The sequence below is a fragment of the Canis aureus genome, chromosome 5 (genome assembly GCF_053574225.1).
Source record: "Canis aureus isolate CA01 chromosome 5, VMU_Caureus_v.1.0, whole genome shotgun sequence".
NCBI lineage: Eukaryota > Metazoa > Chordata > Mammalia > Carnivora > Canidae > Canis > Canis aureus.
Genome location: NC_135615.1, coordinates 32,129,361 through 32,193,519, shown reverse-complemented (window position 1 = coordinate 32,193,519; position 64,159 = coordinate 32,129,361). Strand labels below are relative to the sequence as shown.

General features: G+C 45.0%; 3 long non-coding RNA genes across 4 annotated transcripts; 2 read left to right on the top strand and 1 right to left on the bottom strand.

The window, feature by feature from the left end:
* Positions 1–24,956: 24,956 nt before the first annotated feature.
* LOC144313913 (uncharacterized) lies at positions 24,957–27,207 on the bottom strand. The gene is made up of 2 exons (XR_013379563.1): positions 26,823–27,207; positions 24,957–25,301 (listed from the first exon to the last, which is right to left on the bottom strand). It is a non-coding gene; the product is annotated as an uncharacterized LOC144313913 (long non-coding RNA).
* Positions 27,200–31,772, top strand: LOC144313914 (uncharacterized). Of its 2 annotated transcripts, none has more exons than XR_013379565.1 (3): positions 27,200–27,466; positions 28,037–28,438; positions 31,519–31,772. It is a non-coding gene; the product is annotated as an uncharacterized LOC144313914 (long non-coding RNA). The 2 variants fall into 2 exon arrangements; XR_013379564.1 differs by lacking the exon at positions 31,519–31,772 and adding an exon at positions 28,518–31,489.
* Positions 31,773–37,265: 5,493 nt separating this feature from the next.
* Positions 37,266–52,183, top strand: LOC144313912 (uncharacterized). Its single transcript, XR_013379562.1, has 3 exons — positions 37,266–43,017; positions 43,764–43,962; positions 49,067–52,183. It is a non-coding gene; the product is annotated as an uncharacterized LOC144313912 (long non-coding RNA).
* The last annotated feature ends 11,976 nt before the right edge of the window (positions 52,184–64,159 follow it).

Here is a 64,159-nt window from a genome sequence, read left to right as displayed (position 1 = left end):
TCCTTGTTTACGTGTGTCACCTCGCACCCGTTGTCCTGTAACGTATATGCCATCTCTCCATTCTGAGTCTTGGCATGAGCCCGGGCACGACAGGAGCGCCGCCCTATGTGATGCATGGCTGGCAGGGCCGCAGGGAAGCTGTGAGGTCAAGGACACTGCAGGCTATCATCTGGGGCCCCCCGGGGAGTGTCTGTCAATAGCCCGTGTCCCCAGAGGCCCCACACTCCCTGGACACATCAAAAGCCACTCTTACTTGCCACCAAGGGAGAAGGGCAATCAAGAATATGGCATCAGACAGATGCACACTGTCCCCGGACTTCCCACAGCCAAGAAGCTCTGCTCCCTCCCACTGCAGGAAGGAGCCATCGTCACCAATACCGGCACCTGCTCTCCAACCCGTGGAAAAAGGACTCAGCCCTTGGGAAATTCCTCTCGTCACAAACCCTGCCTCCAAGAATGGTCTTGCTGAGGTAAACACCACCACTGATTTGACATTCAAAGAGCAGGTCCTGTGTGGGTCCGTGTTCCCATATGGGCAGGGGAGAAAAGGAGCTCTCGGACAGCAGGGGTGTTTGCTGGGGCCCCCGTGGCGCCCTCAGTGCCCTCAGCACCCAGACAGTGACGGCCCATTGCAGCAGCTCAGTAAATCTCTCTCTCTCTCTTTTAAAGATTTTATTTATTTATTCATGAGAGACAGAGAGAGAGAGAGGCCGAGACACAGGCAGAGGGAGAAGCAGGCTCCACGCAGGAGCCTGATGTGGGACTTGATACCGGGTGTCCGGGATCACGCCCTGGGCTGAAGGCGGCGCTAAACCGCTGAGACCCGGGCTTCCCCAGTAAATATCTCTTTAATGGAAGATGGGCCTCCATCGTGGACGACTTCCTCACAGGTATTGAGGTTTCCACTCACTTTGGGATCCTTCTCTCCAGCATTCTCGTCTGGGTTCACCTGGTTGATCTTGAACACAAAGTGATGGGGACTAGAGCGCCCCTTCCAAAGATGATGGGTCGCTTCAGCCGCTGACCAATTTTATGATCAAAAAGTGCTTCCTTCTATTGACACTAAAACCTCACTCCAGCTACGCCCGGCCTTCCCTTGTCCCTCTGCCGTCGAGATCATAGCCTTGCTGCCTTCTCTCCGTGACACCAACTAGAGCCATCGGAGGAGCCTCCCCGCCCGCCCGCCTGCCCACCCACCTGCACCCTGGCCAGGATTGGTCCCTGTTACCTCAAGTGGCGGTGGCCCCCGCAACCCGCTCCATGTGGCTGTGTTTCCAAATCCTTGCTGCTCTCGTGCCCGCCTCCCCATGCTCTCTCTCTCAAAGCCTCCGTAACGTGGTTCAGCCTGAGCTGAGTGTTTCGGGGCTGCTGTGTTTCTTCTGTGTTCTGGATGCTGAGCTGGTTCTGGTGACATCAGGGTGGGCAGCCTCATCCCACTGTTCAGCTCTCTGTCAGCAGATAGCACCGTGAGCTTTGTGTCTTTCTTTTCTTTTCTTTCTTTCTTGCTTGCTTGCTTGCTTTGCGTTCTTGCTTTCTTGCTTTCTTGCTTGCTTTTTTGCATGCTCCTGTCGGTGTGAGGCTCACTGTCTTCAAGGAGCAGTGAATGTGGACTCTCCTCCGTTACATCTCACTGGATTCATCTCTGCACGTTCACGAGTTTTGCATCCTCGCCTTATTATCTGACGGCAGCGTGTCTGCCGTCCCCCATGTGTGTCTGGCACCCTGACCTCTCTGAGCACCCTCCTCTGGGTGGAGTGGGAGGTGGTCTTCTCTGTCTATGTCCCTCTCAACATAGGCTGCCAGTGACTGTTTATTTATCTGTTTGCACACTCATTCAGCATGTATCACGTGCTTATTTTGGGCCAGCCACTCTTCCACTTTATTGCTGGCAATTAAAATCAAACCTCCAGTGACCTCGTTGTTACATGTACAGTGATCCACAAGTCCATCCTCTTTGGGAGTCTGGAGTAGGGGCACTTAGCCGGTGCTGTGAGCACCAGGTGCGGCCTGTGAGCCCCTTGCAACCAGTCTGTCACAGGCTCAGCACACAGACAGACAGGTAGCTTTCAGGAAAGTTTTATAGTAATTTGAGGGAGCGATTTTAGGTCGGTGAATGTCATAGTGAAAAGCTTGACTTGCATTTTGCATGCTGGTTTTGTTTGGTTTGTTGTTTTTCTTTTGCTAATTTGACTTTTCTCTAGTGATTCATTTTTTACTGTACTTTATAAAATTAGCAGGTCACACATTTTTAAAACCAGTAAGCAATCAAACACAATCTGAGCTGGTTCCTTGCCGTGGAGTCTGGAAACAACCGGCGCAGGACATCCCCCTGACCGAGAAGTCAAGTGATTTCAACTGCCTTGGGTGATCTGAGTTAGCCATGCTATGGGGCGTGGAGCTGGAAACCACGGGCGGCAGAGTTCCTGGGGGCCCTGTTAGTGCCGCAGACTGGCTGACCGAGGGCGAAATCTGGGCCTGCCCATGTTGCAGGGCTGCCCTCTCTCTGTTTGCCTCTCTCGGGCGCCCAGCACATGGCCTGACACACAGCAGGTATTCCTGAAATGTTCCAAATGGCAGAGCGACTGTAGAAAGTTCAAGGTAGGCTCAGAGTGTGCATGCAAGCATTGCTCCGTGATTTGCTGGCTTCCTTTGCGTAAAGATAGAGGACATTTCCATCGGATGCTTTGACGCGGGATGAAGGAACATTGGGGAGCATGGGACTGAGCGTGAGCATCATTTTATATCTGCGTGGTCCACTCCTGTTTGTGTCTCTTCTCTCTGGTTTCTCAACAAAAGCAGCTCATGCTGCTCAGGCTGGTCCATTCCTCAGTTTTTATGTCTGTGTGCGTGCAGCATGGCCAAGAGTATTTGCAGGTGGGGCTTGACCCGATGCGTACGTTAGATTAGGCACCGCGGGACGTATCCTGACTCATGCGCTCTGCAGAGGCTGCTTGGACACATCGACTCCCCGGGGTGGGATTCTTCAACCGCCACCTTCCCGTCTGGGCCGTGATGACACGCCCGACAGGTTGCACGTTCCTTTCATGTTTCCCGTTGAAACTGCAAGGGCGTGCATTTGCACATGTGACAGCGAATGAATCCACTGCAAAAATTAGCACTTGGGAAATGTTCATGACTTGCCTCACTTCATCGTTTCCGGCGATGTTATCATGGAACGTGTCATGTCTTCCGATCCTGGTGGCTGAAGTCCACGAGATGTTATTTTTACCAACGAAGCAGAGAAAAGCATCGTGGCAACATTTCGAATATTGCGTTCCACACCAAGTTCACCCGACATACCGAATGTGCTCAGTCACACAGTGGCAGGTTTCCCTTGCATTCTGGAGGCACCTGCTTTCCATTTCTACTCTGGTCCTTCTGACAATCTATCACCCGAGCCTGAACCACAGTGGACGATAACAATCAACACACTGCGTACTTGTGATCCAGTATTATTTCGTATTTGTCTGTGTTAAGGGAGATTTTCTACGTGTCTTTAAGCAACTGATGATTATCAGCAAGTAATAATGTGGGCGAATGTTTTAAAACCTGTTTGGATTTCCCTCCTGTCAATGACGATGTCGCAGCAGGAGACAGATTAGCCAGTGGCTTGGGGGTGGGCGCTGCCGTGGAGAGGAGGTCCTCTCCATGAGGAGAACTGGACCACTGATAGTCCGTGCAGTTGTCTGCTCACAGCAAAATAGACAGCGAACCGACTTTTCGCTGGTTTTCTCATTATTTTGAATTCTCCACAGACAATGCATCTCTTGCGCCCATTCCCAGGCCATCTTGCTCCCTCCTCTCCAAGAGTCCTCGGTCAACCATATGGGATCCAGACACTTGATCTTAAAATTGTAAGCACCAAACTAGCTAGCACCCTTTTGCGATGCTTGTTGGCAACTTGATAAGCTAGAAAAAAATCCTCTACGTGTCCTTGGTTTTGCATTTTGTGTCAGATCTTGGCTGGGGTTAAAAGGTTCGAGTGAATTTTATGTCTTCCCATAATTTCGTTATGAGATAATAATTTTTTCCCTTTTCTAATGATCAACTAAATGTGACATGTTTATGTGTGGAGGTTCTTGCCTCTGGACTTCTTTAATCTGACTTTTAATTCTGAAAATGGTTATATAGTCATCTGTCTAGGATTCCATGGTTTCCATGACTGTGAAGGAGAATATAAATGGTAAATTGGAGATTTAAAAAATAAAAAGACTTAGTCAATAAATATTAAATATTTAATTGCGGTGATGACTGAAAATGTTAATTTGCCAAAGTATGGCTGTTCTTGGTCGTAGCACTGTTCTCCTTGGGTCAGAACAAATGCACATCCTCAGTCTTTTCTGTTAGTAAAAGTAGTAAATTTAAATGCAAATAGTCCTTGTGATGTCTGGCACCTGCCATAGTCTAGGGACTGGGTTTAGGATGTCATTGTCCTACCTACACGGGTTCTCAGGCTGTGTGAAGAACTAATCACCCCCCTGCTACCTGCCTGGTCCTTTCCCTGGTGTGTCTGCTGTGAGCAGCCATGGGGACGAGCATCCTATCACCCCACGGCCCTGCGCTCAGAGCAGGTGATGGCAAATGTGTGCTGGTTGGGGGTAAAACTCTCCAGATCCTTGGTAGGATTTCATGCCAGGTCTCATCTCAGTAAATGACTGTTTTGATCTTGAGTGAACATTAATACAAGTTGCAGGTCAGGACTCACAACCTACCCCCCGACCCCAGCCCCGCCACTCAATATGAGTATCTGTCACCTGTAAATAAAGAGAAAGGTCAGTGAGTAAGCCTTGCTGAAAAAACCAACCTGGCTGTGCCAGGTGAATCTGAGACTCACACCCGTACACACCCCTGGAGGGGGGATGTTTTGGGGTAGATCTAGATTAGGCCATATTCTGGGCATCCCAGTCCACCCAGTTGTAGGAAAATTAGGGAACAGAAGCAATCTTTAAGGAGTCTAAGGCAACTGCCTCAAGGACATGAAAGCAGTGTGTATGCTGGGTGCCTTGTCATCCTAAGTCCGCGGATACTACTGAGTGCCACGGAATTCTGCAACGGAAAAGTCAACAATTTTTATCCTAATGTGACTTTTTTCTTCTTAGAAAGATTAGACATGGGTTTGATAGCTGTCACCACTCCCAAGTGTCATTTTGCATTGTCATAATCACAGACTGCTTTGGGGCCGAGGGCAGGGAGTTGGAATTGAGATAGAAACTCTGAGGTCTATCCATGGCCCAAGCGATAGACATCTCTTCCCAATAGGATCTTTTGGTAGAGACCTGTCTCTGATTGGCCATGGTGCTGAGATGTGGTCTGCTCAGAGCTTACATTATACCAGGAAAAATACCCAGAATGAATCAGAGATAAATGAGCCCACTTCCTCCAATGACACACAGCATGAACCGCCACTCGGCAGCTTGCTCCAGTAGGCGCTCCCGAGGCCCAGGAGCATGCAACCTCCCCAGTACCCTGTTTGCTGACATCCTGCAGTCTTCCCCTTTGGTGGCTGACTGCTTAGGGTGCAACGAAAGGGAAATTTCTAAAGGACCAGGAGAAGCATTTCCTCTTTCGCTAAAAGAGAAAAGCTCAGTCTGAAAGTTTCATTTACGTTTTTCTCCGTGAAAAAAAGCAACATGCGACAAATCAGAAGCAAAATCGAAACAAACGCACAAAGGAGCCCGTGGAGAGAACTGTCTCTGGTGTCCTGGGGAGAACCCGAAGGATCCCAGGCCCTTCTCCAGTAAACGAGGAGAAGAGAGGAAGAGACAGTGGAAACCAAACACTAGTGAAGCAATCTGCATGATCGCGCCGCTGCCCCCACATGAGGGCCGGGGTTCCAGATGTGTGTTTGATCTCTGCGGCTTTCTCAAAAACCAGGAAATCCTGTTCTGCTAAGAAAATTTCCAGTTGCTGAAGTTCTAAGAAATCAAATAGCATTGACTAAATCAATTCTTTATTATTTTAGTCAAGATCTGAGTTAAAATAGAAAAAAAAAAACCCCACGGTTTCGAACACATGATGAGAACTTTTAATCTCCTTGACCATTTAATTGTCAGGTTCTAATATGTGACCATTATTTACAAAAAAAAACAAAAAAACAAAAAAAAAAACTCCAAGGTTTTGTAAAACTTGCATCCAAACTTTTGATCCACACATATATATCTTTTTTTTTTCACACATATATATCTATTTGTAGTCGTATCAGTTAACTTTTACCCAAATATATTTCAGCCATTACAGAGGGCCAGTGAGCTAGCTAGAACGGTAGACCGTAATGTTAGGTGTCAAGAACATCCTAGAATTTGAGTAGTGGTGATTCAGTCAAACCCGGGCAATTTTCTTTGGAAGTGGCTGCCTTAGTGTCTACGGGAATCAGGACGTGATTCTTCCAATAGATGCTCAAATTAATTACATTTTACCTTTCTTACCTAGTTATAAAAATCACAAATGTCTGCAGCTCCAAGCAGCTTCACCGCACGCCCCTCCAGTTCCAGTTGACAGAGATGCTTATCAGGGCAGCTCGAGGTGCTCAGATAGCGCTGTCACCCGTATAATTACGTCGGCCTTGATTTAGGTTTTGCTAATGAGCACACTTTTCACTCATATAATCTAAGTTACTTTGGAAAGCCAGTCTGATTTGGGAAAACGACTCTCGGGCATCCTTTTCAACAATACCCTATTTCTGAACGTGAAACCTTCTCATTGAGTTGGTTTCCAGTGGTGACTTGCTAACTGACCTATCTATTTGAGGGACTCCTCACCTGTCCGGGTTTATTCAATCGGCCTTTTTGAGGGGAAGACATTATTTCTTTGCTTGAAATGGCATATTTTGCAGAGAAGTGTCTAAGGACCACCGGTTGTGGTTTCTGAGGAGACAGAAACCTGCCGGGCTCGGCAGGATGACACTGAGAGAAGGTGTCATCGTTTGGGGGGGGGGGAGCGCTCCAGAGCTTCCATTCACTGCGGAGAGACAACTAGATATTGTCCCCAGCATGGAATCCGGTCCATTGTTCTTCTCCAGCCCACCCGAAAGTAGAATTTTTAGGAGGAGCTTTAGTTCTTCCTCCAAACTTCACATCTTTTTTTAGAGGAAAGCCTTGCAAGTAGCTTCCTGATGTAGCAGCTCTCCAGGCACTTTTCATCCCATGCCTTTATGATCTTTCAAGAGGAGAACAGCTTATAATTTGTCAGAAAGAAGGCAGGTCAGGCCTCCTGAGGGGCTGTCACGCCGCTGGAAATCTCAGAAACTGCCCCCACCCCCACCCCTGGAATAGTCATAGAGCAAGAAGACGCCACATTTGGGTCACCCGGTGTGTGTAAGTGCTACAAGGCTACAGCCCGAAGGCATGTGATGATTCTTTTGCAATAACAAGTCACAATGGGGGACACTTTCATTTCATGCGTCCTGCAGCTTGACTTGAAGTTGCTCAAATAACCTCTGAGATGTACTCTTGCAGTTTGTCAGCCTGGTTCCTGAATTAGATCTCTGCTAAAAGCTTACAGTTACCCTCTGGGTCCTTTCACCCCTCTGTCTATCCCTCACCACTGGGCTTTCCCTCACGAACCTCTGCGCTCCTCCCAAGATGCCTTTCCCTCAGTGAGTCCACCCACTCTCATGGATTTGACAATCTCCTAGTCACTAGATCAAGCCTAATCTCTTCCTTGGGTTTTGCCTCCTTATCAGATATATCTGAATGATCATGGAAACCCATCACTTTAAACAATTCTTGCCTAATAGGAGACTAGACATCCTTGTCTCTCTAAGCCAGTACCTCCTCCTGAGGCATGGATAGATAATCAGATGGATGGATGGATGAGAGGAAGAAAGGAAGGAAGGAAGGAAGGAAGGAAGGAAGGAAGGAAGGAAGGAAGGAAGGATTGATAGAAGGACAGATGGATCAGAGACAGAGATAGCATTCCTTCCTCTTATCCATATATTAAACTTAACAGTTTACCTTCCAGGGGCTACTGTCCCTACATTTCCACAAGGAACTGCTCTCCTCAGGTCGACAATGTTCTCTGTGTTGCAAAATCCAATGTTCACTTCCCTGGAATTCTCTTATTTGAGCTCACAGCAGCGTTTGATGCAGTCGACCATACATTTCCTCTTGAGACCCTTTTATTATTTCCTGATTCTTCTTCCGCTTTATAGGTTACTTCTTCTGAGTCTGTTTTGCTGGGTCTGCCTCATTTTCTCAAATTCTGAATGTCAGAAAGATAGATTCTTGGCTTCTTTTTCTTCTCTAACTGCTTTCTCCCCCCAAGTAAACTCATTTACCTGCACGGCTCTGAAAAAAAAAAAATCTTTGTGCGTGTACATGATTGTTGTTTATATTTCTAGTTATGACTTCTCTTATAAGCTTCAGAGTCATTAATCTACTGCATGCATGCAATTTTGACTGAGCTAATATATTGCACAGGTTATTATGGACAAGAGAAAAACTCAATCAAAACAAAAGCGTAAATCTGAAAATAAACAGAAAAGCATATTGCTCTAGTCCCCACTTCCTAGTGAACAGTCCCACCTTCACTCTGGTTGTTCAAACTCCAAATTTTTACAAGCCTTTCCGAATTCTTTAGTTGCCATTATTCCCCATGTCTGATTGACTATCTTTCCTATAGATTCTACCATGTTTCTCCATCTCTACCACTGGCTTCGATCCAAGATATCACTCCCTTTCATCAGAGCTGATCCAATGGCTTTCTGTATCCCTAACGGGTTCTGGTTGCATCGACTATTTTACTCATTCTTTCCCTTGTATTTATGGAGCACCCATTCTGTGTGTGACTTATTCTGGGTGGTGGTTATAGAACCAAGTGTCAGATAATGGATTGTAGTGCAAGGGGACAGAGAGCAAGTAAATAGGCAAACGACCAACGAGTTAACTGCCAAGGCATTGGTAAGGACTATGAAGAAAAATAGACCAGAGAGGATGCTGGATAGTGATAAAAGAAAGGGCTCTATTTTGGACAGGTGTCTAGGAAGGCCTCTAAAGAAGTTTTGATGATGACATTAAGGAGGGAGGCCTGTAGATGGCTGGAGGGAGATGGTCTGGAGCAGAGGGCATTACAAACTCCTATGTTGAATGGACTCTGGTCTTTATTCCAAGAGCCGAAACATGGACTATTTTGAGGAGAGTTGCACTATCTGACATATTTTGAAAGGATTAGTAGGCCAATGAGTAAAGAAGCATCTCATTGTCTACAGTCCATTCAAGAAGCCGTTCTTGTCCACAATGATGTTGTCATGCTCTCTGACTTTGCTGTGTCCATTGGCCTTCTTTCTCTTCCTGGAATATGGCATACGTTCCGGTCACTAGCCTCTGCGTGGGCTCTTCCCTTTACCGAAATGCTGCTTTCCTTTATCTTCAAAGCTTGCTGCTCTTTCTGTCCAGTCTGGTCTCAGGTCAGCACTCACCTCCTATAGCCCTTTACTCATCCTTCCTTTGTGGTGTTGAGTCACTGTTGCGTTCACACTTCTCTCACTTCCTTAACTCCTGGTACTCCTAACTACTTGATAGTTTGTGCTGATGGTGTTTATTCCTTCGTTGGGTTTCACATTCCTTGTTTTCCCCTATAAAATGTAAAGTCCATGAGCGCAGGGCTCTTGCCTGCTTTGTGATGGCTCCATTTGAAGCACACTGTGGCACATGGCTTGAGTATTTGTTTAATAAATACGTGAGTGCACACCAACATTCATATATTCACTATTAAGCAAAAGGTAATGTGCTGGGTTCTTGGGTTGTAAACAAGGAGATGCAGTTTCTGTGCCTCTTCTCGAGAAGCATATTAATATCATGTTGGAGACAGTGGGCTCATGGGTGGGTGGATAACAGGTCATTTTATATAAAAATATAGGTAAATAAATGCATGGATGTGATGTATATCAATAAATCTATCAGTAATGTATTTTATCATCCTAGACCATGTTGCTAGCACTCAGAGCAGTGCCGCAAACTGAACGAGTGTTAAAAAACTATTTGTTGACCACATAAATATATTAGTGAATAAATAAATGAATGTGATGTTAGCTTGGGCGAGCCCCAGAGTTCACCAGGATGGTCACTTACCCAACATATAATCCAAAGAGACCAGTTGTTTATGAACAATATATCCGATTTGGGGAAAGGGTTTCTTCTAGGTCACAAAGCTGGTTGGAGAGTTAGGACTGGGACAGTGGAAGCTACCTGGCTTTATTCAGAGCCTGCTGGCACACTGTCATTGGTTTCATCAGTGAGCATCGCGTGATGATGAGGAGAAGCCGCAGAAAGCCTGAGACCCGGAGCAGATGTGATCAGAGGCGCAGAAGGTAGAGACTCCGAAAGAAGAGGGATGAGGGGAGAGGCGCACGTAGGGCAGGACTGATGTGCAACCGTGCAGGGGGGACCAGGCCGGCCGGGGACTTGTGGTCCTCGCAGCTCCCAGGTGAGGAAAAGAGGCTCCAAGCACATAAGACATCATCCGTGGCTCTGTGGAAGAGGCCCCGAAGATTTCCCCATGAGACTGCCCTCCCTCTGTCCCCGGGTACCCAGCAGCTGTTGGAAAGGGACCAGAATGGGTGCTCGGCAGTGCTTTCCTCGGTCTCGTCTGGCCACCTGGTGAGAAGAACTGGTGAGACTTGAGACCCTGAATGATTTGAACATTCTGAACCCGGTGGCTTTGAGATGTCCTTCAGCTTGGCACTTCTAGGGTGCTGCCTTTGGCAGTTGGGCTGGAGAGAAGGGTGGAGAAGGAGAGCCAGGCGGGTGGAGAGGAGGGTGCAACCCCCTGCACTGCCCTACACCTCCCAGTAAGCCTGAGGGCGGCTTCTTGCCACACAGGTGACTTCTTCTGTGGCAGGCTGTGCTTGTGGCTCAGGACTTGACTCTCCCCCCCTCCCACCCGGGGCCAGGGGCCTCCTGAGGCAAAGTGGGAGCCTGTACTTGCAGGTCCTGGGCCCCATGATCACACGCAGGACATGGTTGCTAAGCATCTCCATTTGGTGGACTCATTGTCCAGGGCGTTTCTTTTCCCCTGTCTTCCCTTTGACAAGGGCGGTGGGGAATCGAGGACAGATGTTTGGAGTGACTTGAGGGCCTAGGATCGCCGCCCCAGCTCCTTCCCAATCACAGCCCCGCCTTTCCCTGGCAGGTGTGGCCCTGAGCAGCCATATGATCTGGAATTAAGGTTTTCCTGGAGAAGCCTCTGAGTATCAGCCACTGGACCCTAAACTGTTTAATTTTCTGTTAATGGTCTTTGTTTTTATCTAGGTTTTCCATTAAGGCAACCTCAAATCTTTTTTTGTGACACAAAAAAAGTAGTAAGAAAATACCTGAGGCCGTGTAAGTACAATCATATTCCTTTAAAATCTTTTCTGAGGGGCTTCATTGTCATTTCCTCCCTAAACTGATGCTCTGTACAACATTTTCTCCTGCAAATTTAGCAGCACTTTAGCAGTGACCATTACAGCAGAAGATGTGCACTTTAAAAAAGAAATGGGACATTCGAAGAGGTCTCTTAGCAATTTTGCACAGATGTGTCTGCAGTGAGCAGAGGCTCACACTTCATCATGCATCTTTAAAGGAAGTGGTTTTGTTAGAATAATTTCAGAAAACAAAACGAAAAAAAACTCTCACCCTAAATAATTACCAGCATTTTTGTGGTAGACAATGGAAATTAGAAATATTCTTATCATTGCCTTTTAGTAATAATACCAGTTTCTTTGTATTATAAATTTATATCGAATATCTCCGATTGCACGTGTTATTATGGGAAACACATGAATTATTTATATTTAGCTTAAAATAGATAATTCTCTCCAGTGACCATAATCTCCACTTATGACACACATTTTTCTTCATACCTCGCTCATTTTAATAGGGGGAGTATAAAACTGTAAACACCAGTGGTTTCCTTTAATTACTATCCTATATTTTGAATGAGTTCCTATTAAGAAAACCCTTTTTTTTGCCTGCTAAAATATTTACAATGGTTGGTTAAACTTAAACCATTAAGTGGGGGAAATAATAATAGTTTTAATTTTAGTGTCAGGAGACAACAATGAATGATCACACTTTCTAAGGCCACTTACTGGCCAGTTGGGTTTTAGGGCTAGAATCCCATCTCTTTCCACTCTCTTCATCCCAGCTTTCATTTTTTTTTGTTTTGTTTTGTTTTTTTTCAGCCAGTGAGCCTTAGACAGCAAAGCGTGCTAGGATTTTTAGTTCAGACAGTGGGTTTTGAGGCCTTTTAATGTAGAGACCCTCTGTGTGTGTGTTGAGGACAATTAAGCCTCCCCTAATGTACTTAAGGGCCTGGGAGAGAGCGTGGGAGCAAGTGCTCTGGCCAGGGTCCCGGGCTGCACATCCCTGACACACAGAGCTCGTGGTCAGCCACAGGCAGAACGATAGTGAGCAAGATCAGGAACTGTTTTGGTCTGATTTATGTAAACGTGGAGATCTTTTTAGTGTTTCAAGGAAATTCTTGCCTAGAAAACCAGAAGTGGCTAAATAAATCCTTAAGAACCACCGCCAAGGTCAGAAACTGTTCTTGCTGGTTGCAGAGTGATTTTATTTCTCATTTAGCTTCCAAGGTGGAGAAGAGAGCACATGGTTGGCACAAACGTCCTGTCAACCGACACAGTAGGGACAGGCAACCGCGATACACAGGAAGGTTCCAGATGGAAGCAGTGGTGTCCTTATTTCTAGAAGCTTGGAGCTGTAAGAGGTGGATGGCCGAGGGCAGGAGGCCCACCTGCACAGGAGCTCAGGGCAGACCTTCTGCCCTGAAACCGGCTCCTCTGCCAATGCCTCGGGACGATCACCTTCACAAGACTTAGAATCTCTCCAGTACAAGTAAAAACGAACTCCATGCTCCTATCAAATTGCTCTGCAGTGGCAGAAATCAAATGTATTGCGGGAGAACTCGCAGCCAGCCTTTGGGTTTGGCCATGACACAAACCAAAAGAGCAACTGATTCATTATGCACAACACATTAAACTTGCTTTTCATTTTTCTTTCTTTTTTGACCAGGAGGAAGAAAAGCCATGCTCACCATACTCTAGTTATGCATCCTTTTCTTTTTTTCTGAATCAGAACTTCTTCATGTTTTAGTTAAAATTTAGGGGGATCCCTGGGTGGCTCAGTGGTTTAGCGCCTGCCTTCAACCCAGGACCTGATCCTGGAGTCCCTGCATGGAGCCTGCTTCTCCCTCTGCCTGTGTCTCTGCCTCTCTCTCTCTCTGTGTCTCTCATGAATAAATAAATAAAATCTTTTAAAAAAATTAGTGTTTCTGATAGAATTTCTTGAGATTTTGGGAAGGTAGGTTGGTCAGGACAGTTAAAGTTTACTGAAAGTATTACAAAAATGTATAGAATTTAGTTCATGGCAATCAATAAGAATGCCCTCATACATACATAGCCAGAGAACATAAACATATCATTCAAAAGTAAGGAAATATAATTAATGAACAAATATGCAGTAAGCTGATTGAGGCTGTTGTCTTAGGGCTTTCCAGTGAAATAGAACCAAAAGGATGTACATATGTATATATGTGTGAGTGTGTAGATAGGTAGATAAATAGATGAATGGATAGATGGGTGGATGGATAGATGGGTGGATGGATAGATGGATAGACTATAAGGAATCAGCTCATGTGATTTTATCAGCCAGCAATTCCCAAGATCTGCAGGATGAGTTTGCCATCTGGAGACCCAGGAGGGCTGAAGGTGTAGTTCTAGTTCAGTACCTATCTGGCTCAAAACCCAAAGAAGAGTTCACATTTCAGTTCACATCTCAAGGCAGGCAAAAACCGGCATCCCAGTTCAAAGGCTATCAGGCAAGAGGAATTCCTGCTTACTTATTGAAGAATCTGCTTTTTTTGTTGTTGTTGTTCTATTCAGGCCTTCAACTGATCAGATGAGACCCACTCACATGAGGAAAGGTAATCTACTTGACATAGTCTATCCATTGAAATATTAATCTCATCCAAAAACATCCTTCCCACCCCCGGAAATACCTGGAATCATGTTTACCAAGTACCTGGGTGCCCTGTGACCCAGTTGATTTGACACAGAGGACTAACAATCGCAGTTGCTCAAAAGACTCATGTTAAAAACAAATGGTATTTTTTTAACCTTTAAATTTTATAAGTAAGGAATGAATGCTCAGTTACATTGCTGATGTGACTATAAGTGATAACAAGCCTTGTTTACTTAAGAATATTCTTTACCTGAGGAACCAAATTGACAAGAATCTTAAAAGTTCATAGCCTTTGATTCAGTGTCTCTATTTTGGGGACTCTTTCTAAGATAATAATTTCAACATATATGGAATGATCTTTCTCATGGTGTACTCATAATAGTAATAAAAATAAAAGTTCTGAATTTTCTACAATATAAAAGTGAATAATTACAGTATGACACATCTAAGCAACAAAAGAATAAAAGTTCATTAAAATGTTTGTCAGGGGATATCTGGGGGGCTCAGCGGTTGAGCCTCTGCCTTCAGCTCAGGGAGTGATCCCAGGACCCTGGGATCGAGTCCCATGTCGGGGTCCCCACAGGGAGCCTGCTTCTCCCTCTGTGTCTCTGCCTCTCTCTGTGTGTCTCTCATGAAAAAATAAATGAAATCTTTAAAAAAAAAAAAAGTTTGTCCGGTTTCTACAATGCGAAATGTGCTCATATTAGGTGAATCATATTATAATTGCTGTATAAAATGTGTCTAAAAAAGACTAAAAGAGAAATACCTAAAAAAATCAGAAAAGTTATTTGGTTGTAGTAAATTCATAGAGGGCCCCTATTTTATCTTTTTTGTTGTTGTTGTTGTTTTTATTAAAAACAAAGAACTTAATCTGATAATTCAGCTCAGTTCAACTTCCTGTTTCTTCTTTTCCTATTTAAATAATATAAAGAGTATAAAACCTGTGCTGAGTTTAGAGAATTCTACATGGATAAGATAACAAAACTCCTTTACAGAATTTATTTTAACCGGAACACAATTATTATTCTAGAATTATTTCATCTGGCAAATATTTTGGGGCCATTTTCTGTAAATGAGGTACTGTACACCAAAGATGAAGTAACTCTGTATACCTTCGCTTTCTATTGTTAATCTTGTATTGAACCTTGGCACATACAAGTAGCTCAGAATAGAAAGTTTATTTTAGGAACACAGGGTAATAAACATTCATTACTCGAAATGTTTACTTGCCCACATGGAGCATATGGTAAAAAGATACTGCAAACTAAAACAAATTCAGTTGCAAATGCTAAATCAATTTTTTTTGGTGATTAGCCCAGCTTCAATATTCTCCTGGACATAATCTGGCTCTTCCGACAATGTTTCGTAATGCAACACTCTTCTAACTCTCATGGCCAGACCTCAGGAGGAGAAGGACAACGGATCTAAAAAGTGTTTTTGACAAATTGAAAAGTCCATCCACTTGAAAAAATTAATTTGAAAATTTCGTTCTCAAATCAGTTATTTGCCCTCAAATACATATGTATTGAATTTAGTTCTATGACTCCTTAGGCACAGTTCTTCCGACAATGGCTTTTGGTAAATGCAAGGTCAAGGCCGGGTGCCAATCTGGATGGCATCCAACGTTACTGACACAGACCCATTGTTTTGGTGTTCCCATCTTCTCCCCACTTAAAGCATCATCCACAAAAATATAAAATCCGTCCATGGAAACAAGTGAGGTGTGAGAAGATTAAAACATAATCAACCAGCAGTAATAATATCAGTAACTCCATGTAACTCACTTAGAGCCTAAGAGTAACACACAAATCACTAACCTGTACTAAGTTCTGTCAGATGCTATTATCTCAAATAACTCTGCCTACATCCCTTTCTGGCTTCTTTTAGACATAAATCTTTTTGCTTATTTTTTTTTTCTTAAGTAATGCAATTGTGGTCCACATTTCAAGCTTGGTAGCTCATATCACGTGGTAATTTCACATTTCCTTACTAAGAACGTGGTAGTCACTTCCCTACTCTTAAGTTTTACATGACACACATTTCCACAGAGAATGTCAAATACCTCAGAATATGGATCAAGATTTAAATATCCCATAATTTCAGAGACTGAAACATATACACATGCTTTAAGAATCCTCATGTAGAATCACAATTGCAGATTTCAAACTATACTACAAAGTCATAATGATCAAAACAGTAGCATGAAAACAGACACACAGATCAGTGGAACAGGATAGAGAGCCCAGAAAGGAACCCACAAGTATATGGTCAGTTATGCTTCAACAAAGGAGGAATGAATACTCAATGGGGAAAAGTCCTCTCAACAAATGATGTTGGGAAAACTGGACAGCAGTATGCAAAAAATAAAACTGGAATATTTTCTTTTCCCATACACAAAAACAAACTCACGATGGATTAAACACTCAAACGTAAGACCTGAAGCTATATCAAAGTAATGCAACACAAAGTAAAAAACACATTGAATAATGGATTACCTGAATGTATATGTAATTTAGAAAAATTTGGATTGTTTTGAAAATACCCAATTTTCAGGTTCTCATTTTGACTGTTATCGTTTCCAATTGCCAAACATATTCCAATACCTACTGTATGCCAGGTATTTTGCTAGGTGATAGTTGATGTGGCAGCCTATTCCCTCTCCCCTTTTTAAACAATTTCAGATGTAACCAGAAAACATGATACTTATAATGACTTTTCCTAAATAAATATGTTCATGCTACTAAAAAAAAAAAAAAAAAAAAAAAAAGACCTGAAGCTATAAAAATCCTAAAAGAAAACATAGACAGTAAACTCTTAGACATAGGCCTCGGCTATATTTTTCGGGATCCGTCTCCACAGGAATGGGACACAAAAGCAAGAATAAACAATTGGGACTTCAACAAACTGAAAAGCTTCTGCACACAGTGAAGTAAACCATCAACAAAATGAAAAGGCAACCTGTTGAATGGCAGAAGAAATTTGCGTATGAAATAACCCTATCCAATAAGGGATTAACATCCAAAATATATAAAGAACTTCTAGGACTCACAAGAAAGAAAACCAAATAATTTGATTAAAAATGGGCAGAAGGGGCAGCCCCGGTGGTGCAGCGGTTTAGCACCACCTGCAGCCCAGGGCATGATCCTGGAGACCCAGGATCGAGTCCCACGTCGGGCTCCCTGCATGGAGCCTTCTTCTCCCTCTGCCTGTGTCTCTGCCTCTCTCTCTCTCTCTCTCTCTCTCTCTCTCTCTCTCTGTGCCTCTTTGAATGAATAAATAATTAAAAAAATAATAATTCCTCAAGCCTTTTTGTAAAAAAAAAAAAAAAAATGGGGCAGAGCACCTGAACAGATATTTCTCCAAAGAAGACATACTGATGGTCAACAGACACATGAAAAGATGCTCCACATCATTCATCAGCCGGGAAATGCTAATCAAAACCACACTGATGAAACACCTCACACCTGTCAGAGTGACTAAAATCAATAACCCAAGAAGCAACAGGTGCTGGTGAGGATGCGGAGAAAGGGAAGGCCTCGTGCACTGTTGGTGGGGATGCAAACTGCTGCAGCCACTGTGGAAAACAGTGTGAAGGCTCCTCAAAAGTTAAAAATATAGCTTCCCTATGGTCCAGGAATTCCACTACGGGGTAATTAACCCTCCAAAACAAAAAATAGTAATTCTGAAAGGTATATGTGCCCCTGTGTTCATTGCAGCAATTTTTCCAATAGCCAAGATATGGAAGCAACCTAAGCGTCCATTGGTAGATGAATAGATAAAGAAGACGTGGTCAGGGCGCCTAGCTGGCTCAGTCAGTGGAGCGTGTAACTTTTGATCTTGAGGTTGTGAGTTTGAGCCCCATGTTGGGTGTAGAGACTACTTAAAGATATATATATATTTTTAAAGAAGATATGGTGTACATATACGACTGAATATTACTCGGTCATAAGAAAGAATTAGATCTTGCCATTGCCACACCGTGAATGGACCTAGAGTGTATTATGCGAAGTGAAATAAATCAGGCAGAGAAAGACAAAATATCGAACGGTTTCCTTTACACAGGATCTAAAAGACAAAACAAATGAACAAACACAAAACCAGAAGCAGACTCATCAATACAGAGAACAAACTGCTAGTTGACAGAGGGGAGGAGGGCAGGACGGGTGAAATAGGTGAAGGGGATTAAGACGTATGTACAAAATTCCAGGTATAAAATAAATAAGTCACTGGGGGTGAAAAGTAAAGCACAGGGAACGTAGTCAATCATATTGTAAGAACGTTGTAAGGTGGCAGATGGTGATCACACTTATTCTGGTGAGCGTTTCGTAATGTATAGAATTGTCGGATCCATACGTTGTACACCTGAAACTAATATTGTATATGTTAAATACACCTTAATATGCACACACAAAAAAAAGGATAAAAAAGAAAAAAGCAAGAATCCTCGTGGATCTGTTGTGATAGCTGCTAAGAAAGGAAGCGGTGTGCATTTAAATGGGTAAGGAGTTGCAGTTTGGGACGAGGAAAGTTCTGGAGTTAGATAGTGCCTGCTGGCTATCCCTGAACCACACACTTAAACACAGTGAAAATGGTAAATTTTATACTATGTATATTTTACCGTAACAAAAATGTCCAAAGAATGAAGTCTTGTGTTTTAGGGTTCAATAACATTTTAAAAATCAGAAAACTGTCGCATGTATATATGAAATAAATATATAAATATATTTATATAGATATATAAATATTTATAAATTATAAAGATTTATAAAGATACATTTACAAAGATATATATAATCTTTATATAGAATATATATCTTTATATAAAAGAGATATATAAATATATCTCTTTATTATTTATAAAGATATATTTATAGATATATATACAAATATATATATCTTTATATAAAAGAGATGTATAAATATATATCTTTTTATTATTATTTTTTTACCCAAGTGCACACATTCTTTCGCTGTACCTCGAATGCTCATTGGTGCTTTATTAGGAGCCCGAGTGGACAAGGCGTTAGAAAGGGCACGTACAAACCAGTTCCCACCTCTCGCTAAGGACATTTGTGGACACAATCCCTTCTCAAACCGAGGCTTGACAGGACGGGGATTTCTGTGACCCACCTGGGCTGCTGAAGAGCATGAGCCGTGGAGGTCTGGGGAGTCAACGGGCAGCAGCTTGCTGCAAGCTCAACATTTACATGAAACGCTCCTGCAAACACCGGATTCCCCATAATCCACCATGCCCCCCGCATTTGTATGAAACTAATGCTTTCAGTCGTTGAACAATTGAATTAAAGCCAAGCTCCCCAAGTACACGCCAACTTTCTCCCTGGTGGTTTTATCTGTCACAGGCATGTTCCAAGGGCTTTGGAGGTCTGTGCCTGGGCTCAGAGTGGTGCCATCCTCAGTAGCTGCAGTGGGAAGGTTCTAGAACATCCATTTTTAGTTGTGGGAAACAATGACAACAGTGAAGAAAATCTCTTTGGGGCAGGCCTCACGCCGCACCATCGTCGCGTGAATGCCTTGAAACAGCGCAGAGACGGACGAGAAGAGCAGAACAATGACTACACCTCCTAAAATCAGATTTGTAGGGCCAGACTTCTGCTGCCATGGCAACAGAAACGCGGCATCCTGGCCACTCATCAAAAAATGTATTTCATTCATAGAGTATGTGCATTTCGAGGCTGTTAGTGGAGATGAAATGAGTCCGAGCAAGTAAAACACGCAGCATAGGGCCTAGCACAAAAAAATACGTAACGGATCCTCACCTTATTAATGTGGAAACCCCTTTAATTCCCCAAGGATTTGTGGAACACTTCAGGATGCTGCAGGGTGTTTTAGACAATGTCAGAATGAAAGACCAAGCTATAAAATATAGACTCTGATGGAAGTTGCTATCTGTGGTTAGAAACCAGATTTACGGCATGAAAAGTAGGACAGCAGAGTAAGACGGAAAAACATGAAATGAGGGAGGCAAGTGTTGATGACACAGTAGTATTCGCTGAGAACTGGGCTCTGTTTCCAGCACTGGGTGAATGCTGGGGTGGGGGGTGCATGATCCCTGTCACTCTGGGCGACAGTCCTTCATGCAGAGAGGGAAACTGAGGGCTACAGGGTCCTCTGGCGCACCCCAGGTCAGGGGCAGAGCAGGAGCTCACCCCAGGGGTTGGCCTCAGGCCCACGGTCACTCCTGCTGGGTGAGCAGCAAGCAGGGACCATTCCCTCCCAGGCTCAGCGTCTTTGAGTAAAGAGGCTGTGATGTGGTGATTTATAGGAAGAAATACATATTCGCTCTTCTTGCCTGTTTCGAGCGCAGAGATCTTAGCACCTTTGGGATTTCTTAAGTGAAGAGGGGTAGGGACATGTCTTTTGCTATGTCACTGAGGCCGCTTTCGGAAGGCACCCCAAGAGTCGGGGCGCTGGTCCCAGGAAAAGCAACCCTGTGACTCAGGGGTTTGAACTTTCAGATCCAGCCAGCCCCCACACCAACCTCCAGGAAGGAGAGGGGCTGGAGGAGGAGCAGACCGCTGATGGCTGATGACTTCATCAACCATGGCTGTGTAACAGGACCTTCATAAAACCCCAGAAGGACCGGGTTCAGAGGGCTCCCAGGGAGCCCCTGGACGTGTGGGGAGGGTGCCTTGCTGGGGGAGGGCAGGGAAGCTCCATGCCCTTCCCACATACCTTGTCCCCTGCACCTCTTCCATCTGGCCATTCTTGAGGTTCATCCTTTAGCATAAACAGATGGCCCAAGGGTGCCTCAGTGGCCGAGCCGGCCAAGTGGTTGATGCTCGATTTCGGTTCAGGGTGTGATCTCAGGGTCCTGGGATTGGGCCCACTGAGTGGGGAGCCTGCTTGAGGATTCTCTCCCTCCTCCTCCCTCTGCTTCTCCCTCCACTCTCTCTCTCTAATAAATAGATAAAACATATATTTTTTAAAATGGTGGTCCAGTGAGTCAACTGTTTCTCTGAGTTCTACAAGCCTCTCTGGGAAATTAACAGAACCTAAAGAGGGAATTGTTATGACCCTCTGATCTACAGCCATCTGTCAGAAGCCCCCTGGTATCAACTTGGACTTGTAATTGGTGTATGAAGGGTGGGAGCAGGGTTGTGGGACTGAGGGCTCAGCCGGTGGGATCTGGCCCATCTCCAGGTAGACAGCGTCAGAATTGAGTGGAACAGTAGGACCCCCAGGTGGTGGTGGGGAATTGCTTGGTGGCGTGGGAGAAACCCACTTATACACCCCCACCCTGGACTTGGCATCAGAATGGTAAATCGGTTTTCAACCACATGTCCATTGAGATATATCAAGTCCAGAAACAGTCCTTCTGCCCGTGAGCGCCGAGCAAGGCTTTTTGCAACAAGACCAGCCCCCTTGGGGCCAGTTGAGCTGAGATGCTCTGGTGTTGAGGCCCCCTAAGCGCACGGAAGTGAATCATGATTGGCCTCCCTGTGATCTGCATTAATAATGTGAGATCTATTTTAGTGTGTAATTGATGCTACTCTGCTCCTGAACTTAACTTGAACCAGAGGACCGGACGTCGACTATTCCCAGTATTTGTCTCCTAGGGTCTTTACTCAATGCAGTCGCTCTGCCTTGAGAATTACAGTTGAATAGAGAGGTGGCTCTCATGCCCCTTGGACATTTGAATTATTTCTTGACAGTATTTGCCTTCTGCATAGAAAGTGATGTACTTCTTACGAATCTAGGGTTCACACAAACATTACTCATCTTCATCCCAACCATGGATGTTGTTACCCATGTTCCGCACCGTCGTGGGTACTTTGGACGAAAACAAGGCCTCACGTCAAGCATGTGGAGAGTCTTGTGGTTCATTTGTTCATATGAACGGCGCCCAGGTATCTGGAGAGTACCTTGGTTTGATGATTTCTAACTGTTCCATTCCCCCACCCCCTTGAACAAGCATCAACTTCTCAATTTCCATCTTCAACTATTAAGTCTGGCTCCAAATTCTAGTTTGCCCATTTGTTGGACGACAGCTTTCCCGAGTCTCTGATCACAGCACCAGATTCTCAGGCTATTGTGAGGATTAGCAGATTCAACAGGTGCAAAGTCCTTATGGCAACGTCCAAACTCCATGTTTCTGCCTGGCCTCAGAAACAACCCTGCGGAGTGTGACTTTGGCGAGGACGTTGTTTGTGGAGAAGCAGACACAAGGCCCCGCTTGATCGCACCTGTCTGCTTTCACACTGCTGGTTCATGGGCAACACGACTCTTCCCTTGAGTGTGTGCATACGTTATGAGCACTTTACAGATGTGCTCCCACTTACATGGCATCAACCACCACCTTGAGGTGGGTATCGTCATCTGCAGGCTCCAGAGGATGCCACTGAGTCACAGCGAGGTTCAGCACCTGCCGGAGGTCCTCAGCTGGCACGAATCACAGAGCGGACAGGAAGATGGGGTGGTCTTGCTCCAGGGCACGTGTGTTCCGTCATCACCTCGGACACAACTGCATGCTTGTTTTTATATAACTGGTCCTGTTTTGTTTTTTATTTATTTTTAAACATTTTATTTAATATTCACAAGAACACAGAGAGAGAGGCAGAGACACAGGCAGAGGGAGAAGCAGGCTCCCTGCAGGGAGCCCGACGTGGGACTCGATCCTGGGACCCCAGGATCATGACCTGAGCCACCCAAGTGCCCCTGGTCCCGTTTTCTGTGAGCCCAATGTGTAGGTCTCCCATGGTATGTTCAGATTCTAAATCAATTGTTCTATGCCTGTCTCTAATTCCTCTGCTTTCCTAACTCATTAGCAAAATGGAATCCACATGTCCTTCAATTTTTCTAGTGATTTTACAGCCATGAAAGGTTGGGGAAAAAAAAAAAAACATATAGTGATAAAACAACTTCCTTTATTCTTCAGATTTGACATCCTGGGTGATTGCATGATAATATTAAAAAAATAAAGTTTCCCTAATGCTCTACAATTTGCTGAATTCTGTAAGAAAAACTTAAAAAGGTCAGCGTCATGAAATGGTCATAAATGACATGTCTGGCTTTTGCTGGGCCTGGGCTCCCGGGCCCGGGCTGCTTGCCCGCAGGCAGAGCTTGGGCGAGCCCTCTCTCCAGGGGTGGAAGTCTACCCTAGGCACCCTCGGTGGGGACCCTGGGGCGCCAACCGCCACTCCTGAGCCCCAGGGGGACCAGGCTGCGCCAGGGGCTCTACCTGAGAGGCGGACCTTTGTGTATCATAGAAATTTTAACATAGTCCGAAGGATCACACACCCCTTAAGCCTCTGACATCATCCCCACTTGACACCCCAATAAGGGGGCTCTTGACTCCATCTTAGCAATGGAGGCAAGTTCAGCCCCTGAGTTCAAATCAAGCACCGATAACCGTGTTTGAAAGTTCCTCCTCCCTACCGGGCAGGTGCTGGCCTTTTCTCCCGCCCTCTCTTTCTCCAGAACTTTCTCTCTCCCCTAAATGTCAGGCCGGCCCCACCCACGAACTAATAAATCAACACCGAAGCCCACGCACCCTGCCTTCTCTTCCTGGGCCTGCAGGGAAAGATCCTGATTCTCCCCCTTTGGTCTGCAGGGAGACCCCTCCTCCTGCGTGGACCATTCTGTGCCTGAAGGACTCCTGCTAGGACCCGAGACCAGGTCAGCACCTTGGAGGGGGACAGGACAGGGCACGGTGAGGGCCAGCGGTGGGGGGGGGGTGACAGTATGCGCCTGCTGCCACGCGGCCTGCACCTGGTGGCCTGGCCGAAGCTGCTGCCAAGCTGCCCGCCGAGGCCTCCCAGCCGCAGCCCAGCGCCAGCCTCACTTCGCTGCCTCTTGGTGGCTTTTCATCTCTGCTTTTAGTGTGTGCAGCCCGGCAGCACCAGGGGCCCACCTCAGAGCCAAAGGTGATGATGCTCCTGGAACTAGGCAGGGCCGGTGGCGGGAGAGGGGGCTCTGTCGTCACAGAAGGGCCACGGCTTCCTGCGGGGACACTCCAGGCCTTCTGCCCGCAGCGCCCACCCCCGATGGCCGGGGTCTCACGGCCTGGCTGACCCCGCACCCCTGCTCTCACCTGAGTGCTCACAGCTTGCACCTGTAGGCCCTGGTGTCCTGAGGCGCGTTGGAAACCCGATGTGTGCGTCCCCCCCGAGTCCATCTGTTGAAGCCTCACCCCCCGTGTAGCGGTGTCAGGAGGTGGGGACTCCGGAGGTGCAGAGGTCACAACAGGAAGGGAGGCCTCACAGATGAGCCCCCCATGACCCTGGGTGGCTCAGCAGTTGAGCATCTGCCTTCGACTCAGGGCATGACCCCAGGGTCCTGGGATTGAGTCCCGCATCGGGATCCCTGCAGAGAGCCTGTTTCTCCCTCTTCCTGTGTCTCTGCCTCTCTCTCTCTCTGTGTCTCTCATGAATAAATAAATAAAATCTAAAAAAAAAATAAAAAGAGCCCCCAGGGAACCCCCTCGGCCCTCTGCCCAGAGGACCCCGTCTGTAAACCAAACGGTAAGGTCTCACCAGACACGGGATGTGCTGGCACCTGGACCTCAGAATTCAGGCTCCAGGGCCGAGGGGATGAATGCCCGGTGTGGGTAAGGCACCCAGTCTGCGGAGTTTTTGTTGTAGCAGCTGGAGGTGTCTGAGACGTGAAGTGGAGCGTGGCCAGGTGCGTTGTCCACTATTCAGGAAACAAGAGTTTAAAGCATCTTCAGGTGGCCTAACTATGCAAGGTGTCTTCTTGGGAGGGTGTGCTGGAAAATTCATGACTCAGTAAAGCCACAGCTACGATACCCCAGGCTGGAGCCTGTCGCAGGCCGAGTACCCGCCTGCCCGCCTACCTTTGCTCGAGCCTCCTCGATGTTTGCACGACCCCTCGCTTCCAGCAAAAATGCTCGTCAGCTCTCTTTCTTCCTGGGTTCATTCTGCTCCTTTCTGGGGCTGGGGAAGTAATCAAATATCTCAGCTTATAAAATCTCTGGCTGTCAGTCACAGGAGCCAGAAAAGTAAAAGCGCGCACAGAGCGATGTGAATGAAAATAAACAGTTTAGTTGCCTCTTCTGCTCAGTTATTTTCAGCAAGTATCGGGAGATAATACCTCTGTGGATAATCAAGAGCCAATTTATAATCATAACGCCTGCTTAAGCAAATTAAAATAAGGGCATAAAGTATGGCAATCAGGGAAAATTTTGCTAGGGAGCTATCACTGATGGATGCTTTTAAAAGAAATGTCGCTATGACGGGAATATTTCTGAATCCTGGTTGGCGTCGCCTACACACGGCGTTTGGGGTCAGGTAACCTTGTCCGCGGAAGCAAAGAGGAGGTGAGGATTGTCCTCTGCCCATCTGGGATCTGTGGTTGCTGGGAATTAAACTGGAAAAAAAAAAAAAAAAGACAGTTGAACAGAAGAACGTGCACACTTTATTGAGTGTTAATATTCTTTGTGTCCATGGAGGCCTCCGTTACATAAGAAATGAAGACCCAAGATTAAGAGGAGATGAAGACCCACCATTTACATCGGCGTGGATGGAACCAGAGGGCATGATGCTGAGTGAAGCAAGTCAGTCGGAGAAGGACAATCATCATATGGTCTCACTCATTCAGGGAATAGAAATAGTGAAAGGGATTAAAGGGTAAAGGAGGGGAAATGAATGGGACAAATTAGAGAGGGAGACAGACCATGAGAAACTCCTGATTGGGAACCAAACAAAGGATTGCAGAAGGGGAGGCAGGTGGGGGGATGGGGTGACTGGGTGATGAGCACTGAGGGGGGGCACGTGACGGGATGAGCACTGGGGGTTATACTAGATGTTAGTAAATTGAATTTAAATAGGGATCCCTGGGTGGCTCAGCAGTTTAGCGCCTGCCTTTGGCCCAGGGGGCGATCCTGGAGTCCCGGGATCGAGTCCCGTGTCAGGCTCTCTGCATGGAGCCTGCTTCTCCCTCTGCCTGTCTTTCTCTCTCTCTCTCTCTCTCTCTCTCTCAAGTAAATAAATAAATAAGTAAATAAATACATTTTTAAAAAATTTAAAAAATAAAATTTAAATAAAAAATGTAAAAAAAAAAAAAAAGAAAGAAAGAAAGAAATGAAGACCCAAGAAAGTAGGTAGTCCTGAGAGCTCATGTACCATTTGAAGAACATGCTCCATGGCAGAGACTGACAAGACAGGAGAGATAGAGGTGTGGGCCACCAGCAATACTGGAGATAAATGGGGGGACCCCTGGGGATTTAGGTCATTGTCGTAGGCACGTTCGCACAGGCCCGTTTCGGTGTCTAAGAATGTGTGCTCTTCTGGTGAAGGGAGGGGGCCTTTCTCCTGCAGAATTTTTTTTTAAAGATAGTCTTATTATTTATTATTGTTAAAATATTTTATGTATTTAGAGAGACAGAGAAATAGCGAGAGAATACAAGTGGAAGGGAGGGACAGAAGGAGAGAGAGAATCTCGAGCAGACTCCATGCTAAGCGTGGAGCCTGATGTGGGGCTCGATCTCACAACCCTGAGATCAGGCCCTGAGCCCCCAAAGTGAAGAATAGGACATTTAATGGACTGAGGCAGCTGGGCACCCATCTCCTGGGGGATTTGATGACCCAGGAGAGAAAGGAGATAGGAAGGAGGCGGTCAGAGACCCCTCCCTGCATCCGCAAGCGACTTCCACTCAAAATAGTCAATATGCCAGTTCTGCATATTTTAGCAGTGGCATGTGCAGGACCTTCACCCCTAAACTACCAAACCCTCATTATCCCCCAGTAGGGAGGATAGGGAAGCGGCTCATTGCCCACAGAGCGTAGTTGGCTTCCAAGCTCGGGGCCAGCCCTGGAAGGCCCAGGGAGGTGGCCCTGCCCTCGGAGAGGCTCCCGCTGGGGCCAGAGAAAAAGCGTGCTGTGTACTCACCCGTCACACGGCGTAGGCACTGCCCTCGCCGCCTCCCTAACACCTCAAATAATTCCTACTCAGCTACCATACTGTGATTTGTAAGAAATACTCCATCCTCATCTTCATTCCTGCCACAGAGCTCTGGAAACCCTTGCAAATTCCTAAGAGATCAAAGCAATGGGAGCATCTTTGGCTCTAGTATTTCTTCTTTTGCTCTCGGTTCCTGAAATAGCTGTGGCATCATAAGGGTAGACGGAGGGTCCTGTTGTTCATCAGAAACCCCTTCCAACCACACCTGGGTTTATGTAAAGAATCCAGCTCTTGGAGACGATTAAAAATGGGGGCTGGTTGCCAGGGGAACCAGGCATCATAGGAGATTTGGAACTTTCAGCCCAACCGTTGACCTCCAGGAGGGGGAGAGTGGCTGGGGGCTGGATCAGCTGCCCATCAAGCACGTCTTTGTGATGAAGCTTCCACAAAGACCCCAAAATGACAGGGTTTGGAGAGCTTTGGGGTTGGAGGACACATGGAGAGTGGGGACAGCTCTCCGGCCCTGGAGAGCCTCCACACCTCTCCGCAGTCTTGCCCCACTCGTCTCTCCACCTGGCTGTTCCTGAGCCATATCCTTTCTTAATAACCTGGTAGTCTAGTAAGCAAAAAGAGTAAGTTTCCCCCAAGTTCTGTGAGCCGCGCCCGCACACTAAGCGAATCTGTAGCAGCTCCGATCAGTAGTAGCCAGTAGGTCAGATGCACAGGGGACCACGCAGACCTGTGGGTGCTGTCTGCGAGGGGTCGGGAGGGGTGCTGTGGGACCAGGCCTCAGCCTGTGGGGTCCGACCCTGTCTCCAGGTGGCCGGTGTCAGGACCTGGTTAGATTGCAGCCCACCCAGCTGGGGCTGCAGCATTGCTCCCCGTGCCAGGGGCCAGCGTTGCAGGGGCGTCGCGCAGCAGGGAAGGGTTTCTTCCTAATATCAACGTTCCCCCAATCATCACCGTCTCCGATAGAAAGAAAACAAAGCAAAACAGCTGTAACAGAAGGTGACCCAGCTCCCATAAGGAGCTCGAGAGTTTTTTTTTTTAATTTTGTATTTGTTATTTTATTTCATTTTTAATTTTTATTGAGGTGTATGTGCCACACCTTGAAAACGGAAACCCCCTCCTGCAGAACTACATTCAGAGCACTCCTTTATGGTCTCCTTGATGCCCCATTATTGGTTCCCTTTGGTCCTCAGGCTCCGCGACCCCTTGCTGTGACCCTGAGGGCATCTGTGGTGAGGTTTTATTACCACGAAAGCACAGTGTCTCCCGCCATTTGCATCAGTAGGATTCGATCGGTCATTAATTCTGCAAATCAGACGTACAAAGTGTTTGCAGCATCTTTACCACCAGTTCAATCCTATTACATTTAGGAATATTTTCCGAGCCCCCACTGGGGTGGAGTATGGTTCTTGCAGCTGGTGTGTGGGCAGACAGAGGTAGGCCCCCTGCAGCCCACAGCAACCACAGCCATCGCTGGTGTGCACTGAGCACGTGCCCGGGGCCTGTCCTGGATCAAGCGACTTACACGCATTAGCTCACGGAACGCCCAGAACAGCTCTAAGACCCGCGTTGATGGACAACGAAGGAACCACCCGGTAAAGGCCTCGTCCTGCTTTTTAGATAAGCAGTCACTCTTGTCTGGTCGTGCGTCTTATCCTTTCCCCCATTGCCCAGGTCCCCGTCTGTATTTTTGGGGCATCGGTGAAGCACGGGCTCCAGCAAGACCCTGGGAGAAAGACCCGTGCGGTGAGTCCTCTGCCTTACACGGCTGGCAACTACTTGCTGAGGGTGAATATGTGCATGCATTAAAAATATGTTTGTAATTATCAGCTGCAGTCTATGCTGAGTCATTAATGAGGAAGCCAGAGGCAAAGACAAAATGCTCCAACAGTTCAGAGGACAGTGACAGCAGTGGCAGAGAGCAGGGACACTCGGGAGAAGGTGGGACATGAGCCGCCCTTGAAAGGAAGGGAGAGTGCTCGGGGACTCTCTGGGGTCAGTCCACTTTTTAACTACAACCAAGCCCCGAGGGTACAATGAGAATCTTCCAGATGTCTCACTGGCTCGTCCTTCAAGTCCTCCAAGGTTACCACCCGTCCCACATCAACCGATTTGGGGATTGCAGGACAACATCCTTTATGAGCAAAGGATTTGTTCCAAATTTCGCTTATTTTATTGATCATACTGTCAGAGCCACCAGGTTGTAAGCATCGCTAATCATCCCAAATGAAAAGCACCAGGAAGTTCCCCCAGGTATTGCAGGGCACGACCTGGCGCACAGATGGTAGATTGGCTTAGCGTGTGATGAAGGCCACCGCACCTTACATAAATCAGTGGCTGTTTGATACCCTGTAGGAATGGGGTGGGAGTGTTTGGAGGAGCGCAGTGTGAGACACCCACGGGACAAGTGGAAGGTGTTCTGAAGCCCGTGAAGTCACATGGGTGTAGTGTGGGCGCTTGTTCTCCATCCAGAAGGCATCCCACTGCAGGTGGGGCGGGGAGGAGGCCCTGCGGCAGGGATGCAGAGGATTCCCTGAGGGGTCTGATTCACTCATGAAGCTGTTGCAGAGTTCCTCAGACAGCAGCCTTAGACATCCGAGAACTCTAGAGTTTCAAGGGTGGCATAGGACGAGAGCAGAGGCCCACACCGAGCTAGAGCCAAGTCTCTTGCAGGCAGTGGGATCCCTGGTCTGGGGGACAGAAAGGCAGAGGACTGCGTTATGACCGCGAAGTGTCTAGAGGGCCACCTGGGGACAGAAGAAATGAAAATGGGTTGACAATGTCACCTGCTGCTTTGGGGTCAGAGACAAGAGGCCACCTAAGGCACTGAGGGAGTCACTACGGGAGCGTACGGTGCCATCAGGTCAGCCTGTATACGTGGTCCCCGTTTTCTGAGCCCCGGAACACTCTCTTTTACGTGTGTATCCCCATTGTAGACTTTGTCACTTCACCGTTTTACTGTCTTCCCTCTAACGTCACACGATGTTGGCCTGTGCCCTGGGACGGCTGCTTAGCTGTGTGGACGGCTCTGTTGACCTGGTCCTCCGTCCCATCCTCACCGCCCCTCTGCGCGGCAGCACAGGAGGTGTTTTCGGATACAGGTACCTACGGGGAGCGGAGGCCGGCGGCGAGCGGAGACCGAGCTCAAGGAGGTCGGGCCTCCTAGGCCCCGCAGCCCAGCCGCTCAGCTCCCGACAGACTCCAGGGACCGCTCGCTGGAAAACGATCCCGTCCCTAACGTTAGAGTCTTCCTTAACACCGATTTTATGAAGGCGTTCCCTTGTTGTTAGCCTTCTCGGTCTTCAACATTTCATTTGTGATGTAAGAACTACCAATCTTAAATCAGGAATCTAAATATTGTTTCAAGGACACCCAGCACTTCCTTCCCATCGGTTAGCCCCTTTCAAGTGCACAAGACGGTGGTTAGAGATAAATGGTACAGAGGAGAGAAATAAGAGCCTCATCGAGCCCTCCGAAATTAGAACGGGAAACATTTTGTCAAGTAGATATTGGTGCCAATGAATTATAGCTCCCAGTGGGATTTTTTTTAATTGCTTCTCCGATAGGATTTTTCCCCCTTTTTTAAAAAAGATTTTATTTATTTGTTCATGAGAGACACAGAGAGAGAGAGAGGCAGAGACACAGGCAGAGGGAGAAGCAGGCTCCCACATGGAGCCCAATGTGGGACTCGATCCTGGGACCCCGGAGTCATGACCTGGGCCGAAGGCAGATGCTCAACCGCTGAGCCACCCAGGCGGCCCTGCAGTGCAATCTTAAATACCTTAGTAAACTGGCTTGTGCCTCCTCTCCAGAGAGGTTATTTAATATAATGATGCCCACTCTCATGACCTTCTGGGGCAGGGGCACGAATGTTCTTTTTCAACTGAATTGTATTTCCACATGTGTGCGCCAATATGGCCCTAACCATTCCCTCCTCGGTGAGTCTTCTTCAGACCCCCTGTCGTGGTCACTTCCCCCTGCCTCGCCTTTGCGTCACTGCCAGTTTTTATTTTTTATTTTATTTATTTATTTATTTATTTATTTATTTATTTATTTATTTATTTTACTGCCAGTTTTTAATCCCATTGCCTCTCTTCACCCGTAATCGCTTTGGATGCTCGTGTCTTGATTCCCGGCTCTGTGGTCAGCCTGCTGTTGACACCTAGGCACTCACACTTAATCCAGATTTTGAGCAGGCTATTTCGAGAGAGAGATGCAATTTCTGTATTTACTCGACTTCAAACCCAGCTCCAGTCACGACTCTTCGGTTGTCACATCATCCCAAGAGTATGTGCTAATTATCTTTTGGTGGATGTTCCAATTAACAACCGACGTACCCAGATCTACTGCTTTATTCCGAGTCTACATGTCACGAATGACAGAGAAAAGGAAAAAAATAAATAAATAAAGGCTCAAGTTGTAAAGAAAAAAACTTACCTGCAAACATGGCTTGCGAGCTCCAGATAGTATAAACGTTTAAGCCATGTTAACTAAAACCCAGTTTCAGTGCAGTGGCAGAAATGGCACGGGTCCAGCGACATTGTTTTTTTATTTTTTTTTTTAATTTAGTTTGGGCTTGGACGCTGTTTTGTTGTTATTTCGAGGTACCCTTTGAAGGTGTGGGGCTCGACATCTTACATTCTGATTCCATGTTCACCCACTTTCTCTTTTCCAGCTCATCCTGCCTCACACCCCCTTGGACAAGACAAGCCAGTTAACGGATTGCTTGTCTCACGCTGACTTGCATGTAGTCAATCAACAATGCCCTTGGAAGGTTGCTCTGGGGACAGGACTCGAAAACGGAGCAAAATGTGGAATAAAGTATTTAGGTTACAAGGGAGGTGCATTTCATGGCAGTGGATCAAGCGGATATCATAATGGATGTTCTAGACATCGAGCCCCAGACTCACAAAGTTCCGAGAGCCTCCACCCAGATATGGGGGTCACGGCATCTGTTCTCTGTGGTTGTTAATTTACCCCATGAAGTCATTTGCCTGAAGAGTTTGCTCTAGAGATGCGCTGGCACCAAGTCCAAGTGACGAGCTCTTAGACCAGGATGCTTCTTCTAGCACCTTCTCTGTTTGCTCCCTTGTTTCCAGCCTCCACCTGGCAACTTCCTGGGCATCTGTCTCAGTCTGCACGGGCTGCTGTAACAAAATGCCCCAGATGGGGCTCCTGTCCTCAGGGAGATTACAGATGCGTGGGGGAGAGAAACAGCCCGGGAGCTTCCGTGCTTCACGTGGGCCTCACACGGGCTCACCATCAATGAGCCGACTGTGGGTGGTTTGCTGTGCACCTTAGGAAAGGGACTGTGGTTCCGGAGGTGATTGAGTCAGGGAGGCAGACTTCAGGGAAGTTTTTTGCCTCACTGAAGAGCAGAGATGGACGGCACCTAGGTGCTCTGGGGGTGGCGGGGAGGCTCCAAGACACATCCCAAGACAGGGAAGGAGCAATTGCAATGTGTTCCCAGGATGAGGGAACTGTGCAGGAGGTGAGAGATGACACGAGCACCAGGTCAGGGACTGAGCTGGTGTCCCTCGGCTCCAGGCTGCCGTCTGTCCACTGCTCTGTGATACCAGGCTGGAGCCCCGCAAACCCACTCCTGCTGGGCCAGCTGGCCCCAGGGTAGACTCTACTGCAGGAGCATGCAGGCAGGCACAGGGCTCCTTCCTCCACTCCTCAGAGGTCTACCAGCTTCTGCTCCTTGGGCTTCCACCAAGCCCCTGAGACTCAGCCATCCCTTCCCCTCTTCCCCGCAGCCCAGCAGGGGTGGCTGCCCTGCCTTTGCTGTCATCAAGCCCTGTGGACATAGCCTCTCTTTTCTTCGAAACCTGATGCCTAGTCAACGATTACATCATTTTTCTGTGTTGGACTAGGTGGTGTGTTTCTGTCTCCTTTTTGACACACACATAAGCAAATGCAGTATCGATGGAAATACTCTTCTAAATCTGCAACCCCCCATGCATTACTAACTATGGTTTTGTTTTGCACGCTTACAAACATGTATGTGAAACTGGTATCCATCAATCTGAGTTTCTGTGCAATACTCGTGGCGTGGATATAGCCATCGTCCCGGTGACCACCCCGAGCAGTCAGTCAGTCAGTCACAATCACTCCACTTACATTTATTTGTTTCCGAGTGGACTTTTTTTTTTTTTTGTAAGATTTTATTTGTTAATTCATGAGAGACACAGAGAGAAAGGCAGAGACATAGGCAGAGGGAGAAGCAGGCTCCATGCAGGGAGTCTGACGCAGGACTCGATCCCGGGACTGGGATCATACCCTGAGCCAAAGGCAGACGCTCAACCACTGAGCCACCCAGGTGTCCCTCTGAGTGGACTTTTAGAGATTGGAATGCACTATCTAGGTTTGGCCAAATTAGGAATAATTTCTGTATTTCTATGCTTTGACACGAACACACCTTAAATCCAAATTCTGTATGCACAGAATACTTTTGGTGACTCATTTGTAATCAGCCAACAATATAGCCATGAAAAAAAGAGGATTAATTGACGGATTTTAAGATATTCTTTAGCATTCTGATTTCTAACTGCGTATATCGCCTGAAGTGGAGTGTCATTCTGTTTCACGGTTGTTTCCCTAATAAGCATTAATTCGTCAGCACTTTGCTTGAACATGAGAGACGGTGGAAATGTGGGTAATTCATGATATGCAAAAAATGATTGTTTAGCAGTTTGCCAATATAAAGGGTTCCATCGAAATCAATTTAACACATTATTTCGCTTATATCCCCTTCAAACCATTTTTCTGCTCCATTCTATTTATTTCCACAAACCCGCTCCACTTCCATTATTTCAAACCAACTGTTTGTTTTACAGATATTTTTAAAAATTCATTTTCCCAAATTCGAACTTTATGCCTTCTTTAATATCATAATCTGAAAGAAGTTAGACATTATTGATTTCATTATCCTAGTAAATGAATCAATTGATATGTGAGTAGGGATTGCTAAATTATCACTGATTGTGAGAAATAGGTAAAAAAAACCTACTCTCTGAATTCTCAAAACTGAATACTTGATGTAGTGGCAATACAGATCTCAGTTGAATAGATTAAACAAAAAATAAAGGTGGTCTATTTATACTCAGCATTCCCTCCTATATTATATGATGAGTGCTCATAAAAAGAAAATATTGCAATTTCTTCCTCTGGAAATTCTTTCTCCATCAGTTTCTCACTTACATTCCCAAAGTGAACACATACAAACAAAAATTAAGTTTAAAAGAGATAGGGGCACTTGGGTGGGTTGAGTGTCTAACTCTTGATTTTGGTTCAGATCATGATCTCAGGCTCGTGGGTTCACGTAGCACTCAGCAGGGAGTCAGCTTGAGATTCTCTTCTCCCTCTCTCTTTGTCCCTCCCTCTGCTCACATCACACAATCTGCCCTTCCCCTAAAGATAAATAAATCTTTTAAAAAAAAAAAAGAATGAAAGAGGGGCAGCCTGAGTGGCTCAGTGGTTTAACGCCACCTTCAGCCCAGGGCCTGATCCTGGAGACCTGGGATCGAGTTCCGCGTCGGGCTCCCTGCATGGAGCCTGCTTCCCCCTCTGCCTGTGTCTCTGCAAATCTCTCTTTCTCTCTCTCTGGGTCTCTCATGAATAAATAAATAAAAATCTTAAAAAAAAAAAAGAATGAAAGATACAAAAGAATTTGAGAAAGTCTAAGTAATTAGTGCAAATTCCCAAGTCAGGCTTTTCACTGCATTTTGGTGTAGATCTAAAATTGCAATTATGTCTTAAAAGATTCATAGATTATTTATATATACCTGCACAGTTTTCCCTAGCATTATCTAGCATTGCTGAGGGACATTTGTTACAATTGATGAACTGATATTGACACATGATTATTAACCAAGGTCTGTACTTAACTTAGGGCTGACTCTTGGTGTTCTATACTGCGTGGGTCTTACTAAATGTTTAAGGAAGTGTACATACCTTTACTGCATCACACAGGGAACTTTCCATATTCTAAATATCCCCCGTGCTCTACCTTTTCATGCATGCATTGCTGAATAATGCTCCACCGTACGGATGTATCATGCTTTTTACCCATTCATCTATTGAAGGATATTTGGGTTGCTTCCAAGTTTTGGGGATTAGGCATAACACAACTATAAACATTCCAGGACTTTATGTGGTTGTAAGTTTTCAACTGTTTGGACAAATACCAGGAAGTACATTCGTTGGATCATATGGTCAGAATTTGTTTAGTTTCCCAAGAGATTGGCAATCTGTCTCCCAAAATGACTGTGTCATTTTGCATTTTCATCAGTCCTAAGTCAGAGTTCCCATTGCTTCACATCCTCATCAGCATTTAGTATTGTCAGTTTTTTTTGTTTTTGTTTTTGTGTTTGTTTTTTTTTTTTTTTTTTGGCCCATTCTAATAGCAACTTGGTGGTACCTCATTGTTGCTCCAATTTGCAATTTCCTAATAACATACAATGTTGAGCATCTTTTCATATGTTTATTTGCCATCTGTGTATCTTCAGTGAGGTGTCAATTTAGAGATTTTGTCCATTTTTTAATCGACTGCTTAAGTGGGTTCTTACTGTTGAGTTTTAAGAGTTCTTTGCATATTTTGGATACTAGTCCCTAATTACATATGTTTTTTTTTCACAAAGACTTTCTTCCAATCAATGTCTTTTCTTTTTACCAGGATAAGGAAAAGACACTGATGAGATGAGAACAACACAAGTAATGATGTACATGTCACATGCACGCACACACACACACACACACATCTTCTTTGTTAGAACTCTATCCCACTTGCAAGAGCAACACTTAGGAACCTCCTGCTCTTGCTCCACCTTCCCTGTTCTCCTGACTCATCATTACAACACCTCTCAGGCATTCGCTCAATCCCTTCTACACATGGAGTCAAGCTTGTTTTGAGAGTTGTTTATGTTTCTCATCTTTATTTCAGATGCCTATGTTTCTGTACACTCTCTCACTTCCTGTCTCTTGTAGAGGAAATAATCCTTCTCTTTCCCATGTTTCCTCCAAGAAATGTACTTCATCCTCAGAATCTCTACCCACCAGTTATTTCCTCTTTTGTGGTTTACCTTTTCTCCATTTTGTCTTCTCTCTCCTACAAAAAAGAAGACAAAATCTTCTCTTGACCTCACTAATCATTCAACAGAAAAAACTCTCTTCAATGTCAAACTCCCCCCAAAAATTGGCTATTCTTTTCTACTGTGCCTACTCCTTCTATCTATAATTTGTCCTTTGATCTGTAAAGTTTCTCCCTGTAATGCTGTTAAAATCACTTATCCTCCCTTATCAAGGATCACCTTCTGTTCACCAAAGTAAGCAATTCTGTTGTCTTTGAACTTGGGCAACATTTGACAGTATTAGACATGTTTTGGTTCCCAGATCCTTCTGGATATCTTTCCGTCCTAAAGCTTCTATCAAAATACATATTTTCCTGGTTTTCCTTCATTTGTATTGCTTCCTAGGGCTTTCTTTCTCTAGACTTTTTTTTTTTTAAGAGAGGGAGAGAGTGTGTGAACAGGGTGGGGTTTGCTGTAGAGGGACAGGGAGACAGACAATCCCAAGCAAACTCCCCACTGAGTGTGGAGCCCCACTAGGGGCTCAATCTCATGATCCTGAGATCATGCTCTGAACAGAAATAAGAGTCAGTTGCTTAACTGACTGAGTCACCCACGTGTCCCCCTTTTGCTTGACCTTTAATATAAGGCTTTTTTAAAAATTCTGGCTTCCGGAGTATCTGGGTGGCTCTCTCAGTTAAGTATCTGCCATCAGTTCAGGTCATGAGCCCAAAGTCCTGGGATCGAGCCCTGCCATCAGGCTCCCTGCTCAGCGGGCAGACTGCTTCTCTGTCTCTCACTCCCCCTGCTTGTGCGCTCTCTCTCTCTGTCAAATAAACAACTTATTTTTAAAAATTCTGGCTTCAGCTGTCTTTCGCCCTCTCTCCTTCAAACTTCTCTCGTGACCTTAGGATAACTTTCAGGCAAAATACTTTAGTTATCCTCTCTCCACAGACAAGTCTCCAGTACAAATTTCTAGCTTTGGGGTCTTTTGAGCTCAAGTTGCACACCTCTAATGGTCTTTTTGGCATCTACTCCAGCATGACCTGCTTTTACCCTAAGATTCATGAGGGCCAAAATCAAAATTTCCTTTAGAATCTACTCCTTGTGCCCTGACTTTTCTGCTTCCACTAATGGTCCCACTATTTCCCAGGATACAGCCTTAATACTTTCACGCATCTTTCAATTTGTGCTTCACCGTCAGCCGCTCCAGTGGGCTGCTTCAGAGTCTGAGTCCCATCAGCCTTCAAGCTGAATGCAATTTGTCTCTGGCCTTGGAACCTTCATAATTCTGGGATTCTAGTCTGTATTATATTCTCAGGAGTTTTGAAAAAGAGATCTCCATTCCTATGTTACAAGCTATCCTAATGAATGTGCAGAATCGTAATTCTTTCCTATCACCACCATGTTCACCACAGTAAGCATATGCTCCATGCTCAAATAATATTTGCTAAGAGGAGTTGAACTTCCCTGATTCCTTTCATCACCTGTCTTTCATAACTGGAGTTCCAGACACCAAAATTCTTGCATTTATCTGATTTCATGTTTTTTAATTTTCTAAATCTTAATTAAGTGGTGCATAACATCTTGTAATCAACTAGGATATTAGCAAAAGTTGCTAATTTGCCATGATATTTGGCATTTTGAACTATGTGGCAGAAATGAAAACCAACCAACCAACCCAACCTTATCATTACTAAAGCAAAAGCAATGTGTTATAGACTTAATCCCTTGTGTGGTTGAGAAGGCATTTTCACTTAACCTTCCCTATTTTAGTCTTCTCAGACTGTCTGAGAAAGTACCCTCAGGGCAGAGAATTCTCCTGCTTGTTTTGAGTGCAGTCTGACTGCCCTTGAGGTAATCAGGTGTGACTAGGTAATGTGCTTTAATAATTATGGCATTTAAAACATTTTGTTCTGTTTGGTTTTATTGTTGGATATGTAAAAAGATTTACAAAGTCTAGTCATGGCTTAGTTCCATGGCAAGGCATTCTGACAGAAAAGATGCACAGGGATGTGCGCTATGACCTAAGCAATTCTGGAGAGAAATTACATGGAAGGCCTCACCTCTGATCTGGGCCACTTTCTCCTTTCCAAGGCCAAGAGAAGTTAATAACAGTAAGTGCAGGTGACCATCTCTGGCTGCTGGGTGCTGGCCTACTGCCAAGGGAGTCACCCCAGGGAGCAATGTTTCATAGACGGTAGGTATAATGAGACCCTCTAGAGCTCCCACATCCAAGTCACAAACTGGTAGCTCCCAGGCCGGGCTCAGCAGTGAATTTTGGCTTCACATAGTTGGCTCAAACAATGTTTTTCACATTGTTGGCCCAAACACAGTTTTAAATCTAGGCTGGACACCAACATTTAAAAAATCATGAGATTTCACATAGAGCTTTGGATTTCTGGCTTCTTGGTATCTGGCCTCCATACTCACACAAAATTACTTGGCTGGAATTAAGAGTATTCAACCCTTTTGTGATGGACTGGTGCTCTGTCTTTCCAACCATCCCTGTCACTGAGCCAGACCAGCTCCTATCCATTACCGTGCACTTCACCCAGGAAGGTAAATCATGGGGTGGCACAGGTCCTACTGGTATGGAAGGCTGTGACTCTAGGAATCACTTGGGAATTACCACAACATCTCAAGTCAAGTCTTGTTCATCAGAAAGGATGGATGTATTTTTAGGATGATGGAAAAAGAAATCAATTTGAATGGAATAATAGGCCAATTATAGCTAAATTGGAATTAACCTCTGATTTGAGATTCAGAGAAACTTTTTTTTTCCAGACAAAACAGACTTTACTTTTTTGTATATTTTTTTATTGGAGTTTGATTTGCCAGCATATAATATAACACCCAGTGCTCATCCCATAGAGTGCCCCCCTCAGTGCCCATCACCCAGTCATCCCATCCTCCCACCCATCTCCCCTTCCACTACCCTTTGTTTGTTTCCCAGAGTTAGGAGTCAGTCTCTCATGTTTTGTCTCCCTCTCTGATTTTTCCCACTCATTTTCCCTCTGTCCCCTATAATCCCTTTCACTACTTCTTATATTCCTTGTATGAGTGAAACCATATGATGATTGCCCTTCTCCAATTGACTTACTTCACTCAGCATCATACCCTCCAGTTCCGTCCATGTTGAAGCAAGTGGTGGGTATTTGTCATTTCTGATGGCTGAGGAATATTCCATTGTATACATAGACCACATCTTTTTAATCCATTCATCTTTCGATGGGCACTGAGGCTCCTTCCACAGTTTGGCCATTGTGGACATTGCTGCTATAAACATCAGGGTGCAGGTGTCCCAGCGTTTCACTGCATCTGTATCTTTGGGGTAAATCCTCAGCAGGGCAATTGCTGGGTCGTAGGGCAGGTCTATTTTTAAATCTTTGAGGAACCTCCACACAGTTTTCCAGAGTGGCGGCACCAGTTCACATTCCCACCCACAGTGCAGGAGGGTTCCCCTTTCTCCACATCCTCTCCAACAGTTGTTGTTTCCTGTCTTGTTAATTTTCCCCATGCTCACTGGTGTGAGGTGGGATCTCATTGTGGTTTTGATGTGTATTTCCCTGATGGTGAGTGACGCAGAGCATTTTCTCATGTGCTTGTTGGCCAAGTGTATGTCTTCTTTGATGAAATTTCTGTTTGTGTCTTTTGCTAATTTCATGATTGGATTGCTGGTTTCCTTGCTGTTAAGTTTAATAAGTTCTTTATAGATCTTGGATACTAGCCCTTTATCTGATCTGTCATTTGCAAATATCTTCTCCTATTCTGCAGGTTGTCTTTTAGTTTTGTTGACTATCTCTTTTGCTTTGCAGAAGTTTTTTTCTTAAGTGCTAAAACTCATACGGCAATTTGACAGTGTGGCAGGATACAAAATCAATGCCCAGAAATCAGTGGCATTTCTTTACACTAACAATGAGACTGAAGAAAGAGAAATTAAGGAGTCAATCCCATTTACAATTGCACCCAAAAGCAAAAGATACCTAGGAATAAACCTAACCAAAGAGGTAAAGGATCTATACCCTAAGAACTACAGAACACTTCTGAAAGAAACTGAGGAAGACAAAAACAGATGGACAAATATTACATGCTCATGGGTTGGAAGAATTAATGTTGTGAAAATGTCAATGCTGCTCAGGGCAATTTATACGTTCAGTTCAATCCCTATCCAAATACCATGGACTTTCTTCAGAGAGTTGGAACAAATCATCTTAAGATTCATATGGAATCAGAAAAGGCCTGAATATCCAGGGGAATATTGAAAAAGAAAATCAGAGCTGGGGGCATCACAATGCCAGATTTCAGGTTGTACTACAGAGCTGTTATCATCAAGACAGTGTGGTACTGGCACAAAAACAGACACATAGATCAATGGAACAGAATAGAGAATCCAGAAATGGACCCTCAACTCTATGGTCAACTAATATATGACGAAGCAGGAAAGACTATCCACTGGGAAAAGGACGGTCTCTTTAATAAATACTGGGAAAATTGGACAGCCACGTGCAGAAGAATGAAACTGGACCAGACACAAAGATAAACTCAAAATGGATGAAAGATCTAAATGTGAGACAAGATTCCATCAAAATCCTGGAGAACACAGGCAACACCCTTTTTGAAGTTGGCCACAGCAACTTCTTGCAAGATCCCTCTATGAAGGCAAGGGAAACAAAAGCAAAAATGAACTATTGGGACTTAAGATAAAAAGCTTCTGGATAGGAAACATTCTTTTGCCATAATACAAATCTACCATCACATTACCTTGGTTTGCTATTCCTTACATTAAAAAAATATTTAAACAAAGACAGTCTGTCATCCTTTCAACTTTCACATTTATCAGATTCACAAGCAAGGAAGAAAGTGCATGGTCTTAGAAATACAATGTAGCATTTTTTCCAGTTTTATTATTTGATTTATTCACTCTAAATATGCATTTGAACATATTTAGTACCGATATTATCTCGTATATGACGAACATTATCTATAGTGTGTTTTCAATTATTTTAGACCATTTGCTTTTAAAGAGCTCTCACAAACAAAAACAGAACAAAATGTTCTTAAAAATAATTAAACTTATTGATGTTTTTCTGAAGTTCAAGAGCAAACATTTACTCCAAAGATTGAATCTGGAGCATGAAGCCAATTTAGTGTTTCTTGAAACTGTTTTGAGTAGAACTCTAGTGCCATATTCTTCTTTTTGGAAGTTTTATCGAGGTTTAATTGAGATACAAAAATGCATATATTTAATGTATACAATCTGATAATTTGTTGCTATACAACATAGAGCCTATGGTGAACAATATTGAGTTGTGTATTTGAAAAATTGGTAAGGAAGCAGATCTCACATTGTTGTTTTTTTCATCTGTAAAGCAGAAATAGTTCTACTTGTTTTACCAAGCTGTAGCAGGTTTAAAAATCATGTCTCTGGAATGCCTGGGTGGCTCAGCAGTTGAGTATCTGCCTTTGGCCTGGGGCATGATTCCGGGATCCATGATCAAGTCCCACATCATGTTCCTTGCTGAGACCCTACTTCTCCCTCTGCCTGTGTTTCTGCCTGTGTGTGTGTGTGTGTGTGTGTGTCTCAAAAATAAATAAATACAATCTTTAAAAAAATAAAAGTCATGTTTCTATAATGACTCACACAGAGTAGCACAGTGATTTCTGTCCCCCTCATAATTTTTGTCAAGCCCATTACTGAAAAGCAGATACAGGAATTTGGTGGGATGGGACACTAACAAGTGAACTCATATCTCCTCAAATTCTTTTGGAATCTAGGCACAAAGGGAGTAGCAGAACATATGTATACAAACAAATAAATTTTAAAACTACATGGGTAAGTACAATTCACAGGGGGACAGGCTTTGGGAAGAGTGTGGACTAACAAGAGGGAACCAAGTGGGATGGATGCAAGGCAAGTGTCAGGGTAAAGGCAGGTTAGGTCAAGGGTCCATCACGGCAGCAGCTGGTTCCCTTCCCAGAGCCTGGTTCCCGGACCATGTTCGATGGAAGATTGTTGAATGAATGAAGACTGAATCTGGGGCCATAGAGGATGGAGAAAGAGTAAACATGAAGATCATAGAGTAAAAAGTGACTTTATTCATAATGTTCTGAAGATGGACTTTGATTATCTTGTTGAAACATTTCCTAAAAGCTCATGATGGAAAACTGAGAAATTCATCTTAAATTGGGTGCCAGACTCTTCAAATATCCTCCAAGACACTGTTTTCTGTATCTTAATGCTGTCTCTGGATTTATAAAAGTAAACAGTGACCGATGGAGAAACTGAACAGCCATGAGGGCCATGGTCTCATAATGGCCTTATTTTCTAACAGAGATTAGCAAGGGCTAATAGCATCCCTGTTCTTCTGAGTTGTGTACAGTACAGCGGGCAACTCAACTACAGAGTTTTTGATACTTAGGGGTGTCAATAGTATAAGGTGTAAATGTCTGAATAGGTCCCTAGGTTTGTGGAGGAGAAAGAAAATGTTAACTAGTTTGGCCTAGACTGAAGCCTACAGGCTGAGTAAATTGAGCCACCTGGTTTAGTAGGTGGGTTCAATGGGAAGAGAGAAGGTAGATGACTGACAGATCATGGTGCTCTTAATCATACCTCACCACCAACAAAAAAAGGGGGGCATAAGACTTTAAGCCCAGAGCCATGGGGAAGCTGTACAGCTTTTCTTTTAGTTATAATTTCTTTTATCTTTCTATGCAGCAGAAGTCACATTTATAGGTCTGCAGCATATTTGCGGTCAATGGCTCATGTTACTTTTAGATGCCTCAGCTTTGCTGTGGGCCTGAATCATCTGCAAAGGTATTTAGCTTTACTGAGCCCAACATTGTGCACATCATTCCTGGCTTATTCTACGGGGCTTTAATGTCTTCACTCAAGACTTCTGCTTTTTCTCCTTGATTGGAAATGTTGATTTTATTTTCCAGAAACAGCCACAGAAGATCTCACTCCTGATACTATTTTGAATTGCTTACCGTTATGTCTTCTGAAGGCTCTTTCCTCCCCCTCGCACCCAGCGAGCACCTCCCAGGTGGTGTCTGTTGAGTGTAGCACACGAGGGTGTGTGTGCTTTGGAACCAAAGAAAGTTTAGTAAGTTTTGTTCACTCTTCAGGTGAATTTCAATCTGAATTCTTTAAGTGGCCTGTATTTGAAAAGCTAGTTATTAAATGTGACAGAGAGTATGATACTGAAGAAAGATATTAATATAGTATATCTTGGAATCAACATCGCCAATTCCAATAGTCATCAGGTTATGAAACAGAAATCCCAGCACAGAGGCTCAAGAAACAACTACCTGAACATGGCCATACCAGTGTTACTACATCATAGAACACTCTTACCTCAAATATATATAATCATGTAATTATGATATGAACCAGTGTAATTGTGATATATAATGATGTGCAGTGATCCTGAATAATAAACCAATTATTATTTGTATCAGAATTGTTAATTTTTTTCTGAAACTTCCTGAATGGATAAGTTGCCTGCCTTTGGCTGGTCCTAGGAGTATTTGTTCATGTCATCATGAACTTCATTAACACGGAACAAGAAGCATGGGATCTGGACCTTTAAGGATGTGCCTTCACCTGTGCAAATTGCCTACATAGATGAAGCAGGGGTGTACATAAATAGTGGGGCCCCCACTACAGTTTTCACCCCAAATGTCTCCTCAAAGGATTGTTGAATATTTCCTGAAAGCTGTTTAGTTCAATGCCTGGGGATGGAAAATGATCTTAGCTCCCTGGCTTGTATTCTAGATGTGTGATCATCTTGCTCATTCTCATCTTTACAAACACATCATGGCTCACTTTGCTCTTCACCTTCCTTCACAGCCTACTCATGACAAAAATCATGACTCCACCTTCTGAGACTATGGACTGGAATTGCATTGTTGGCCCATGGGAAAGGAAGGCAGGGAGCTGCACAAGCATCCACACTGGCATTACAAGTCGCATGCAGCAGAAAGAAATAATTAACAGCTTCTATGCCATCCTCAGTGGACAACTCATGGATGGACTGTGAGCCTAGAAAGTGAGGGACAACTCTAGAGAAAAAACATAAGGTCTTGCTGAAAACATAGGTCCTTCCAGATGTTTAAAATTAGTAGTTATCATCACTATGCTGAGAGAACAGTACAGAGTAATTCAGATCAAAGTGGCCAATACAGGCTTTTATTTGCAAAGTGTTGAAGCAGTTGGAAATTAGTTTATGCAGGTGACCATTTGATTTATGTTAATTAAGGGGCCTTTTATACGGGGTGAGAAATAATAGTTAAACTCTGTTGATTAAAAAATATATTATCTTGTTTAATCCTTAAAAAACACAGTAGGAATTATTGTATCCTTTATACATAGGCAAATGGAAAATTATGTCATTTTTTTCTTTTTTTTAAGATTTTATTTTTTATTTATTCGTGAGAAACACAGAGAGAGGCAGAAACACAGGCAGAGGGAGAAGCAGTCTCCTTGCAGGGAGCCCAACGCGGGACTCGATCTCAGGACTCCAGGATCACATACTGAGTCGAAGACTGATGCTAAACTGCTGAGCTACCCAGGGATCCCCTGTCATTTTTTTTCCCAATAAAGCCCAATGGATACACTGAGAAACTAGGAATCAAATTTGGGTCTACCCTGACAGTTTGCTGCTCTTGACCATTGTACTTGATACAGGGGTCTGTAAATGGCAGCAATATGCTAACGACAGAGAAGGCTCTTCAAAGTAGGCTTGTGATATAGTGTGTTCATAAACCTGAGCATTTACTCATTCAATTCAGTTAACTTTTGAAACACATATGCTTGTGATTCAGTACTTTGTAGATAAGGAACCTCAGAAGTAAACTGATCATTGTGTGAGAGCCTTCTGCTCTGTCCGGTATGGAAACACTGGTACATGTGGATATTCAAGCTTATTTAAAACTAATTGCTATCAAATAAGAGTAAAACCTTGGTTCTCAGTTACAGAGGATGCTTTTCGAGGGCTCAATAGCCACATGAAGCTAGTGGGCAACTGAACTGATCTAGATCGTTTCCATCACTCCAGAAAACTCTGCTAGACAGTGTTGCTGGGTAATTACCAAACTCATGTGCTTGCTCTTGGCACATGGTTGTGTTTCTAGTAGTTAGATATGCAATAGAGCTGAGTTCCAGCCCATGTGACGTTGGCAGAAGTGATTCCAAGTCTGGACCATGCAAACTCCCAGGAGAAGTGTGGCCTGTTCCCTGCTCTGCTCATGTGATGCAGTAGAACCTGTTTAATTGATAGCCACACATTGATGATGGTGGAGACAAAAGATGGAAGGACCCTGGGTCCCCAAGTTACTGCCCGGAAGGAAAGAGCCTGCCAATTAAATCGGGACTTCTTGCTTTGGGCAGGATGTGAATAAGACCTAGATTTCAACTCTGGATCTGCTGGGATTTTGGACTTTATCTGTCTATTGCAGCCATCAGTCAATAGGCTTTTGAGCTGTGATTTGAACTTAGGAAACCTGGATAGAGAATTTGGCTTCCAAACCCCTCACTGAAATCAGCAAGACAGGATAAACAGCACTGACATGAATCAGACTGGGGCAATATTTGCATCTAGCAAACCACTACACAATCAAATAATTTTCTTTACATTCAGGATTGGGGAACTTCGAATGATCATAACAATAATAACATAACACTCTCATTTTTAATGGTGCGTGCTGAGAAACCGCATTATTGCATTTAGTCTCCATGACAACCCTACCTACTAGTTACAATTTATCCCCATTTTAGAGATGGGCAAACTGATACTTGTCAAGGTTAAGTAATCTTTCCATGATAATAAACTAGTAGCGGAAAGCACCATTATTCAAACTCCGAAGTGTTGACTGAAGAAATGTGAAAACACGTAGAAAATCTGAGGGACCTTTTTGACAACGGCAGTTACCAGGATGGGCTCTGAAGGGTTTACGTAAAACAGGTCAAGAAGAGCGACAAGGAAGTACAATTCACTCTGGACCTGTGGCTCCAGAGACAGTTTGCAATGAGAAGGGCTTGCCTGTACTCGACCACACGTGTGTTAGCGTGTGTCCAGTGTGACATTGGGTAAATCAGTATGAACTCTGTCTATAGGGTGCTCTTTATATATATTTTCTAAAATTCTCATTAAAAAGAAAATATTCCTTTCTGTATTGGAAGCCACGCATTCCCAAACGAAATTAATGAAAGTGACTGGACTGTATTGTTAGAGGCTGCCCCACACAGTCACTTTGATCGGAGTTGGAACTAAAATAACAACCGATGAAGGGACATGCTTGCTTTGGATGTTTCAAAAAGCAAATATGTCATGATTGCTCTGGGTGAGAGCCTGAGCCGTGTTCTGGGAACTTGTTGACCTTCACCAAAATGGTGCTCCTGGATCAGCGAGGCACACGCTTTCCATGGAGACCACACAGTGACAGAGGGAGGGATGCCCCGGCTGCAGCCACCTGCATCCAGCGCCACGCTCGCATCACCAGATGTCTCCATGGATGTGCTGCTGTTTTCATAGCTTGATAGGTATTCTGGGGACGAAAGTAAACCGATGTATTGTTTAATCATCTTCTTTTATGGGTGGGAAAATGGAAGAACACTTTGAGACCCGTTACACTCATTCTATCCTGTGGACAAAGTCACGAATGAAAGCTAAAGCCTCACGCCCAGCAGCACTTGATGAGACAGAAGAATAAACAAGATGTTACGAATTAATGATTAGCGCCAGTTCGTGTGTCTGGTCACACTAATGATTCTTTGTGATCATGATTCCTACACTTACTACGCGAATGGAAATGATATATAAAAACACAAGCAAACCGGAGAAGAGATTTGCTCAGTGCTTGGCAACTCAGAGCTTTCAAAGGCAATCACCAGAGCAGAGTCTGCCCCAAATCTTCTAGCAAGAGCTTTGAATAATGCATGTGCTACTGCTTTGAAAGTTAAAAATAAGTGGGATGCCGGCAACAGAAGGTGGTACTAAAATACATCCTCCAGTGGCGCGGAGGAAAAGGTAAGAAGGAATTCCTGACTTCACAAGAGTGATAATCATGTAAAACATAGTGAAGACCTTGAATAACATGAATGCTCTTCTGAGGGAATTATTTAAATCATAATAAAAGGCAGAAGTCACAACAGACTCAACTGAATCTCGTAGCTTCTAGAATCTACAATACAACCTTTAGATCTGGAACTTACTCTCAGGCTCTCAGAAAACAGTAGCTATAGAAAGCCAACATGCCAGCGAGAAAACCAAAAACATCAACAGATCAGCAAACCCATTACAAACAAGAAGTCTGGGGTGACGGGTGTTGGATAGGGAGAGTCAGGACCTTCTGGAATCAACCCAGAAGTTCTATTCTATTCGGAGGTGGGAAAAGCTCCGACTGGAGCTCAGTATCCTGCAGGGCTGCATGGTTTTTTGTTTTGTTTTGTTTTTTTGTTTTTTGTTTTTTTCTTATCCAAAACAACAAACTTTAAGGGGAGGCATGTGATAAGAAAAATGAGACTCTCTGTAAAAAGAAGCAGGAGTGTAATGCCAGATAGCCGTGCTGGTCTTGTGGGCTGTGGGGGGACCTGGATAGTCAGTATCCGGACCCGTGGAACCTTTGCAATGCCCAATCTGGCAGCCAAGACCCACATGTGGTTGTGTGGCTGGTTGAGGAAATGTTAACAGAATATTAACATTTATTTAATTTTTAATTTTTAAAGATTTAGATAGCCATACAGAAACGGTAGCTATCCAGTAGAAATTGGATAGCTCAGATCCTGCCTGAATTTAAACACAAACGTCACGGTTGTTCACTTAATGTTTATCATGAGCCCATGCCATGTCAAGTACTCCACAAGCACTTAACTTCCAATATTCTTAGTACTGATACAGTCCAGAAGATATTTCAAAAAATTCACTTTCCTGCCCAGTGAGAAAACATTCTTCACATGAGAGGACCTTCAAGTTTCTCCCATATATTTCTGCCCGTCGTGATCTGAGCCTCTAGGACCTCCAGCTACTGAGTGATAAACACATGGTATTGTCACGGATTACTTTTGCACAGATTGGCAGGAAATAGAAAAATGTTTGGAGAGCTGTCTTGACCCAGATTTCAGAAGATATTTGTAGTGATGCAAATGATGTGTGTACAACCATTAAGGAATCGTAATTATTTATATTTTATGGGATTAGAAAATGCAAAGGATGTTAGGTTTTAGGTACTTCCTGATAGTCACTTAATATATATATTTATAATTTATTTTAATTTATTTTTATGTTTTATATTTTCTTTTTTAAAATAATTTATTTTTTATTAGTGTTCAATTTGCCAACATACAGAATAACACCCAGTGTTCATCCTGTCAAGTGCCTCCCTCAATGCCCGCCACCCAGTCACCCTCACCCCCCCGCCTTCCTCCCCTTCCACCACCCCTAGTTCGTTTCCCAGAGTTAGGAGTCTTCCATGTTCTGTCTCCCTTTCTGATATTTCCTACCCATTTCTTCTCCCTTCCCCTCTATTCCCTTTCACTATTATTTATATTCCCCAAATGAATGAGACCATATAATGTTTGTCCTTCTCCGATTGACTTATTTCACTCAGCATAATACCCTCCAGGTCCATCCACGTTGAAGCAAATGGTGGGTATTTGTCATTTCTAATGGCTGAGGAATATTCCATTGTATACATAGACCACATCTTCTTTCTTATAGCATAATTTTGTTCCTTTTCTCTTTCTTTTCTTCCTCTCTCCTTCCTACCCATCTCCTTCCCTTCATCCTTTCTTCCTCTTTCCCTTTTTGCAGGAGGAGTGAATATGTCAGGTGGGCTTCACATTCAAGTGTCATACTAGGTTCTAGCTTTGGGGTCTGGAAATCATGTCTGTGGTCTTTGCCTGACATCCCTAGATTCACTAGGGAATCTATTTTTGTTGTTTTTTTGTTGTTTTTTTGTTTGTTTTGTTTTGTTTTGTTATCAGGAAACTCATGAGTAGTTCCTTAAAACAAGTGCTTTCTAGTGTCTGGACTTTGGTGTACTTTGCGCTCCTCTTAGAAATGACACTGCAGTAGATGCGGTGCTGTGGTGTGGCCATGGGCACAGCATCCCCAGGTGCAAACCCTGGCTGGGTTTCTCCTCTTTCTCTTGCAGGTTCAACTCACTCTCTCTCTAGCATGAAAGACAGAGGCCACTTGGCAAAAAGCACTTACTTGCTGTGTATGTGACACTGCAGAATCAGGCGAGACTCCTACACTCCCCACCCACGCGGGAACGGGGAGCCCCTTTGGGACGTTGACAGACTGGAAGCATCCCTGTGTCCCCAGCTCAGGTGGTTCTCGGCAGGGTGGCCGGAAGGGGCTCCTTTCTGAAGCCCTTGCTCCCATTCCTTCTACTTTCAACAGCTCACCTTGGGGCTGCTTCTCAGCGCTCAGAGCTGAATTTACAATGACACGTGGATTTAGTGAATATTTGACTTAGTCGAATATTTGACAAACCCGATCTTATAGGTAGAGAAGTGAAATAGAATTGGAGGGAACCTCCGGGAATGAGTGCCTAAGTCCGGTTAGGAGAGAATTAGGATCAGTGTCTAGGTCAGCCTTGGGAGCAGGGTCGGGGAAGAGATCTCAACACATCACGGGTTGTTCAGTAGTTTTATTGTCAGTGGCTTCACATACATGGAGCCTTGAGCTCAAGAACACTTGAAACCAGGATCACACTGTCAGAAACCGCAGTTGCAGAAATAGGACTTGCATTCTTGAGAAAAAAACTCAGTTAATTTTTTTTAGAAGTCTCTACAAAGGCAGGTCTATGCTGACCACTTAAAGATCTGTGTGGCATAGAAAATAATGTCATACATTAAAATCAATGGTGTCTTTAATGTGATGAAATGAGGTGTACACAAATAAGTTAACACCTGTTTTTTTAATTGATCCATTATTTATGTAAAAATAAACATATATGTCTTGTTTTGTGTTGCCGAGAGCCTGGCCCAAAGTGAGCAAATAGATATTGATTGAATGTTCTAATATGTCATAATTATCACTTGCAATCATATTGCCCACCACAGTCACTGGTGTTCATAGGTACATCCTTCTTCCTTTGGAACTTTTTTTGATTCATAAAAATACTGTTTCTCTAATGTTTTAATACCTCTAAGAGGATGAGACCAGAATAAGATGGCACAAAGACCAATTTGTCTGCTATTCTAGAGTCATTGACATGTTCTTCCCATAACCATTCCATGAGCTATATAGGTCAGGCATTAGCCAGAGAAGGCAGAAAAAGAATGAGAAATTTTCTGAAATTTTCTAAAGTCACATAACATATTTGTGGCAATAGAACAAGAACCATGATCCATATCTTCTGGTCGCTAGCCCTGTGCTAATGCATCATAAATAGCGGTGCATCTGCCCCAGCTCATGCCTGCGACATGGGCAGAGGGGTCAGATCCCGCTTCCCACCTCCTGCCCATTGTCCGAGAGCAAGACTCAACACACACCACATGCCAAAGACTTCAGTCTCCCCAGAAGCACAGAATCATCCTGCCTTGTTCCAAATCCTTATCTTTAAAGAATAATAATTCTATGTCTAGAGTTGCCCGAAGGCCTCAGTGGGAAGATCACGATCAGATTTTAGTGCACAAACGAATCTCATATTTTCTAAAGCTTATGAAATGGATCTGTCACTCACGGGGCTAGGGAGCACTAGAGCTTTACTTGGATGCTGCAGTTTTTACCTACTGGGGCCAACTAGCGCATTTAATTTCACCAGCCAGTGGCAGGAATCATGACTTATTTCAGTTTTGAACATTGAACTTTTAGTGTTTGGTGAAAGAAAACAATACATGACTCATCTGTATCCTCGTTAGAGTGACTTTTATGTTTTCATGGCATATAACTCTTCCAAAATATTAATTTTTCTGAGAAATGCCTATGTTTGCTCTTTTAGTCAGGCATGATCTGATCCTGGTGCCATGGTCCCTATGCCCCTGTATGTAGCATTTACTGCATCGACTGAGTGCTGCTATGTGGATTTCTTTGCTCTGAACTATCTCAGAGGCATTACAAACACCGCACATGCATGCATACATGTGCACAAGGCCTTCCTTCAACGCAAGCAGAATGTAGTTCTCATGAAGAAGCAAGGTGTGTGTGTGTGTGTGTGTGTGTGTATACAAAGCTAGAGAGTGGGTACAGAATAAAGATAGACACAGTCATTGAACTTCTGTGATACGTATTTTCAAAATTCTAAGCAAGCAAAGTTATTCAGGATAGGCCCTGGAGAACGAGCTCTCAATGCAGGTTTTGAAGAAATCCTGAACTCCAATGTGGCTTTGTGGCAAATCAAAGGAAAGGATCCTTCATGAATAGAGCTTTGCCACTTTTTAGGAGATGATTGGTTAGACCAGATGATGGTTTGGACACATCTCAGTACACCATCTTGGGACACTGTGGCAAGAGTCTAGGACTTGGAACCAAAGGATACAGGTCTCTGGTTGGCAATCTTCCAGAAGGAAGTGGAAGTGACATGCTGCCTCCACTCACCTGGGCTTTCCCCTGGGCTACCTGAGGAGCAGGACCCAGAGGGCTCGTTCTGGTGGATGCCTGACGACATGTTTTCCCTTTACAGAGTTATAAAGGATTTTGAGTTAATGGCCACACATGGAGAAATCCCAGGCCAGACTCTTTGGGGGAACTTGCATTGTCCCCTGGCCACTAGCTCTGGAGCTGGGTGAGGATCGCCCTGGAAGGATGGGTTTCTCCAGGTGCTACCATTGGCCACCCATGCCAAGTCCCACATGAGTTACCATCGGCCATTAGGCTGCTATGTTCCTTTCTTTTACTACAAAACCCTTCTCCTGAGTGTCTGACTCGTAATCCAAACTGGTAAAATGAAATACAGACTAAGAGAGACATTATCCTCACTCTGACTTACATTGACAGATTGGCCTCTGAAGGCATCTGAATTTGCGATAAGTAGGGCCGTCTGTCAGGTCAAAAGCCACATCTAGTTCAAGAGTCCCCATGCATCCCTCTGTCACTTCTGGGCCTTGACCTGGGGCTTACTCTGTGCTAAGCACTTGGACCCCAATTTCCTTGCTGCTCCTCAGACCCTTCCCTTCTGTAACCCTGGGTTACAGACTGTTATCGACTTGAGCTTGATTTTGTTATCCACACCCTACTTTCAGAATGAACTTGGGAAAAAAAAAAAAAAAGAATGAACTTGGATGACTTTGTTTCCACCTACTCTTCTTGGCTGATGTTATCGGTCAGAACTTTGGAGCTCAACAACATTATTGATGAACAACCTAGGGTGCTTTGCTTGGTTGTTTTAATACTTTTTTTTTTTTTATCTCTAGAATATCAGTCTTGTTTATCCTTGAACAGTACTGAGTTACAAGGTTAGGGGTTGGGTCAAACTGTCACTCTGGGGGAATTAGATGGTGTGGAAGCTCAATGCCACATCCACCATGAGGTTCCTGGCAGGCTGGGCCTTGATCATCTGTCTGCCATGTGAGTGGACACTGGCAGGTAGAAATTATTCAGTGGGATTGTTTGACTGAATAAGCCTGTCCTCATGGGGGGAATCTGTCCAGGCAGAGGCTGAGTGATAGGGCATGCAAAGAAATGGCCACTGGTGTCTAAGGAGTCATGGGGAGGATGGCAGCTCACTGCCATTGCTAATACACCCCTGGTGAACAGGCTGCCCATCTGCAGGCACATCAGACACCACATTGCCACTGCACTGGGCTTATCCAACACCATGAACCCCCGGGTCTGTTCACTGCAGGGATTGGGAACCACGGGGGCTTTATGATTATATTTGAAAAATAAAACTAGTCATAAGAGCTTTGATTGAAGAGATATTTTCTACTAATCTCAAGACAATTCACCGATCTCAAGACACAAATGAAGTGGTATGCTAATAAAAAGAGTCACAAGACAGTCATGTGTACTTGGTTAAAGTCCAAAAATAGCTGGAAGGAAATCTGGAGATAACATGTAGAACAATATTCCCTTTTTATATTGGGGGCTATTCATTTTATTGAAACACAGATCAAACAGTGGTTTTAGGATCATAAAAATCTGGTCAAAATGGCAGGTGGTCTGAGTGCGGTGACCGTGCTGTGATGTGGTCTGTCAGAAATGGGATGACAAAGTAATGCTTAAACCCTCACTATTTCTGTTATTTTTCAACAGCAACTTCAGTGATGGGAATCAAAATTTTCATTTGTTTTTACGATACAAGCATTTCTGCATTTCAGGAATGCTTCTTGGGAAAAGGAAATGTATGCGTGTGTATCGAGTTCTCAACTGAGCAGGGAGGTTCTATTCCCCAGGAGACAGGTGGCGATGTCTGGGGGATCCTTTTTGTCAGAAAGGGGGGAGTGGGAGCAACGGGATCCAGAGGGCAGAGGCGGGGGATGCTGAACATCCTACAAGACACACGACAGCCCCAGAACAAAGAGTCTTGTGGCCTCATGTGATGTCAGGAGTGCTGAGGGCAAAACTCCCTGAGACTATGCGTGTGTGTTCATATGTACACAAGTACGTGTATATGTGCAGATATGTATGTACACACACGAAGACTCACAGGCACCTAACATGTATACACTCATCACATATACACACACAAGTATGTACGCACATGACGTGGGACGGGGAGAGACTTGGCAGCTCCACTCAATAATCTATGGATCCGCAAGCAAGTTCTGCATAAACAAAACATCCCAAAGTTCCAAAAAAGCAGTAAATAAGGATAGAAGAAGTATAAGAATTTTTTTTTTTTTAGTTCAAGGAAGATTCAGCAAAGGGGCAAAGGGTCCTACAAAAGTATTAGGGGAAAGTACTACTGAGAGGCTCAGACTGCCTCTCTGCTTTTTCATCTGCCAGCCGTCTGGGGGACTCTCCTCTTCCAGCCTCAGATGCTTCCTCACTTTTACAATGACACCAATAAGGACCACCCAAAACAACAACAACAACAAAAACCCCACAAAAACCCATATATCTGGGAAGTCACTTTCTAAACCCAGAAATGCTTCATTGACAAAGAGGTAGAATAATATTGGAGGGAAGTGGAAAGCAGAAGGGGAAGGTGGAGAAGAGCAATCATACACCCAGTGGAGACAATGGTCTCACACAGGGGTTTCCCTCCTGAGCTGTTTCTAAGGTGAACGTTGCTGGAAGACTTCTAAACCCCTTCCCACTTCTTAGCAACGGTTCCAAAGAAGCCAATTTATTTCTGGCAATAATTTTTTTTTTTTAATAAAAAGCCCTATCTTTCCTGCTGTGTTGGATTCTGGTTCCCCTTCTCCACTCGACACCTTTCATTCGGGCCCAGCATGGGAGCCTCCTCCTTCAAGGGACCCACGGCACCCCGCCCCCACCCCTGACACCCATTTGCAGCCCCACACAGGGGTTGTTAGGCTGGGTTGGTGATTAGAAAGGACCCCATAAGGAAACTAGACAATGAGAATTAACATGGCCAGTTCACCCCCTCCCGTCACAACACAAAGGTATTCTCAAGAGTTGCACATCACAGAATGCCTCCCCACAGTTGGAAGTAAAGTCAGAGGTGACTGACATTCCACCACAGTATGAGCTGTGTCATTAATGAAGCCAGCAGGGCTGCACAGGGATGGTCTAGACACATCCTTAGTGGCAGAGCCTGCACCAGCTGAGGCGGCAAGTGTACCTGGAGGATGATCCTCAGAGCCACCGAATGAGACGAAGCCTGGAAGCAACAACCAAGAGCAATGCCCAATCCGACCCTGGCCTGGGGCATTCTTATTAGCAGCACAGGGGCTCTGAGGAGAGATGAGCTGAGATGAGGTAGCCGCCTGCAGGAGAGACACCGAGGGACAGAAGCCATGTGGCCAAAGCTGTGACCTCATGCACCTGCCTGTCCTCACCTGGCATGCCTGGGGTTTTCAGAGGGCTCTGACTCCCATTCCCCTCTGACCCATGGGTGCAGAGAGGGCAGGTAGGGGTGAGGATGGATTCTTTTTTTTTTTTAATACTTTATTTATTCATAGAGACACAGCTAGAGAGAAAGAGGCAGAGCCCCAGGCAGAAGGAGAAGCAGGCACCATGTAGGGAGCCTGACGTGGGACTCGATCCCGGGTCCCCAGGATCACACCCCGGGCTGCAGGCAGCGCTAAACCGCTGCGCCACCGGGGCTGCCCATGAGGATGGTTTCTGACAGAAAACCACCAGAGTCAAGCATACAGACTCCCCTCAAAGGCTCTCATCTGTTCTATCCATCCTTCAAAGACATTTTCCTGCATCTACATTAGAGCTAAGATCTGGTTCCTCATCATCATGCTGTGTACAACATCCCAGCCACCATCCCCCCATAAGATGGTCTTTATTTAATATTAAACATAATTTGTCTTTTAAGCAAATTATTGTTGTTGTTTTCCTTTGGTTGGGTTCCATGCAGTGTGGGACGTCAGCTGTGTGACCCTGGCCGATGGCCCCAGCCAGAGAACCACCATCTGGCAGTGCCTTGAGCCTCAGGCAGAGTACCCTTCCTCGGGTGGTTTTACTGACCAGGCCCTAAAAAGATCTCCCTCCACCTCAGAACGTTGACCCATGGTGGATGCTCAGAATCTGCACCTGGAAGGTCAGCTAGTGAGCCACAGGTGTGGGCACTGGGACAAGCCAGGGGAGCTTCTCCTTTCCCCCCATCTCCTGGCAGGACGGGGAAGGCTGCTTGCTCCAAAGCCAGAGAGCTGTGACCTCACACTGCAAGGCTCTCGTCCTCATCATGTATTGCACTCCTGGGTTGTTTTTTGTTTTTCAATCAAGACGTTATGTTTTAGAGCAGCTCTGGGTTCACGGTAGAATTGAGGGGAAGGTACAGAACCCTCCCATGTACCCTCTGTCTTCCCACGGCCTCTCCACTATCAACATTCCCACCAGGTGGTACGTTTGCTACAGTCAATGAACCTACCCTGACATGTCATCATCACCCAGAATCCATGGTTTTCATGAAGGGTCCTTCTTGGTATCGACCATTCTAGGGGCTTGGACAGGTGTATAACGACGTGTGTTCACCATGTGCTATCACATGGACTAGTCCCACTGTCGTAAAAATCCTCCACCGTCCATCCATCCTCTCCCACCCCTGGCAATCACTGATCTTTTATGGTCTCCATAGTTTTGCCTTTTCCAGAATGTCTTATATTTGGGATCATGAAGTATGGAGGCTTTTCACATTGGCTTCTTTCACTTAGTGAGATGCATTTATGTTTCCTCCACGTCTGTTCATGGCTCAAGAGCTGGTTTCTTCTTCGTGCTGCGTTGTCTGGATGGGCCACAGTTTAATGACCTGTCCACCCACTGAAGGGCACCTTGGAGGCCTCCAGGCATTGGCAATTATAAACAAACTAATATTTTTAATGAGTAAATCAAGCAATGCCTCTCAGGCTTTTCTATCAAAACGGCTTGACTGACAAAAGGGAACAGCGATATTGAGTAGGTCCTGAAGGGGTTTGCAGTCATCTGTCATGAGAGAGAGTTTCTGGAAGTTTCCTATTGGATCCTAATATTTCTGGCAAACTTGCATCCCACTTTTTTTTTTTATTATTGAAGATCATAATTACATCTTCTTGTCATTAAGAAGTATATCTTCCCCTAATTTGATTCTCGGTCGGGGGAGAATCAAAGTCTTCCTTTCCGAAAGTTGCAATTTTTCCGGTGGATCCCTCTATGCCCTGATGTTCTGAAATTAACATGACTAACTCCAAGCACAGAAGTATCCAGAGGCCAAGTGAGTACGTGCGCACCGTCCCAAGAAACACAACGGAATCCTTGCATTACTGAAGTCAGCTAAATGGGTTCTCAACTTCCTTAGATGTCCCATCCTAAAAGGAGAGCCCCAGCACGCCACGTTATGAAGAATTTCAGTTGATTTGACTCGAGCGGACGTTTTTCTTCTGAATGAGGTCTTTGGCAGCAGATGAATCAGCGTTTCATGCAATTAATTGAAGACCACTTAGCAGACAGTGGGGTACAGAATAACAAGGCCTGGCGATCGCTGCGCTCATCCAAACTCGAAATCCATTTTGGAGCCTCTTGTAGGGCAGCCCGTTGCTGCCTTCCCATCACCTGCTTCCTAATGACACCGTAATTACATGGGGATAATTACTTCACTTTCTATTATTTCTGCTCAGAACACCCTAGAATCTTAGAATCACGATGTCATCGAGGGACCTGGAGCTTGTACCTTTCAACTTCCATATTCAGAGAAGGCAAGAGCAACCAGAGATCTGAAGCGATGTGCCCCACGTATAGCTATTAACCCGACGTAAATTACCGGTATTATTAAACGACTGAAATACTTCATCAGATACTGGTATCTTGTGTGTAGAGAATCCGTGTGCCTGTATTTGGGGAAAGGATGTCAGCTTTCTTGCTTCTCTGGCGTGCTCTGTTCCTGTTGCACGTAATTTCCAATTATTTGCTTACATTTTTGTGCCTTTGCTCTTGTTCTAACCCTGCTCTGGCACCACTGTGCTGTTGGCTCATGGAAAGCAGCGTCTCTGTTTCATTCCCCCATCCCCTGAAGCCCTGACCTACTGCCTTAACCCTGACGGGGGCACAGGACATGCGGGGTGCGGGAATAGGGAACGCCCGTGTTCCGAAAACCGGGGTCCAGAAGTGTGTCCTGCGCTTCTTTGCCCTCTGTCTCGAAATGAGACCCGTCCACTCGGCTTCTCACTAATGGATCACCTGGACTGACTCCTACAAGGTTGACTTTGCAGCCCTGCGGCCCCGTCAGTCCTCCGTCCAGGCAGCCACATCCGTCGTCCTGTGCGGTTGTTCTGGCCCCACCGGGAGCTCTGTCCCCCCTCCCCCAGGGCCAGCGGCCACCGTTCCATCGAGGAGAGGCTGCAAAGCCGAGGGAAACAGGACAGAGCGGGAGCACCAGGGGGCTGTGCTTTCTCCTCCCTCCGGGTCAACAGCAGGTGCCTGACGTTGTCAAACACATTCCCTGGGAGCAGGGCGCGCAGGGCAGGAATCCCAGGGGAGGGGCGCTAACTTTCAGGACACACTACGGGCAGGCATCAGGTGACCCTGCAGAGGAAAGCATGGGACTCGAGGGCCAGGAGCAGAGGCCAAGTGGCTCCGATTCATGGAGAGGAGCAGAACAATTAGGCTACGAGGAAGGAGGCCCACAGTGGGGCTGGCAGTGACCGCACACCCACCCTGCACCTGTACCCTGCACCCTGGCTGCCCCGGGGGCCTCTGGGCAGGACCCTGCACCTCCAAGCAGGGCCTGTGTATTCCTGAGTACGCAGCGTTTTCCCAGGTTGGGTTGGAGGCTTTATTATAAAAGGAGCCTCTTTACTGTTTCCTCAGTCAGGGCCTCCCACGAGGCTGAGAAATATAATAATCTTTGCAAATATGTCAATCACTTGGATGGAATTTTAACAGCCTGTTAGCGAGGTTTAGATGAAGAGGGAAAGTCACATTGGTATTTTTAGAGCGGTCTTCCTCTGAGATTCTGCTCAGCGCCTGAGAGTTAGCCTGCACCCCTCTCCTCCTGCTCTGTTCTTCGGTAAAAACGTGCAGAGATGCCTTTATTTATTTATTTATTTATTTATTTATTTATTTATTTATTTATTTCTATTTGGCCTTATTGCTTAAATATGTTCAGTATCAAAGGTAGGTTTTGTGGACCCGTCTACGAGGAGAATAAGAAATTTCTACTACGAGCTTAGATGCTTTAGGTGGGATTCGACCCCCTTTGGCAGAGAAAAGGCTCACCCGGATGCTTTATTACAGGCAAAACCATTTTGCAAGAGGGAGGGTAGGCCCCGCCCTGGCTGGGAAGCAGTCACATGGGGCTATGAGGGGTGCCTCACTATTGGGGCGCCCGTCAGAAATGGGGAGTGCTCGAGGCCCTGCCCTGGACTCTGTGCCCGTGCTCACATTTTCAACCTCTTATCTCACATCGAATTAGTTTTACTGGGACACGAATACCCATCTCAGCCAGGAGGCGAACACAGTGTAGCCGTGTTCAGACCCTGATTGTTGAAAATATATTAATTTTTTGAATATTGAGCTTCTCATGGGTCTTAGGATGCGATTCATTACTCCACCCTCCGAGTTGGCAGTCTCTCCAGACGGACTGGCCGAAAGCCACCCACATGTGTCGAGGTAGGCGGAGTGGAGGCGTGGGGGCTTCATGGAAAAGGGGTCGGCTGATGAAAATTTTAACAAATTCAATCCGATTTTCCACACTGAGTTAAACTTGCGCTGAGACGATTTGAGAGGCTCTGTGAGGCTGCAGGGCAAATAAATCAGACACAGCGACCCCCATGGACTGGAGGGGACAGGCGCAGGTGCGGTGGTGCATCTGTGGGGTGAGGAGGCCCTCACTGCTGGAAGTGCAACATAACCCTGGCAAGGAGCTGGGGGACGAGGCCAACAGCTTCCTAGGGGTGGCCAGCCACCCCAAGGGCTCTTGTGAGGTGGCGGATATGTAACGTGTGCTGTAATCACGTACACTAAATAGGGAAACTATCTATGCAAGACATATACCGCAGCACGCATACTACCGCCTAGCATCCTGCACGTTACATATAATGTAGGTTATGACGTAGCACATAATATACAAGCTATATTATGATGGACTGTGTATATCATAGTAGATGCACATCATATCTTATATGAAATATATAATACATATAATATCTCATAAATTGTTACATATTATATCACACATCATGCTAAAATATACAATATGACCTATATGTCATTAGGGTATAACAAAATATAAGATATAAATTACATAATACAGCTCAATAATGTATATACTATATAATAATATATGGTAATAGGTAAGATACTTCATATCTATTATACAATATATTATATAAGAGTTATATTTATGATCTGTTCTAGCAGGAGACAATTATCTTTGCAATTAATTATGATTGCATTTTCATTATAGATATTACCAATGTATGTATATATTGCAAAAGTTCCACAAGGGGAAGTGGGTTTAAGTTGAGTTATGAGGTATTTTTCCGGAAAAATAACAATGCATGTGTGTTTTCATGCTATCCATTGATTTTCTTTTAAACTACCACCATCGGCAGTTTAAAGGACCTGCGTCCCAGGGGGCAGACCACGCACGCAGGGGTTCCCATGGCTGCCGCAGGGCTCGTGGGTGCTGCACTAGTGCTCTTTCCCACCATACGGGCTCTCCTCTCCCTGCTGGCGGCGTGTCATCTTTCATTACTGGGAGAAATTACACATATTGTATAAACAATGAACATGCTGGTTTGGCCCACCCGTTTGTAAGAAAAACATGTGGGGTTTTATGGAAATGAGTTACAGCTCCGAGTTCCTGGCACCACCACAAATCTCTTCAGTGCAAGCACCAGCTTTGTGTCTCTCTCTGTCCTGAGAGGGCACAGTGTGCACCTCCCCGAGGGCCTTCTGCTCCTCTTCTAAAGGCCTGCCAGTGGAGAGTGTCAGTAAACTCAATTTCGCCAAAGTGCACTGCACACAAAGGAATGGGGATTTTTGGTAGTAGCCTGGCAGCCACTCACCAATGCTTTGTAGGACAGAAAGAGAGCGCTTTCCCTCCTCAGTATCACTGCACATGAGACCCTCTCGATCCAACACCACCTCACCCCCCCTCCCCCCCGGGCGCCTAATGAAACCTGAACATCCGATTGCCCTGACACAGTGGGTACCTACAGCGGGGTTGTTTCAGGCAAGGTCATCTTCCCCAAAATGCTTTGTGGCTTCCTTGCCGGATGACCTTGGGCTAACTACTCCCTGAAGCTCACAAGGTCCTCATAGTGATGCAATGAGGTGACATCTCTAATAGTGTTTTTCAAACCTAAATAAGCACTAACAAGCATTTCTTATTGTCACGTTGTCACACAGCGTCCAACGTCTAGCAGACCGCTTGCTATCTGTTGAGCTGGATGCCTGGGCATTGAGTAGTTCACATTGTTCAACATCTCTGTGCATCAAAATACAAAGTTATCAACTTTAATTATGTCGATATTGGGGACAAAAAAATATATATGCCATCTTACAAACTCAGGATTATTACTGAATATAATTTTTTTTAAAGAGAAGCATAGTTTTCTTCTTCTTTCTTGTTTATGTTGCACTTAAAAAAAATCCCAGTAAAAATATTCCACAGTATCACTCTGAAGTAGCACATGGTGCAGTCAGGAAATAACTTCATGAAATTTTGTTTTCATTGTAAATTGAGCATTTTAGGCAGATTTTACACAAAGCAATGCCTGCTAAAAATTGCTTCATAGCCCCACAGATTGATTCCCTCTCTTTGCTGATTTTTCTGTATGGGAGAATTAATTGATCACGCATTTGCTCAACAAATATTTCTTTGAGCTTCTCCTATGTGCTCTGCTGAACTGACCAGGCCCTGAACACTGGTCTTTGAAGGCTTGTTCATGTCATGGAGTGGATGTCAGAGGAGAGGGCTCTGCCCCTGCTCACGGAGCCTTGAAGTCCCCCCACATTAGAAAGAGTAATGTCAGGAATGTGCCAGCGAGAAGTAATCTGATGGAGCTTTGACTCAGGGCTGTATATTTGCAAGATAAGCTTGTAGGAGAGGAAATGCTTCCTTCTACCCTCGCAGATTCCATGGCCCAAGAACTTCCCTGCCATAAGAGGAGACTTCGGAAGGAAAATGAAGATCTGACGAAGCCCTTAGGCCCCAAAGCTTGCATACATTTTACACAAAGAATGGTAAACTCTGGGGATGTCACACGAGAACGGGGCTGACTGTGGGACAACCGTGGGGAGGTCTGTGGGGAATTCCAGGATGATCAGGGTCATTTAGTAGGTGTGTTTACGCAGTCCCATTCTGGCATCGGTAAGAATGCACTGCTCTTCCTGGGACAGGGAGGGACTTTCTAGTGGAAAATTTGATGACCTGCTTTTGGGTACAGAAAGGGAGGCCAGCCAGCCCTTGCTGAATATGCAGGCTCTCTAGGGTCTTTAGCTCAAAGTAGTCAGTATGCCCAAAGGGTATATTTCAGGGTGGTATGTTCTAAACCCCTTCAACCCCTTCAACATGCTGATGCACCTTAGAACCTCATGAATCAGCAATAATCGTGAAGGAGCCATGAGAACTGAGACCGATAGGCCACTGTGAGAGGTCCCCATCCTGCGCACAGCCCATTGCTGGTCTCTGGTGCTCATTGGCGTCTGGTGTTTGTGAGAAAGGCAGGAGTGTTGTTGGTGAAATCTGCATGCCGATGCACCAGGCTCCTGGGATTTATGGCCTCAGAACAGACCCAAGTCCAGATTCTTGTAGGAAAGTCTGCTGCCTATTATGGGAAAGTCCACGCTGAATCTTGCAGGCCTTGGAGTTTTAGATAACGAGTTATTTATTTAAAGTTGGATCCCCTAAGTCTGTACTCCAATCTGCACCACAAATATTTGGCCAGACAATGAAATACTAGGCTCACGTTGCATCTCGATCCCCTGGAAACCTCATTTATTTTAGCTGATTCATTCCTCCTGTTGGGGCGGCGGTGCTATGCAGAGAGCCCTTCTTAAAAGGAGTATAGAAGTTTTGAATTTAATTTTAATTTTTTCATAACTTTAAGTCCACTTCATTCTGGTAAGGAGGAATGTGTTATTCAAAGCCATAAAGATAAAGGGATTCTTCATATAGTCTCGGTACAAAATATTCCCTGCTTCATGTTCAAGCAAATTATGTTAGGTACATGGAGATCCTGCGTCAAGCTCTCATTCCAAGCAATGAGCTATACGGTTATTTATTTCCGTTATTTGCCTTTTTGCTACGTGCTTCGATGCATAAATCATAACCGCTGCCAGTAGGTAAGGGAACTCAAGAAAAAAAAATAAGCAATAAGCTTTGCAACATACCCATTTGATTCTTCTGTACCTATTGGGAATGAATAACCTGTCCCATGGACTTCGTGATGCGAAGGAAAACTCTCTGATCTAATCCTAGTAGGCAATGGGCACAGCATCCTGTGATAAGCATAGAAGAAACAAGAATATTAAAATCCCCGAAAGTAAATTATTTTTGTTTGAAAAATGACCCTGTTTATACCGATTTTCAGTTTCATGATGATATGAAATCAGAATTTCCTCCATCTGTTGTTAATCTCCCCAGAAAAAAATTAAAAAGATTCGGGCTTGTAGTTCTGTCCCGACTGTACAGGTCACTGTCCTGGTCACTGTCATACCCAGAGGTTTACATGTATGAAACCGGACCTGTCTTCACCCAGACACAAGGTGTGTCCCAAAGAGGATTTGCAGGAAGCCCGTGAATCAAGTTGGAGAGATTAAGGTGTGTTGGGAATTCCTACCTGCTTGAGGTCAAAATCCTGCCGCAGATTTTCCCTGGGAAACTACAGGTAAATTGCTAAAACCCAGGGACATTGCTAAAATCCTGCTGCATGTGACTTCCTGCCAGCAAACTGGATCTTCTCATTAAGCAAGGAGGTGCTATGTTTGCTGGTTCCTGTTCTGAATTGGATGCTTAGTCTTAGGGAATCATATCATCAACCTTCCAGAAATCTGAGCTAAACATACTCTGAAAATCATTGTTAATCTGTTGCTGAAAAGAGTTTCACGCCCACGAGAGCCCCCGAGATCACCTGTGCATCAGGTGTTGCCATGCACCCTGCCCGACAACCCACCCCAGGTCCTGAGTGAGGGTCCCACCCGCCTGAGTGCCATCGATGCCAACCTAGAAACCCTCACTCAAAGGTGACCCTTCTGCTGAGTCTCTTTCCTGCTTGGACTCCAGCGTAGAGGAAAATCCAGAACACAACAGGTTTTGAAAAACCAAACAAGGCAAAACTCTGAGTCACAGAATCAAAATTTAAACTTAGGAGAGAACTTGGAAGTTCATCCCTGCTTTTACAGAGGAGGTTAGAGCCGCTGGAGACCAACGGAGCTCCTCACACTAGGGTGCTGGGCTCTGGGGGCTGCGGGCCCACAACATCTGGGCTCCCGCACCCCGCAGGGAGCTTCACACAGCCAGGCCGGCCCGAGGGGCAGGGGGCGTCATGCCAGGTGCTGAGTTCCAGAATCCTAGAGATGGACGTCAGTGGATGAAGGAGAAATTCAGAGAGAGGAGCACTGCTCTGAGGAGCTGGTGAAGGCAGGAGGCTACGCAGCCTCCCCAAGGTGAGTGGTCTGGGGGGCTGGTCCCAGACCTCAGGACCGGGCCGACCCTGTCCCCTAGGTGTGCACAGAGTAG